The 72,089-nt window shown below is 41.2% G+C and overlaps 1 protein-coding gene across 2 annotated transcripts; it reads right to left on the bottom strand.

Annotated features, from left to right (window-relative positions):
• Positions 1-32,697: 32,697 nt before the first annotated feature.
• Positions 32,698-43,100, bottom strand: LOC110937265 (protein ALWAYS EARLY 3). Of its 2 annotated transcripts, none has more exons than XM_022179659.2 (17): positions 42,815-43,100; positions 42,528-42,643; positions 41,573-41,671; positions 41,284-41,346; positions 39,852-39,929; positions 38,941-39,115; positions 38,683-38,861; positions 37,847-38,129; positions 37,652-37,714; positions 36,918-37,114; positions 36,310-36,797; positions 35,345-35,807; positions 35,137-35,265; positions 34,482-34,625; positions 34,239-34,403; positions 33,299-33,556; positions 32,698-33,212 (listed from the first exon to the last, which is right to left on the bottom strand). In XM_022179659.2, the coding sequence occupies exons 2-17, from the start codon at positions 42,624-42,626 to the stop codon at positions 33,048-33,050; spliced, it is 3,048 nt and encodes a 1,015-aa protein (XP_022035351.1). In that variant the 5' UTR covers positions 42,627-42,643; positions 42,815-43,100; the 3' UTR covers positions 32,698-33,047. The 2 variants fall into 2 exon arrangements, with proteins under 2 accessions (XP_022035351.1, XP_035830494.1); XM_035974601.1 differs by having other exon boundaries at positions 32,729-33,212; positions 42,528-42,639; positions 42,815-43,084.
• Positions 43,101-72,089: the final 28,989 nt, after the last annotated feature.

Genomic DNA, 72,089 nt, shown 5'->3' with positions numbered 1-72,089 from the left:
ATCATAGGGCTAGTTAGGCATTTCGAACGCGTTTTACGCGAACGACGCGTTAAAGTAGCGTAAGCTACCTAAGCGGGTCGTAACGGGTCAAGAGCACTTAGGATAGGTTTCGTTTTAGTACGTAGGCTTTGTTAGACCATATTACATAAGTTCCCACACTTATTTGGTTTATGAAACCTCGTACTACCCGATCCTCCGATAGGTCCGTTTATTAATGTAGATACCTATATAGGTGCCGTTTGATTCCGTGATCTTCTAGCATTGCTTGGTGGTTATCCTACGACTTCTAAGCAATCTCAAGTGAGTACATAGTCCCCTCTTTTACAGTTTTTCAAACATTTTGGGGTGAAACACATGTGCCTACTTGTTACTTTCATGCTTTCCATGTTTTCATATCATATACTTGCTATGTTCATTAGTACACTATTAGTACATGATTTCATTATGTTTTTGCTATGTATGTCCATTGTGTTCATACCTAGTACATCGTTTTACATGACATTTTATGCTACGTATGTTCATTTAGCGCATACTTAGTACATTGTTTTACATTATCTTTTTATGCTATGTATGTTCATCATACTTAGTACATTTTGTTTTTCATCACATGTTTATATTTTGGGTATGACATTTGGTTTGTTTAAGTGGGACAATATACATTCATTAACTTTGATCACGCCGCTCGTTAGTAGGTAATGGTACCATAGGAATTGACAACTCCCGTTCCTGACATCCTGGGTATGTTTGGATGGAAGGAATGACCGAATTCGATTTAAACATAAAAACCGATAGACCTTTAATTTGTTTAAAGGTTTATCACCACAGTCACAAGGCTTGGATGTATGCATTTTCACAATACCGCATAAATGTTTGTATTCAGTATAGCATGCATCTCCACAAAACATAACATTGATTTAAACTGAGTTTTACTTCAATACTTTGTTTTGTGCATTTTCACCTATGGTTTAGTTGATACATATTTCACTCACCATAACTGACATTTTGTTTACACATGACATGATTGACATTGGCATAGACATTTTGACATTGTTACACACATTACATGATTTACACTTGACATTAGACATGGATTTTCGCATAAACATTTTGACATTTGGTTAAACATAAACATGTTTACATTGGTGGTTTGTGTGGGTAAGTGATTTAAGTAACGAGGCGTGTGTAATATGATACAAACATGGTGGATACGCCGCTGGTACTTCCTATATATAAGTGTTTGTATGATATTACGCATCGCAGCGTTGTTTAAATCATTTCAGTTTAGCTATATAACATATTTTTCACAATACATTGTTTTACAAACAACTTGTTTTATACAACTTATTTTACTTGGTTATTCATTTAACCATACATTATTCTTTCAAAAATACATATCTACCATCGTTTTTCAAATGATTTACAAACAATACAATCAACAAGGTTCATGACTACATTTCATTAAACATTTTTCTAAAACCTAAGTCATGGATCCTATTTTGACAAAACCTATGTATCTCACAGGCATTTTTATGCTGACGTACCTATTTTCACATGTGTTTCAGGAGCAAATGCATAGGATGACCGTGATACACTAGGGTGGACTTGGGCCTTAGTGACAATAAAATGGATCTAGACTAGTTAAAACTTGTTATGTACTTTGTTTCTTTTTATTTTAAGACAATGTAACTTGTGGGTTCTCGTTTGAAACAATGTATTCCACCCTTGGGTGATGAATAAAATATTATTTAAATTACCTTGGTTGTGGAACAATAATTCTGTTACAACACTCCCCGACGTTTCCGCCACGATTTGATGTTTTACGTGGTCGGGGTGTGACAATGATGTACTATATAATGATGTTCTTGTGAATCGGATTTGTGTGATGATGTTAATCGGCTATTATAGCTTGTTTTCGGATTGGTTTACATGATGACTTAGGATCCAATGCATGTTAATCGGCTGTGGGGTAATTAGGTTCGGATGGTTAGTATGTTTTATCTTGGGTCATTGCTTGTTGGGTCAAGAAGATGATGATGATTATTATGATAATAGGGTTCATATGAATCTCATGATAACAACCCTTGTTTGATCGAATATTGGCTTGAATGGAAACTGTTAATTGATAATTGTAAAAACGGAAGTTATTTAGTTGGTCAAACGAATTGATTGAAAAATTATAACTGATGTGCATGATTATTGGAATGATTTTTGGAATGTTTAAGCTAATAGCACAAGGCTCCTGGTCGCAAAAGATCAGATCGTACAAGATCTGATCTGATCGCACAAGGAGTCCAGTCGCACAAGGTGATCCAATCGCACAAGATGTCCCTAGTCGCACAAGGCTTATTGGATCGCACAAGCTGTTATGTTTGCTTAACTGTTGTCTTGTGTTTAGATTTTAAAACATGCACTTCACCTATCCTTAGGTGATCACCAAAACAAGAACCCAGTTTTCTAAAACGATTTTTGAAAAACAATCTTCTGTTTTCAAATGATTTATTATATGGTTTTGAACCCCTTTTTGGTTTTTCAATTTGATTTTGAAACTTTATCATTTGTTTTTAAATGATTCTTTTGGCCTTGTGCCCTCCAAGTTTTCAAAATCTCGTCAAAGTTTTGGGTTCTAAATAGTGTGAACACGTGCAAACTGGAAGGGTGAATGCCTGTACCCTGGGTTTTCTGTCTAAGGCTAGAGTGTTCGTACAAATCCACATAATCGGACCAGTCACTCTTACCTGGGAACTCCTGGGGTGAGTGTTCACTTATAGGCGAGCGTGTCTTCGCTAAGCACTATTTATGAGCCCATTTACTTTGATTAGTCACTGTGTGTCATTTGTTTGCTTTGTGATACGGACAAATGACCACCATCCTTGCCTTGTTGATTTTGTTTCGTCTCGTTCTTTTCATCTAATCATCTCACTCGTTTCCTCTCATGTTTTCCTCTTTTTAGCATGCCTCCTCGACGCGAAAATCAGCTACCCAATGCCGAACTGGCAGAAATCATTGCACAGCATATGGCTGCTGCGTTCCCGAATCTTATTGCTCAGTTTAACCAAGCCAACATCAATCAGAACGCTCCTTGTAACTTCAAGAGCTTCAATTCGGCTAAACCACTCAAGTTCAGTGGTACTGAGGGGGCAACTGGGCTCCTTCAATGGTTTGAGAGCATTGAGAATACTTTCCGTCATGTTCAGTGTCCTGATAATCGCAAAGTTGAGTTTGCTTCAAGTGTTTTTCAGAAGAGGGCGTTAACATGGTGGAACGGGGTTATGAGAGATCGAGGTGCTGAAGTCGCTTTAGCGCAAACATGGGCTGAATTGAGGACTCTCATGATGAGTGAGTTTTGTCCTCGTCATGAGCTACAAAAGTTGGAAAGGGAGTTTGACGATCTGAAATAGGTTAGTGGTGAGCACCGGGCGTATACTGATAGATATGAAGAGTTGAGTTTGTTATGCCCAACAATGGTCACCCCACTTGACAAGGCTATCGAAAGATACATCGATGGTCTACCCGACTCTGTGCAAGACATCGTTACTGGTAGTAAACCTACCACTGTTCGTCAGGCAATCGAACTATCTGCAACGTTGACAGAATCGCAGATCAGAAAGGGTAAATTGCATAGGAAGGGTGACAAGGGCAAGAATCAGGCGTCTGACAAAGGGGATAGCAAGAAAGGTAAGAAGGGGAAGGATTCTGGCTCATCAAAGGGCTCCAGGAAGCGAAAGGCTTCCCAAAATTTTGCCATCACTGCCCAACAGAATCAAGCGGCTCCCAATCAGCCAGCGCAGCCTCCCGCAAAGAAGCGGTATGAAGGGAATGCACCTTTGTGCAATAGGTGCAATAGTCACCATCAACAGCAACTCCCGTGTCGTTTCTGTACCAACTGTGGAAAATCGGGTCATCTTGCAGAGGTTTGTCGTTCTGCTAGAAATCCAGCCCAACAGGGAGCTCAACTACCTGTTCAACAGCAAGCACAAGCTGCACGACCTCACTATCCTCCTGGCTCGTGCTTTAATTGCGGAGACCTGACCCATTATCGAAACCAGTGTCCAAGGCTGGTTAATGCGAATCCAGTCCAGGCTCAGGCTCGTGGACGAGCTTTTTGTCACACCCCCAAAATCCACACGCGGAGTACCACCGCTTGGAGGCGTGACTGACCAGGATCAAGCCACCAATCATATCGAACATGTAATTAAAGTCAAGTATAATAAATGTAAACCAATTATTCAATACGATTGATGTTCCAACAAAACATAATTTAACTAGCGGAAGCATAATAATGAAAACCCAAAATAAGTTACATAAGTTCAATAAGTTTCAAAACATAATCCATGCTCCACAACGACCTGCTCCTCCCTGTGCAAGCTCCATAAGCATCTAACGACCTGCAAGGCATGTAACAGAGGATCAACAAACTAGTTGAGCGAGTTCACAGTTAACAATTCAGTAATAGTACAGTGTGAGTAGTAGTATGTTCGTTCATTATGTCGTGTATCGTATTAGTTTCCATCGCGGCCTCCCAGGCATGTGTGCGAAGATTAGGTTCGTTAGTTCGCGACCGTAGTCTTTACCGACCAGGGTGTGTGCGAAGGCAATTGATCAGTTCGCGACCATAGTCTTTACCGACCAGGGTGTGTGCGAAGGCAGTTGAGTAGTTCGTTCGCGACCATAGTCTTTACCAACCAGGGTGTGTGCGAAGGCAGTTCGACAAGTATCATTTAAGCATGCACAAACAATCATCCAACCCATTCCCACCCTGGGAACCCATGCCTTGGCTGTGTGAACTCACCTTGGTTTGCTCGGTATGCTATGCTCTAGGGTTTATCAAACGTCTAGTCCGTCACACACGACCTAAGTACATTGCACATGATTTGACGTAAGTGTTTTAGATCAATTAGGGTTACAAGTCTTGGTGTTCAATTGACTCTGTGTGATAATTGATTACATACCGACCTGACATGGCTTGCACATTCATACAATAATACACAACAATTACAGTAACATACGGTATCGTATCATGCAGAATAGAACACAGTTAACACTTAACAGTTAACAGGGTTAGTCAACTAGACTTAGCAGGGATTCATATACTTTACATACGTAGCACAGTCGACATATTTAACGGCGTTATCTACCTTACAGACATAACAGTTGGTCACATCAACTTTTATAACAAATTCAACTTTTATAAGCATAGAACTCAAACAACATTACATTACAAAATTCGGACAAAGTGTGAGGGGTTTTAAAGCCATGAAACTCGGACTACATGTGTCTACAAAACTCGAACATAAGGATAAATGAAAGGTCGGACCAAGACTCACCAAAAGAACTCGGACAAAGGCATGGTTATAAACCTCGGACTTGTGTTATGTGTGAGCAAAACTCGGACTAATATATATCAGGTAACTCGAAACTAATACACATCAAATAAATGCCAATGGCCCTGATTGGGTCGTCCATCCCACCAATCAGATTAGTTGGCCGCCCCAATCCCCCATGACTTCATGCACTACTGAAATTTGACCTTGAACCCTACATCCCTAGACCTGATGCTAACCGCCACTTTCCACATGCACAAACTAATTAGTAAAATAATGTTATCAATTTGATTGGACCAATTTTTCCACTAGCCACTTATTCAACCAATGGCATTCAATTTGTTCAAGTAATATGACTCCTATTAAAAATACATATCAACTAACACATCAAGTGTATTAACACATCAAGTGTATTACTGAATATGGTGGGCGGCATTTTTATGACCACCACATGGTGTCATTGGACCAAACTTTTGCATATTTATCTACCTATATCACATGCCTAATCATGTGCACCAATACAGTAGCCGCCATTTATAAGTTGTTGGGGTGTACAACTAAACAAGACTATACATACTTTATAATATTATTATTATGGCCGACAATTACTAAGGAGCACATGCACTGCACAACCAACTATGGCTATAATTTCTTGTGTTGTGTGCCTCGTTTTTGTTGATTGGACCACACTTGATCTAGCCAACAATTCTAACCAATGATCATACACAACAATTCACATGCTCATCATCATATAATCCTTTTTGCATATATATTAAATCCATACAAGTTATCCAACCTACACATCATAATATCAACAAATAATCACAAGCATTTATAATCCACTAACCGAATAAGGATGATCAATTCAGGGAACCAAACTTCGAATGAGATAAGGGCAGCCGTCGGTTTCAAAGGAAAACGAGAGAGGATGTGAGAGGCGGTTAGGGTTTTTTTTTGTAAGTTATCGACTTCGTGCATAGTTTAAAACAAAACCCTTATCCGATCGCTACTGGGTCGAGGCCCATATATTGTTTTCGTTGGCCCCTTAATTAATGTTTTCGTGAGAGATGTGTTTCCATGAGGTGTGTGTGAGTGTTTGACCTTAGAGACTTCATTCATTTTTTTTATATAAAACATCCAAATATTACAAAACATAACATTGACCTACACATAATAATGCACACAAAACATATCATAACAATCACAATACAGTTTAACGTATTACAAACGTGTACGTATTACAAGCGTGTACAAACAAACAAGTCGTGTAAACAAACAACTAAAACAATTAACGTGCAATTAATGCGAAGATGGAAATCTTGGAAATTCGAGTTGTCACATTATCCCCAACTTAAAAGAAATTTCGTCCCGAAATTTGGTACGCACTCACTGAGGAAGCTAGGTAAGTTATATCGTTCACTGGTTTCCCTGGGGTGTCACATCATCCCCCCGTTGATTTGGAATTTCGTCCCGAAATTCGGTAGTAGTAGCTTCGGCCTCAGTAGTGGTTGCATTGGTTTCGAATAACTGGGGGTACTTTTCTGTCATCTGGTCTTCGCGTTCCCAGGTGTACTCTGGGCCACGTCGGGAGTTCCAACGAACTCGAACAAGAGGGATTCTCTTGTGTTTGAGGACCTTACATCCCGGTCCGTGATTTTAACTGGCTCCTCGACGAACTACAACCGCTCGTCGATAGTGAGTTCCTTAAAGGAACTGTGAGGGTCTCATCTGATAGGCATTTCTTCAGATTCGACACGTGAAATACATTGTGAACTGCCCCGAGTTCAGCTGGTATGTTCAATCGGTAGGCTACTGGGCCTATTCCTTCAGTGATTTCGAACGGTCCAACATACCGTGGATTTAGTTTGCCTCGTTTACCAAATCGAACCACACCCTTCCAGGGTGAGACTTTAAGTAACACCCGGTCCCCGACCTGAAATTCCAGTGGCTTCTTACGCTTATCTGCGTAGGCTTTCTGACGGTCGCGTGCTGCCGCCATGCGTTGTCGTATCTGTGCTATCTTTTCTGTGGCGTCCACTACAATCTCTGGACCCGTAATTTGACTATCCCCCACCTCTGCCCAACAGAGAGGTGACCGGCATTTACGTCCGTACAATGCCTCAAATGGAGCGGCTTGAATGCTGGTATGATAGCTGTTATTGTATGAAAACTCCACTAAAGGGAGGTGTTTTTCCCAGCCGTTGCCGAAATCGATGACACACGCTCGAAGCATGTCTTCTAAAGTTTGGATAGTTCGCTCAGACTGCCCATCCGTCTGAGGATGATATGCTGTGCTCATGTCTAATCGTGAGCCGAAGGATTTGTGCATCGCTTGCCAAAGCTCTGACGTGAATCGTGCATCGCGATCCGAAATAATAGAGGTGGGCACTCCGTGCCTCGAAACAACTTCTTTCAAGTAAATGTCTGCTAAAGTAGAAAACTTATCCGTTTCTTTGATAGCCAAGAAGTGAGCAGACTTTGTGAGTCGATCAACGATCACCCAAATAGTGTCATTCCCACGCTGGGATCTAGGTAAGCCCGTAACAAAATCCATGGAAATTTCTTCCCATTTCCACTGCGGTATCTTGGGCTGCTGAAGTAGACCAGCTGGTTTCTGATATTCAACCTTGACTCTCGCACAGGTTAAGCATTTTCCAACGTACGTAGCGATGTGAGCCTTCATACTAGGCCACCAATAAGTAGTGCTGATGTCGTGGTACATTTTATCCGCCCCTGGATGTACCGAATAGCGAGACTTGTGAGCTTCATCCATTACAAGCTCGCGTAAACCGCCATAAAGTGGGACCCAAATACGCCCCGTTACATAGTAGGCGCCGTCTTCCTTTTGTTCCATGCGTTGCCTTGAGCCGCGTAAGGCTTCAGCTTTGACGTTTTCGGGTTTCAGTGCTTCTAACTGAGCAGCTCGTATCTGTGCAGGAAGACTGGACTGAATAGTAAGCTGTAGCGCTCGCACGCGCTTAGGTAGAGTGTCTTTCCGACTGAGGGCATCAGCCACAACATTGGCTTTGCCTGGATGGTACTTGATGGCGCATCCGTAATCGTTCAGTAGTTCAACCCATCTCTGTTGGCGCATGTTCAAATCCTTCTGCTTAAGGATATGCTCGAGACTCCTGTGATCGGTGTAAATCGTGCACCTGGTACCGTACAGGTAGTGTCGCCATATCTTAAGCGCGAAAACAACAGCTCCCAGCTCTAAATCGTGCGTCGTATAATTCCGTTCATGAACTTTGAGTTGTCGCGAAGCGTAGGCAATAACTTTATCCCGCTGCATCAATACACAACCAAGCCCCTGTATCGACGCGTCACAATAGACTACAAAATCATCCGTGCCCTCTGGCAATGAGAGAACAGGTGCGCTGCAAAGCCTATCCTTTAGGTACTGAAAAGCGATTTCCTGGGAATTTCCCCAACGATAGGTGACACCCTTCTGTGTCAGCATAGTGAGCGGCTGAGCGATCTTGGAGAAGTCTTTGATAAACCGTCTGTAGTAACCCGCCAAACCCAAGAATTGGCGTATTTCCGTTGGTGTACGCGGTGCAGGCCAGTTTCTGATCGAATCTATCTTGGATGGATCGACATGAATCCCATCCCTGTTCACCACATGGCCTAAGAAGTGGACTTCACGAAGCCAGAAGTCGCATTTAGAAAACTTTGCGTACAATTGCTCCTTTCGAAGAAGTTCCAAGATAAGACGTAAGTGCTGCTCGTGCTCCTCCTGACTCTTGGAGTGAATCAGCATGTCGTCGATGAAGACAATGACGAACTTGTCAAGATAGGGTTTGCACACCCTGTTCATAAGATCCATGAAGACTGCTGGCGGGTTCTGAATGCTGTCTTGGAGACGTCCTCATCCCGGACTCTCAGCCGATGATAACCAGCCTGTAGATCAACCTTGGAGTAGTAACCCGACCCTTGCAACTGAGCGAATAAGTCGTCAATGCGTGGAAGAGGATAACGGTTCTTCACTGTGACCTTGTTCAATTCACCGTAATCAATTTCACATCCTGAAGGTGCCATTCTTCTTTTTCACAGATAATCGGTATCCAAGAGTTCTTGTAGCTGCGTCGATAGTTCTTCCGATTCTGATGGAGCTAAGCGATACGGTGCTCGAGCTATGGGTGCTGCTTCTGGAGCGAGTTCGATCTGAAATTCGTCCTGACGATGAGGCGGTAAACCAGGTAAATCTTTAGGAAACACCTGAGGAAAGTCGCGTACACAGGATGGTCTTCCAACTTCTTTTCTTTCGCTGATGCGTCAGTAACGAGAGCCAAAATTGCGGTGTGGCCCTTCCGCAAACATTTCTGAGCCTTCAAGAAAGAGGTGATGCCAACCACAGCACCACTCTTGTCGCCTTGGACTTCGAGAGGTTCTTGACCAGAACGAGGAATGCGAACATTCTTTTCTTTTCATAGGATTTCTGCTTGCTGTTGCTGCTGGCGATTCCGATTTGCAGGCCGTGGGCTCCTCCATTCTTAGCTTCATGGCCCATCTTGAGACACTTCTGGCAACGTCCCTCGTTGCACTGCCTGATCCATGAGGCGATGATACAACTAGGCAGCCTATTCTGTTCCACTGCCTGATCCGTGAGGCGATGAGCAAGACGCTGAATGTCCTGGATATTGTCGAGGTTAACCGATGTATCATGGCTCTGAATCTCTGAGGCTAGACCCTTGAGGTACAATTCGATACGCTTGCTTGGAGGGTCCACCATGGTTGGACACAAGTTGGCCAGTTCGTTCGACCGTTTCGTATAAGCTTCAATTTCCGACCCCGTCATTTTCAAATGGTAAAGCTCCACTTCCAACTCGTGGATGTCATCCCGCGTGCAGTATTTCCTTTTAATGCGTTCTTTGAATTCGTTCCATGGGGTGGCGTTAGCAGCTGCCAACCCTAGTATCCGTACTTGCGCGTTCCACCAGGTTAGCGCGATTTCTTCCAAAATACCAGTGACGTACTTGACCCTGCGAGCCTCAGGGCATTCACACATCTCGATTACTGACTCGAACTTCTCAACCCAATGGAGTAGTCCCACTGCTCCTTCTGTGCCACAGAACGTGTTTGGACGACAGTCCATGAAGTTCTGGAATGTGCAGAGAGGTTGATGTGCGTTCTGACCCGTTGCGCGAGAAAGATAGGTCAAGATTAGGCGCGAGAGTTGGGTCACGAGAGTAGGATCTAACGTCCTAGGATAGGTTTGGAATAGCAGGTTATACCTCATGCTGGTGCGGCTGCAAGCGCCGCAGCGACTTGTTCGTTAATGAGAGCCGTCAACTGGGCTTGAGTCATGTCAACACGTCCAGACATGATCGAACAGTAAAGGTAGCATAAGTATGAATGGTTCGCGAGTAGTGCGATGACAGAAAAGTGTAGGCACATAGGTGTTCTCAAGCAGTATAAAGTAGTGAGCAAAGTAATGTAAGCATACTACGAGCAAAGTTCTATGCAATTCTAGCATGTAGGCAATAAACATAAACCTTATTACCTAGGATGTTGAGTCTTGCACGTGGAGCGAAGCGTCGTTGTGGATCGTTGAGAGCACTGTTCTGGTTATAGTCTGGTTTTAATAAAAACGTTTTCCCATATTAAAACCAAGTTCTCTATAACCAATGGCTCTGATACCAATCTGTCACACCCCCAAAATCCACACGCGGAGTACCACCGCTTGGAGGCGTGACTGACCAGGATCAAGCCACCAATCATATCGAACATGTAATTAAAGTCAAGTATAATAAATGTAAACCAATTATTCAATACGATTGATGTTCCAACAAAACATAATTTAACTAGCGGAAGCATAATAATGAAAACCCAAAATAAGTTACATAAGTTCAATAAGTTTCAAAACATAATCCATGCTCCACAACGACCTGCTCCTCCCTGTGCAAGCTCCATAAGCATCTAACGACCTGCAAGGCATGTAACAGAGGATCAACAAACTAGTTGAGCGAGTTCACAGTTAACAATTCAGTAATAGTACAGTGTGAGTAGTAGTATGTTCGTTCATTATGTCGTGTATCGTATTAGTTTCCATCGCGGCCTCCCAGGCATGTGTGCGAAGATTAGGTTCGTTAGTTCGCGACCGTAGTCTTTACCGACCAGGGTGTGTGCGAAGGCAATTGATCAGTTCGCGACCATAGTCTTTACCGACCAGGGTGTGTGCGAAGGCAGTTGAGTAGTTCGTTCGCGACCATAGTCTTTACCAACCAGGGTGTGTGCGAAGGCAGTTCGACAAGTATCATTTAAGCATGCACAAACAATCATCCAACCCATTCCCACCCTGGGAACCCATGCCTTGGCTGTGTGAACTCACCTTGGTTTGCTCGGTATGCTATGCTCTAGGGTTTATCAAACGTCTAGTCCGTCACACACGACCTAAGTACATTGCACATGATTTGACGTAAGTGTTTTAGATCAATTAGGGTTACAAGTCTTGGTGTTCAATTGACTCTGTGTGATAATTGATTACATACCGACCTGACATGGCTTGCACATTCATACAATAATACACAACAATTACAGTAACATACGGTATCGTATCATGCAGAATAGAACACAGTTAACACTTAACAGTTAACAGGGTTAGTCAACTAGACTTAGCAGGGATTCATATACTTTACATACGTAGCACAGTCGACATATTTAACGGCGTTATCTACCTTACAGACATAACAGTTGGTCACATCAACTTTTATAACAAATTCAACTTTTATAAGCATAGAACTCAAACAACATTACATTACAAAATTCGGACAAAGTGTGAGGGGTTTTAAAGCCATGAAACTCGGACTACATGTGTCTACAAAACTCGAACATAAGGATAAATGAAAGGTCGGACCAAGACTCACCAAAAGAACTCGGACAAAGGCATGGTTATAAACCTCGGACTTGTGTTATGTGTGAGCAAAACTCGGACTAATATATATCAGGTAACTCGAAACTAATACACATCAAATAAATGCCAATGGCCCTGATTGGGTCGTCCATCCCACCAATCAGATTAGTTGGCCGCCCCAATCCCCCATGACTTCATGCACTACTGAAATTTGACCTTGAACCCTACATCCCTAGACCTGATGCTAACCGCCACTTTCCACATGCACAAACTAATTAGTAAAATAATGTTATCAATTTGATTGGACCAATTTTTCCACTAGCCACTTATTCAACCAATGGCATTCAATTTGTTCAAGTAATATGACTCCTATTAAAAATACATATCAACTAACACATCAAGTGTATTAACACATCAAGTGTATTACTGAATATGGTGGGCGGCATTTTTATGACCACCACATGGTGTCATTGGACCAAACTTTTGCATATTTATCTACCTATATCACATGCCTAATCATGTGCACCAATACAGTAGCCGCCATTTATAAGTTGTTGGGGTGTACAACTAAACAAGACTATACATACTTTATAATATTATTATTATGGCCGACAATTACTAAGGAGCACATGCACTGCACAACCAACTATGGCTATAATTTCTTGTGTTGTGTGCCTCGTTTTTGTTGATTGGACCACACTTGATCTAGCCAACAATTCTAACCAATGATCATACACAACAATTCACATGCTCATCATCATATAATCCTTTTTGCATATATATTAAATCCATACAAGTTATCCAACCTACACATCATAATATCAACAAATAATCACAAGCATTTATAATCCACTAACCGAATAAGGATGATCAATTCAGGGAACCAAACTTCGAATGAGATAAGGGCAGCCGTCGGTTTCAAAGGAAAACGAGAGAGGATGTGAGAGGCGGTTAGGGTTTTTTTTTGTAAGTTATCGACTTCGTGCATAGTTTAAAACAAAACCCTTATCCGATCGCTACTGGGTCGAGGCCCATATATTGTTTTCGTTGGCCCCTTAATTAATGTTTTCGTGAGAGATGTGTTTCCATGAGGTGTGTGTGAGTGTTTGACCTTAGAGACTTCATTCATTTTTTTTATATAAAACATCCAAATATTACAAAACATAACATTGACCTACACATAATAATGCACACAAAACATATCATAACAATCACAATACAGTTTAACGTATTACAAACGTGTACGTATTACAAGCGTGTACAAACAAACAAGTCGTGTAAACAAACAACTAAAACAATTAACGTGCAATTAATGCGAAGATGGAAATCTTGGAAATTCGAGTTGTCACACTTTTAATATGAATGCTGTTGAGGCGCAAGCAGACAACGAGGTGGTGAACGGTACGTTCTTAGTTAATAATCGACCTGCGTCTGTTCTTTTTTATTCAGGGGCCGATAAGAGTTTTGTGTCGTTATCTTTTGAGCCTTTGCTTCGCGTGTCTAGAACGAAACTAGGAAAGCCTTTGACAGTAGAAGTTGCGAATGGTGAACCCATTGTTCTTGATTCTGTTCTTCGCAACTGCCAGTTGAACCTTAACGACCATCTTTTTCCTATTGACCTCACGCCTATGCAACTTGGGAGCTTCGACATTATTGTTGGTATGGATTGGTTAGCCAAGCATCGCGCAGAGGTAGTTTGTTTTGAGAAGATCGTTCGTGTGCCGCTTTCGTCAGGTGAGATACTACAGGTTCGTGGTGAAAAACCTGCTAGTAGCCTCAAGCTTATGTCTTGTTTTCAAGCTCGGAAGTATCTGCGAAAGAACTATGTGGCCTTCTTGGCACATGTTATGGCAGATAAGGACCAAGGTAAGTCTATTCAAGATATCCCTGTTGTTCGGGATTATCCAGAGCTGTTCCCTGAAGAGTTACCTGGTCTACCCCCAGCACGCCAAGTCGAATTCCGTATTGATCTTGTACCTGGTGCAAATCCTATTGCCAGAGCTCCATATCATCTTGCACCATCTGAGATGCAAGAACTGTTTAAGCAGCTTCAAGAGCTTTCTGACAAAGTTTTTATTCGTCCTAGCTTTTCACCTTGGGGTGCTCCCGTTCTTTTTGTCAAGAAAAAGGATGGATCCTTCAGAATGTGTATCGATTATCATGAGCTGAATAAGCTTACTATCAAGAATCGATATCCCTTACCTCGCATTGATGATCTCTTTGACCAGTTACAGGGTGCTACTTGCTTCTCGAAGATTGACCTTCGTTCTGGGTATCATCAACTTCGTGTGCATGAAGTGGATATTCCCAAGACAGCATTCCGCACTCGATATGGGCATTATGAGTTCACAGTCATGCCATTTGGTTTGACCAATTCTCCTGCTGTTTTCATGGACTTAATGAATAGGGTTTGTAAGCCTTATTTGGATAAGTTCATCATCGTTTTTATTGATGACATCTTGATTTATTCTAAGACGCGAGCTGATCACGAGCGCCATCTTCGTCTTACTCTGGAACTCCTAAAGAAAGAGCAACTTTTTGCCAAGTTCTCCAAGTGTGAATTTTGGCTTAAGGAAGTTCAATTTTTAGGACATATTGTCAACGAACAAGGTATAGATGTAGATCCTTCCAAGATCAGTACGATTAAGGATTGGGATACGCCTACTACTCCTACTGAGGTTCGTTCTTTTCTTGGTCTTGCGGGTTATTACCGCCGCTTCATCAAGAACTTCTCAAAGATTGCAGTTCCTCTAACTGCTCTAACTCAGAAGAACAAACCCTTTGAATGGGGTTGTAAGCAAGAAGAAGCATTTCAGACCTTGAAGCAGAAGCTTTGTGATGCACCTATTCTAACTTTGCCTGAGGGCAATGATGATTTTGTTGTTTATTGTGATGCATCGAAATTGGGTCTTGGCTGTGTTCTGATGCAAAGGAATAAAGTCATAGCCTACGCATCAAGACAATTGAAGGTACATGAGAGAAACTACACCACTCATGATCTTGAGTTGGGTGCAGTTGTCTTCGCTCTCAAAATCTGGAGACACTATTTGTACGGTACAAAATGCGTGGTTTTCACTGACCACAAAAGTCTTCAGCATATCTTCAATCAGAAAGAACTCAACATGAGGCAAAGACGTTGGGTCGAACTCCTAAACGACTATGATTGCGAAATTCTCTACCATCCTGGTAAAGCGAATGTTGTGGCTGACGCATTAAGTCGTAAGGAACGTACTATGCTTCATTGTGTTCGTGTTCAATCTGCTGTTCAAGCTCGATCTGATATCCAAGCACGCATTTCTCAGGCTCAACAGGCTTGTGTTTCACAAGACTTGATGGGTAAGGAATTACCCTATCACATTAAGCCTGATCTTGTGCTGAAGGAAGATGGATCGTATTATTTCATGGACCGTTTGTGGGTCCCAAGCCAAGATGATCTTCGCACTTTGCTTATGGATAAGGCCCATAAGTCCCGTTATTCTGTTCATCCCGGCTCAGACAAAATGTATAAGGATCTTCGTACTCAGTATTGGTGGCCTGGTATGAAGAAAGACATTGCCTTGTACGTTTCAAAATGCCTTACTTGTCTCAAGGTTAAGGCTGAACACCAGCATCCTTATGGTCTTTTGGAGCAACCTGAGATCCCAGTTTGGAAATGGGAAAACATTGCTATGGATCTCATTACCAAACTCCCGCGCACTAAGAAAGGTCATGATGCCATCTGGGTAGTTGTTGATCGTCTTACAAAGTCAGCGCATTTCCTACCGATCCGTGAGAATCTTTCTGCTGAAGATCTGGCTAAAATCTATGTGGATGAAATCGTATCTCGAGATGGTGTTCCCCTGAACATTATTTCGGATAGAGATGCTCGTTTCTCTTCTCGTTTTTGGAGAACCATGCAATCTGCTATGGGGACCCAACTCAATCTAAGCACAGCATATCATCCACAAACAGATGGCCAAACTAAAAGAACAATCCAGACTCTGGAGGATATGCTTAGAGCTTGTGTGATCGATTTTGGTGGTAGTTGGGATTCGCATCTTCCATTGATTGAATTCTCCTACAACAATAGTTATCACTCCAGCATCAACATGGCTCCTTTCGAGGCTCTCTATGGTCGAAAATGTCGTTCGCCAGTCTGCTGGAATGAAATAGGTGAGGCTCAGCTTACTGGACCTGACCTCATTCTAAAGACAATTGACAAGGTTAAGAAGGTTCGTGATAACTTACAGGCAGCTCGAAGCCGTCAAAAGAGTTACGCGGACCAACGACGCAAGCCCTTAGAATTCCAAGTCGGTGATCGTGTATTACTTAAGGTCTCACCTTGGAAAGGTGTGATCAGATTTGGAAAGAAAGGAAAACTTGCACCTAGATACGTTGGACCATTCAAGATCGTCGAAAGAATCGGTAAGGTAGCCTACAGACTTGCATTACCTCCCGAACTTGGAAATGTTGATCCAACCTTCCACGTATCCAATCTCAAAAAGTGTTTAGCTGATGAGAACCTCCACATACCTCTTGACGAAATCCGTGTCGATAAAACACTTCATTTTGTTGAGAAACCTGTGGAAATTATGGATCGTGAAGTCAAATGGCTTAAACGCAAGCGCATTCCGTTGGTTAAAGTTCGCTGGGAATCTAAACGTGGACCTGAGTTTACTTGGGAATGTGAAGATCAAATAAAGGCGAAATATCCACATCTATTCTCACGAGTTTCCTCTAAACAAATTTCGGGACGAAATTTCCACAAGTAGGGGAGACTGTGACATCTGTGCTTGTAATCATTGTAAACAGTTCAGTTATCAATGAAATAAAGTTATTTGATCCCTATGTTTGTTTGTTCATGTTTGATGTTTTTCATGTTTTGACTTTTATTCGATTTCAAACTCTATATCGCTTTCTGGAGAATTATACGCAAACTGGCGCGTAAACGCAATCAGTTTAACACGACAAATACTCCGGAACATCAATTCATGCTTAACATACCTTAAATAACCTTTACATAACTTAGAAATAAGTTTTGAAGGCTTTGGTATGGAAAAATCCAGTCAATTCGCTTACAGGGACTAAAATTGACAAACTACGAAAGTATGCCGATTTAAACTGTAACGAACATTCCGGAACATAATCATAAGTTAAACACACCTTAAATATCCTTTACATAGCTTAGAAATAGGCTTTGAGGGGTTCGGTGTCCTAAAATAAACTTTTGGGTCATTCAGGGACTAAAAGCGTCAAAAAGTGCATAAGTTTGCATTTTCGCGCATAACTTACGTTCTGAATACTTCCGGACATCCAAAAATTTATGTAAGCATTAAAATATTATGTTTTAGTGTTTGGCTTTTCAAAAATCCATTCGTCGCGCAATTTGGACCGTTTTTGCGTCCGTTACGACTTCCGTCGTAATTAACCGAACAACGCAAACGTACGGCCAAACGAACCGACATCCGACATATTTTTGGGCATGTTTTATGTTCCCTATACTTTAACATCCTTGTAGAGCTCAAAAATGGGTTTGGCGGGTGTTAGAAGTGCCAAAACACGTCTATACGCGCACAGGGACCAAAACTGCCAAAATGCAAAATCTGCTGGTCTGCAGGGTCCTTACGGACCGTATGGGTATGCTTACGGTCCGTAAGCCATGCCCAGATAAGCAGAATTGCATTTCAGCCATTTCCAGCTGTTACACACCTTTACCCATGGTTTCTTGCATCTTGTGGGCTGGTTTTGGATGTCCCATGGTTTTCTAAAACAATGGGCACACATGGAGGGTGGAGATCGAAGCTCGGATTTCAAGAAACGATCCTAACGGTTCTACGAAATCTATAAATACCCCCCACCCCATTCACTCAAACCCACTTGATTTTTCTGAGATTTCTCTAAGTTGAAGTGTAACCACTTCATACCTGAGAATACTTGGAAAGATCAATCTTGCGGGGACCTTCTGTAAGTATTCTTTCGCGTTTTTCGTTCGTTTTAGCATTTAAGTCAAACTGTGTTTGACTTTCTGCGTTGACCAGTTTATGGTCAACGCGAAGTTCGTTTGAACTTCATAACGTGAGCGTAATCACGATGGTTATAGTCCCTAGTGACTACCTACTAATTACCACGTTATCTAGGCTCAGTGACGAGTCGTAGTTTCGGCCAAAATACGTTCTCTCACGTATTTTGTAACCAAACTACTCTAGAGGATTAAAACCGTTTGTTTTAATACCAAACCTGTTTTCTAACTTCACTAAACATGTTCTAGCATGTTTAGCTCGTCGCTACTAGTTTTGTGCTTGTCTAAGGGTCGTAAGGTAAGCGATCTAATCAATCGCTTATGCTTACGAACCCGACCCATTTGGTCGATCATTAGGATCCGACCAAACATATTAGGTGACCATAGTTGTATAGGGAATAACCTTCCGAGGTTATACCTTATGGTCACATCGTTTAACTAGTTGTATGATAGGTAACGTATGTGCCTTAGGTAAATTACCAAAATACCCTTTTTACGCCAAAATTCATTTTAAGCCTATGTAACATAATTTTTGGTATCTAAACTGATTTCACAACAATATTGAACATGTTAAGGCATATCTTGTTTATCATAGGGCTAGTTAGGCATTTCGAACGCGTTTTACGCGAACGACGCGTTAAAGTAGCGTAAGCTACCTAAGCGGGTCGTAACGGGTCAAGAGCACTTAGGATAGGTTTTGTTTTAGTACGTAGGCTTTGTTAGACCATATTACATAAGTTCCCACACTTATTTGGTTTACGAAACCTCGTACTACCCGATCCTCCGATAGGTCCGTTTATTAATGTAGATACCTATATAGGTGTCGTTTGATTCCGTGATCTTCTAGCATTGCTTGGTGGTTATCCTACGACTTCTAAGCAATCTCAAGTGAGTACATAGTCCCCTCTTTTACTGTTTTTCAAACATTTTGGGGTGAAACACATGTGCCTACTTGTTACTTTCATGCTTTCCATGTTTTCATATCATATACTTGCTATGTTCATTAGTACACTATTAGTACATGATTTCATTATGTTTTTGCTATGTATGTCCATTGTGTTCATACCTAGTACATCGTTTTACATGACATTTTATGCTACGTATGTTCATTTAGCGCATACTTAGTACATTGTTTTACATTATCTTTTTATGCTATGTATGTTCATCATACTTAGTACATTTTGTTTTTCATCACATGTTTATATTTTGGGTATGACATTTGGTTTGTTTAAGTGGGACAATATACATTCATTAACTTTGATCACGCCGCTCGTTAGTAGGTAATGGTACCATAGGAATTGACAACTCCCGTTCCTGACATCCTGGGTATGTTTGGATGGAAGGAATGACCGAATTCGATTTAAACATAAAAACCGATAGACCTTTAATTTGTTTAAAGGTTTATCACCACAGTCACAAGGCTTGGATGTATGCATTTTCACAATACCGCATAAATGTTTGTATTCAGTATAGCATGCATCTCCACAAAACATAACGTTGATTTAAACTGAGTTTTACTTCAATACTTTGTTTTGTGCATTTTCACCTATGGTTTAGTTGATACATATTTCACTCACCATAACTGACATTTTGTTTACACATGACATGATTGACATTGGCATAGACATTTTGACATTGTTACACACATTACATGATTTACACTTGACGTTAGACATGGATTTTCGCATAAACATCTTGACATTTGGTTAAACATAAACATGTTTACATTGGTGGTTTGTTTGGGTAAGTGATTTAAGTAACGAGGCGTGTGTAATATGATACAAACATGGTGGATACGCCGCTGGTACTTCCTATATATAAGTGTTTGTATGATATTACGCATCGCAGCGTTGTTTAAATCATTTCAGTTTAGCTATATAACATATTTTTCACAATACATTGTTTTACAAACAACTTGTTTTATACAACTTATTTTACTTGGTTATTCATTTAACCATACATTATTCTTTCAAAAATACATATCTACCATTGTTTTTCAAATGATTTACAAACAATACAATCAACAAGGTTCATGACTACATTTCATTAAACATTTTTCTAAAACCTAAGTCATGGATCCTATTTTGACAAAACCTATGTATCTCACAGGCATTTTTATGCTGACGTACCTATTTTCACATGTGTTTCAGGAGCAAATGCATAGGATGATCGTGATACACTAGGGTGGACTTGGGCCTTAGTGACAATAAAATGGATCTAGACTAGTTAAAACTTGTTATGTACTTTGTTTCTTTTTATTTTAAGACAATGTAACTTGTGGGTTCTCGTTTGAAACAATGTATTCCACCCTTGGGTGATGAATAAAATATTATTTAAATTACCTTGGTTGTGGAACAATAATTCTGTTACAACACTCCCCGACGTTTCCGCCACGATTTGATGTTTTACGTGGTCGGGGTGTGACAATGATGTACTATATAATGATGTTCTTGTGAATCGGATTTGTGTGATGATGTTAATCGGCTATTATAGCTTGTTTTCGGATTGGTTTACATGATGACTTAGGATCCAATGCATGTTAATCGGCTGTGGGGTAATTAGGTTCGGATGGTTAGTATGTTTTATCTTGGGTCATTGCTTGTTGGGTCAAGAAGATGATGATGATTATTATGATAATAGGGTTCATATGAATCTCATGATAACAACCCTTGTTTGATCGAATATTGGCTTGAATGGAAACTGTTAATTGATAATTGTAAAAACGGAAGTTATTTAGTTGGTCAAACGAATTGATTGAAAAATTGTAACTGATGTGCATGATTATTGGAATGATTTTTGGAATGTTTAAGCTAATAGCACAAGGCTCCTGGTCGCAAAAGATCAGATCGTACAAGATCTGATCTGATCGCACAAGGAGTCCAGTCGCACAAGGTGATCCAATCGCACAAGATGTCCCTAGTCGCACAAGGCTTATTGGATCGCACAAGCTGTTATGTTTGCTTAACTGTTGGGCCGGGTATACATGTTGGGTTGGGCTAATCCAAATCGCACAACCCAATCGGATTGCATAAGTCGACCGGATCGTACAAGCTATCCGGATCGCACAAGACCAATGTTTATTTGTTTGGGCCGTTGAATGTTGGACTGTTTATACTTATTATGGGCCGGGTACTATTGGGCTTCTAAGGGTGAATCGCACAAGGCAGTTAGACTTGTGCGAGCCCAATCCCTTGAATCGTACAAGAGAGATTATGTTATGTAATCATCTGTTAAGTGTTGCCATGATCTATATGTGCTCGTAACATGTTAACGTGTGTGAAACTTATGTGCATTACTTGAAACCAAAACCTGACTTGTTTGGTAACCCTGTTAGGACGTGGTTGACCACTCTTAGTTCAAGTAACCTTTCGTGTAATCTGCCGAGCAAACTAAGGTGAGTTCACACTCTTACCAAGGCATTGGGTTCCTAGGGTCGGGAATGGGTTTTGGAAGATTTCTTATACTTAAGGCATTATCGGGATTACGTACTTTAGGCCTCGGGAGAGGAAGGTTATTGATAAATACTGCTAGACTAGTGATACAAATACTTCTCTTTGCACACACGCTGGGAATGGCTGCGATAATAGAACTAATCTTCGCACACATGCCTAGAATGGCTGCGAACCATGCACTAAACTTCGCACACATGTCGGGTGGGCTGCGATACAAATATACCTAGTCTAGAATACTTGGGAAATTCCCACTAATCTTCGCACACATGCCTAGAGGGCTGCGATACAAAAGCATACGATACATGGATTACTAAACGAACATACGATTTACAATATGATTACTATAACTGAAAAAACACTGTGAACTCGCTCAACTAGTTGTTGACTCTCTGTTACATGCCTTGCAGGACCTTAGGTACTCATGGAGCTTGCACGGGAGGCGTGGTCGTTGTGGACATGGATCGTGGATGTTTTGCTAAACACTTATGACAGTTGAAAACTTAATAATTTCGTCGGATTTTTATACTATGCTTCCGCTACTTAAACTATGTTATTTGAACACCTTTCATATTGTGGGTTGATATACACTTACGTTTATTATTACTTATTATGTTCGATATGATTGGTGGCTTGATCCTGGTCATGTCACGCCTCCAAGCGGTGGTACTCCGCGGGTGGATTTTGGGGGTGTGACAGATTGGTATCAGAGCAATTGGTTATAGAGAACTTGGTTTTAATAAGGGGAAAACGTTTTTATTAAAACCAGACTATAACCAGAACAGTGCTCTCAACGATCCACAACGACGCTTCGCTCCACGTGCAAGACTCAACATTCTAGGTAATATGGTATACGTTTTATTGCCTACTTGCTAGATTACATAGAACTTTGCTCAGGGTATGCTTAGATACACATAACACTATTGCTTGAGAACCTTTATGTGCTTACTCTCCTCTGTCATCGCACTTTTCGCGAACCTCTCTCTCACTTATGTTACTTTTACTATGAAGATCATGTCTGGACGTATTAACATGACTCAAGCCCAGTTGACGGCTCTCATTAACTAACAAGTTGTTGCGGCACTTGCAGCCGCATAGGCAGGAGGTATATCCTGCAGTCATAACTCACACTAGGGTCTTTAGATCCTACACTTCTAGACCAACTCTTGTGTTTAACCTTGCCCTATTCTTATACACAATAGGTCAACACGCACAGCAACCTGTTTGCACTTTCAAGAACTTCATGGACTGTCGTCCTAGTACGTTTAGTGGCACTAAAGGAGCAGTGGGACTCCTCCATTGGTTTGAAAAGCTTGAGTCGGTGTTTGAAATGTGTGAATGCCCTGAGGCTCGCAGGGTGAAATACGCCACTGGTACTTTGGAAGGAATTGCGCTGACATGGTGGAACGCGCAAGTTCAGATTCTAGGGTTGGCAGCTGCTATCGCCACCCCTTGGAACGATTTTAAGGAACTGATCAAGCGAGAATACTACACGCGTGATGACATCCACAAGTTGGAAGTGGAGCTTTACCATCTGAAAATGACGGGATCGGAAATTGAGGCATATACGAAACGGTCAAACGAACTGGCCATCTTGTGTCCAACCATGGTGGACCCTCCAATCAAGCGCATTGAGTTGTACCTCAAGGGTCTAGCCTCAGAAATTCAGAGCCATGTGACATCGGCTAACCTCGACAATATCCAGGACATTCAGCGTCTTGCTCATCGCCTCACAGATCAGGCAGTGGAACAGAACAGGCTGCCTAAACGTATCAGCGCTACTGCTACCGCTACCACTTCTGCTACTCCCACTACTCCCAATGACAACAAGCGGAAATGGGATGGGGATTCCAACAAGGGCTCAGCTACCGTTCAGTCTCAAGCACAGCAGCAGCGCAAGAATAGTGATTACCAGAGCCCGGGTCAACAAACTTTTGGTGGGCAGGGGCAGGGTGGATATCGGGGAATTCACCCACTGTGTAACAGGTGCAACAGACACCACAGTGGTCAGTGCCGCAAGGGCCGCTGTCAGATATGTCTCAAGATAGGGCACGAAGCTAAAGATTGCAGGAGCTCATGACCTGCAAACCAGAACCATCAACAACCACCAGCTCCTCAAAACCAGCAGCAGCAACAGCGTGGCAATAGGGGATGCTTTCAGTGTGGTGCTGAAGGCCACTTCAAGCGGTATTGCCCCCAGTTGAACCAGAATCGCAACAACAACAACAATCAGGGCAATGGGAACAACGGTGGACACAATAATGGCAATGAAGCTAGGGGACGTGCATTTGTGCTGGGGCAGGGAGAAGCAAGGAATGATCCCAACGTAGTCATGGGTAAGTTTCTTCTCGACGACTTTTATGTTACTGTATTGTTTGATTCGGGTGCGGATACAAGTTATATGTCTTTGAAAGTTAGCCAAATGTTAAAACGTGCACCAACTCCCTTAAACACCAAACATGCCGTAGAGTTAGCTAACGGTAAAAGTCTAGAGGCCACACACATAGTTCAGGGTTGTAATCTTATCCTCGCTGGTCAGACTTTCTCGATCGATCTCATTCCCATAGTTTTGGGTAGTTTCGACATCGTCATTGGAATGGACTGGTTATCCCAACAGCACACAGAGATCCTATGTAAGGAGAAGATAGTACGTATTCCCCGTTCTGGTAAAGAACCTCTCGAAGTTCAAGGCGACAAGAGTGGTGCTGTGGTAGGCATCATCTCCTTTCTAAAGGCCCAGAAGTGTTTGCGAAAGGGTCACACTGCCATTCTGGCACTTGTTACCGATGCATCAGCAAAAGAAAAGAAATTGGAAGATATTCCAGTTGTACGCGACTTTCCTCAGGTGTTCCCTGAAGACTTACCTGGTTTACCGCCTCATCGCCAGGTCGAATTCCAGATTGAACTAGCTCCAGGAGCAGCACCCATAGCACGTGCACCGTATCGCTTAGCTCCATCAGAATTGGAAGAACTATCAACACAGCTACAAGAACTCTTGGATAAGGGATTTATACGACCTAGCTCTTCGCCTTGGGGAGCTCCAGTATTATTCGTGAAAAAGAAGGACGGTACCTTCAGGATGTGCATTGACTACCGTGAACTGAACAAGGTGACAGTGAAGAATCGCTATCCTTTTCCACGAATTGATGACTTATTCGACCAGTTGCAAGGGTCGAGCTACTACTCCAAGATAGACCTGAGGTCAGATTATCATTAGCTGAGAGTCCGGGACGAGGACGTCTCCAAAACCGCATTCAGAACCCGTTACGGCCACTACAAGTTTCTTGTCATGCCATTCGGGTTGACAAACGCACCGGCAGTCTTTATGGATCTTATGAACAGGGTGTGCAAACCTTACTTAGACAAGTTTGTGATTGTATTCATCGACGACATCCTGATCTATTCCAAGAGTCAGGAGGAACACGAGCAGCATTTGCGACTTATTTTGGAACTTCTTCGATCAGAACAGCTGTACGCCAAGTTTTCAAAATGCGACTTCTGGCTTCGTGAAGTCCACTTTCTAGGCCATGTGGTAAACAAGGATGGGATCCATGTTGATCCATCAAAGGTAGATTCGATAAGGAACTGGCCTGCACCGCGTACGCCAACGGAATACGCCAGTTCTTGGGTTTGACGGGTTATTACAGATGATTCATTAAAGATTTCTCAAAGATTGCACAGCCACTCACACTACTGACACAGAAGGGTGTCACCTACCGTTGGGGTAATACTCAGGAAACCGCTTTTCAACACTTGAAGGATAGACTTTGCAGTGCACCTATCCTCCCGTTGCCAGAGGGCACTGACGATTTTGTGGTCTATTGTGACGCATCGATACAGGGGCTTGGTTGTGTATTGATGCAACGGGATAAGGTTATTGCTTACGCTTCGCGCCAACTCAAGGTTCACGAACGGAACTACACGACGCACGATTTAGAGCTGGGAGCTGTTGTTTTCGCGCTTAAGATATGGCGACACTACCTGTACGGTACCAAGTGCACTATTTACACCGATCACAAGAGTCTAGAGCATATCTTCAAGCAGAAGGAATTGAACATGCGTCAACGTCGATGGGTTGAGTTACTTAACGGTTACGAATGCGCCATCAAGTACCATCCAGGCAAAGCCAACGTTGTGGCTGACGCTCTCAGTCGAAAAGACACCCTAACTAGACGCGTACGAGCACTACAGCTTACTATTCAGTCTGGTCTTCATGCACAGATACGAGATGCTCAGGTAGAAGCATTGAAACCAGTAAACGTCAGGGCTGAAGCCCTACGCGGCTCAAGGCAGCGATTAGAATAGAAGGAAGACGGTGCCTACTATGTAACGGGGCGTATTTGGGTCCCACTTTATGGCGGCTTACGCGAGCTTGTAATGGACGAAGCACATAAGTCTCGCTACTCGGTAAATCCAGGTTCGGATAAAATGTACCACGATCTCAGAACTACGTATTGGTGGCCTAGCATGAAGGCCCACATTGCAACTTACGTTGGCAAGTGTTTGACCTGTGCGAGAGTCAAAACAGAATATCAGAAACCATCAGGCCTACTTCAGCAACCCAAGATACCACAGTGGAAATGGGAGGAAATTTCCATGGATTTTGTTACTGGCCTACCTAGATCCCAGCGTGGGAATGATACTATTTGGGTGATCGTGGATCGACTCACTAAGTCTGCACACTTCCTGGCTATTAAGGAAACGGACAGGTTCTCCACTCTAGCAGACGTATATCTCAAGGAAGTTGTCTCAAGGCACGGGGTGCCAACCTCTATTATTTCGGATCGTGATGCACGATTTACTTCAGAGCTATGGCAAGCGATGCACAAATCTTTTGGCTCTCAATTAGACATGAGCACAGCTTACCACCCTCAGACGGATGGGCAGTCTGAACGCACGATTCAAACCCTAGAAGACATGCTTCGGGCATGTGTTATCGATTTCGGCAACAGCTGGGAAAAACATCTCCCTTTAGTGGAGTTTTCATACAATAACAGTTACCACACCAGCATACAAGCCGCTCCATTCGAGGCGTTATACGGGCGTAAATGCCGATCACCTCTCTGTTGGGCAGAGGTAGGGGATAGTCAAATCACAGGTCCAGAAATGGTAGTTGATGCTACTGAACGAATTGCACAGATACGGCAACGCATGGCGGCGGCTCGCGACCGTCAGAAAAGTTACGCTGATAAGCGCAGGAAACCACTCGAATTCCAGGTTGGGGATCGGGTGCTACTTAAAGTCTCACCCTGGAAAGGGGTAGTTCGTTTTGGCAAACGAGGCAAACTCAATCCGCGGTATGTCGGACCGTTCGAGATCATAGAAAGAATAGGCAAGGTGGCCTACAAACTAAACCTACCAGCAGAACTCGGTGCAGTTCACAACGTTTTCCACGTGTTGAATCTGAAGAAGTGTCTGTCAGATGAGACCCTCATAGTTCCTTTGAAGGAGCTCACTATCGATGAACAGTTGCGATTCGTCGAGGAACCAGTCGAAATCACGGACCGGGATGTTAAAGTCCTCAAGCACACCAGAATACCTCTTGTTCGAGTTCGTTGGAACTCCCGTCGTGGCCCAGAGTTCACTTGGGAACGAGAAGATCAAATAAAAGAAAAGTACCCCCAATTATTCGCAAACAGTACAACCACTACTGAGGCCGAAGCTACCACGGAATTTCGGGACGAAATTGCAGATCAACGGGGGGAGGATGTGACACCCCAGGAAAACCATGCAACTTAACTAGCTTCCTCAGTGAGTACGTACCAAATTTCGGGATGAAATTTCTTTTAAGTTAGGGATAATGTGACAACTCGTATTTCTGAACCTATCTTTGTACTTTGATGTAACGTTTGTGAACATGATACGACTATATGAACTTGAGTGATTAATTGAATGCTGTGATTATATGTTATGTGTATTGAATGTTTGTATTAAACGAGCCCAAACCGCACAACACTCACCCGATCGCACAAGCCCATTTGGGCTACACTCTTGTATTCGGATCTAATGGGCAGCCCAAGTGAGGGTTCGGCCCACTTCAATTGCACGCATAACACTAGGAGGTAGGGGTATACTCCTCATTAGTTGCAAACACTTTACACACAAACCCTAGTGATCTCTCTCTCTCCCTCACGAACCCGACGGCAGCCAAACATCCTCTTCATCGAAGATCTTTCCTTGTTTGGATCAATCCTTGTTCCTTCTCTAATCGGTTAGTGTTTCATGATAATTATTGTAAATGATGTTATGATTCCATGTTTTGATTAAACGATTAGGGTTGCATGTATGATGAACAATGATGTACTATATAATGATGTTCTTGTGAATCGGATTTGTGTGATGATGTTCATCGGCTATTATAGCTTGTTTTCGGATTGGTTTACATGATGACTTAGGATCCAATGCATGTTAATCGGCTGTGGGGTAATTGGGTTCGGATGGTTAGTATGTTTTATCTTGGGTTATTGCTTGTTGGGTCAAGAAGATGATGATGATGATTATTATTATGATAATAGGGTTCATATGAATCTCATGATAACAACCCTTGTTTGATCGAATATTGGCTTGAATGGAAACTGTTAATTGATAATTGTAAAAACGGAAGTTATTTAGTTGGTCAAACGAATTGATTGAAAAATTGTAACTGATGTGCATGATTATTGGAATGATTTTTGGAATGTTTAAACTAATCGCACAAGGCTCCTGGTCGCACAAGATCAGATCGTACAAAATCTGATTTGATCGCACAAGGAGTCCAGTCGCACAAGGTGATCCAATCGCACAAGATGTCCCCAGTCGCACAAGGCTTATTGGATCGCATAAGTTGTTATGTTTGCTTAACTGTTGGGCCGGGTATACATGTTGGGTTGGGCTAATCCCGATCGCACAACCCAATCGGATCGCACAAGTCGACCGGATCGTACAAGCTATCCGGATCGCACAAGACCAATGTTTATTTGTTTGGGCCGTTGCATGTTGGACTGTTTATACTTATTATGGGCCGGGTACTATTGGGCTTCTAAGGGTGAATCGCACAAGGCAGTTAGACTTGTGCGAGCCCAATCCCTTGAATCGTACAAGAGAGATTATGTTATGTAATCATCTGTTAAGTGTTGCCATGATCTATATGTGCTCGTAACATGTTAACGTGTGTGAAACTTATGTGCATTACTTGAAACCAAAACCTGACTTGTTTGGTAACCCTGTTAGGACGTGGTTGACCACTCTTAGTTCAAGTAACCTTTCGTGTAATCTGCCGAGCAAACTAAGGTGAGTTCACACTCTTACCAAGGCATGGGGTTCCCAGGGTCGGGAATGGGTTTTGGAAGATTTCTTATACTTAAGGCATTATCGGGATTACGTACTTTAGGCCTCGGGAGAGGAAGGTTATTGATAAATACTGCTAGACTAGTGATACAGATACTTCTCTTCGCACACACGCCGGGAATGGCTGCGATAATAGAACTAATCTTCGCACACATGCCTAGAATGGCTGCGAACCATGCGCTAAACTTCGCACACATGCCGGGTGGGCTGCGATACAAATATACCTAGTCTAGAATACTTGGGAAACTCCCAATAATTTTCGCACACATGCCTAGAGGGCTGCGATACAAAAGCATACGATACATGGATTACTAAACAAACATACGATTTACAATACGATTACTATAACTGAACAAACCACTGTGAACTTGCTCAACTAGTTGTTAACTCTCTGTTACATGCCTTGCAGGACCTTAGGTACTCATGGAGCTTGCACGGGAGGCGTGGTCGTTGTGGACATGGATCGTGGATGTTTTGCTAAACACTTATGACAGTTGAAAACTTAATAATTTCGTTGGATTTTTATACTATGTTATTTGAACACCTTTCATATTGTGGGTTGATATGCACTTACGTTTATTATTACTTATTATGTTCGATATAATTGGTGGCTTGATCCTGGTCATGTCACGCCTCCAAGCGGTGGTACTCCGCAGGTGGATTTTGGGGGTGTGACATACTACACATCTGTAATCGATTGAAACAATCGAAACTTTGGCGAGATTGAAAATCGAGGAATGGGACTTAATCGACAAGGTGCGGGTTTCACCCCTAACTTGACGATTTCGTACCCTAATGTGGTTGGTACTCGTCGGGTCAAAATAAAATTTTGATGCTTTGACGAGGGTCCACTAGAGTTGGAATTGGAAATTTACCATTAAGATGTGGATTTCACTCCTAGCTTAATGGTGTAATTTCGTGCAAAATGAGAATCAGCGGAATGAGAGTCGTTCACCAAATTGTGGGTTTCACGCCTATTTTGGTAAACTCGTCTCTTTTGTATAAAGAGTGTCTTCAAGTCTTCAAGTGTATTGTGTAAAATGTCTTAGGAAAGACATCATGTCTTAGGCATGCAATATTTCTAGTCAACCCTCTGTTTACGCAAAATGATATAATTCAACATGACCTCTCGTTCACGGGTGGTGCATTACTCCTATAGCGCTATACATGTTAAATGGAGGCTCATACAAAGCTAATGACTAAAGTATCACATAAGAATCACCCAAGTATAAGCATCAAAGTATAACAACATAGCATTCATGTATGAGGATTGTTTTCGTGCAAGTATAAAGATTAAAGTTTAAGTGTGATTCTATAATTTAACATGTTACACCCCAAAAGTGGTAAATATAAAAAGGGGGTTTGCGAGTATACTCACAGTTTGCGAGACAACTTCTCCAAACGCTTTGGACCGGACGGAGTGGCGGCCGTCGTGGCATATCACCGAGTATCTTCCAATTCTATCCTTGAGGGCTACGATTGTTTTGAGCGGAAGGGGATGTTATGTGCCGGCCATACCTTGTAAGCCCATGCAAGTGTCCAGAAGAAGGAAATGTTATGTGCCGCAGTGGCGAAGCTTGACCCGAATGACGGGGGGTCGAAAACGTATATACCCAAAAATTTCTATAGAATTGGGGGGTCGAAAATGTATATACCCAAAAATTTCTATACGAAAACTACATATATAACACTACTGAGCGAAAAGTTCGGGGGGTCACCCCCCCCCCCCCCCGGGCCTCTTCTATACTTCGCCCATATGTGCCGGACATAACTGGTCAGTTGTAATTGTAATTGAAGATGGTGTGTATTTTTTCCTTATTAATCGTTTAATCACAGACTTGATGAATTATTCAACGTATACAAACCCCATGGTATTTGTTGTCCATTGGGTTAAATGGGCGGCTGCCCTTTTTTTTTCATTTTTAGTTTTAATTTAATTAATGTTAGTATAATATAATACAATTATAATTGCTCCTTACAAAAATTATGATTTCGCTCTCAGTTCAAAATTACGTTTTTACCCTTAGTTCAAAATAAATTTATACTTTGTTCTCAGCTAAAAATTACAATTTCACCCTTAGTTCAAAACTATGATTTTTTTCCCCGTTCAAAACAAAATTTTGGTTTTGCCCCCCAGCTAAAAATTACGAATTTGCCCTCAGTTTAAAATTATGAGTTTGTCCTCTTTTAAAAACTTATGATTTTGCCCTCAGTTAAAATCTGGAGTCTTGCCATCGTTTTAATTTTTTGTTTTTCAAAACTATAGTAGTTTTTATTTTACTTGGTTTACTCAATCTAACTTTTTTGTCAAGCATGTGACACACGCTCATTGTTTATGACAATTTACTATTTTGCCCCCAGCTCAGGCTTGCCATCTTTTTTTTAGCAAAACTATGGCGGTGTTTTGGTTTAATTGGTTGAGTCGATATAATTTTTTGAGATCGTGTTATGAGTAGTATGTACAAGTAACTAAAATCCATACGTACATGTTATTAAACTAAGAAATATTCGACTTAGCGCCCCGCAACGCAGGCGGGGCATCCAACTAGTTAAGTATATTTAGAGATCAAATGAAAATTATGATGGAAAAGGTTGATGAGGATCATTTTAACACACCAATTACATATAAGATGGATGGGTTTGCTAGTGTTCTAGGATACAATCAACCTTTAGATGTTACTATCCGGTTCCGACAAGTATAAGAAATAAAGGACGTGGTTCATATAAACGAATTAAATCTAAAAAGAAACAAGAAATAAGCCGTGCAAGAAAGAGATCTTAATCATGTCATATTTGTGGCCAAAAAGTTCACGATAGGAGTTCAAAGACAAGAATCGACCCTTTGTAATACCCAATTATTTTACATGCATTTTACACATTACATTTTTTGCATGATTGATATATTAGAATTATGATAAATTGATTACACAACAAATGCGCCATTGTTATCAGTTTGGGGTTTTGTAAGATTTTTACTTGGTCAAACATGGTTGTTTAAATTTAATATCTTGACATTATTCCCTAACTATGAAACCAAACACATTATCCTGATTTCAAGTTTTTTCCATTATTACAAATTCTGGTAACCTGCTGATACCTTTTAAACAATCATAGCAATGTCGCTTATATCACATGTATCAATCAAAGCAATGTCGCTTATATGGGGTGCAAACGAGCCGAGCCCGAGCTCGACCAGGCACGAGCTCGAGCTCGTTTAACATATGAAAGCTCGAGCTCGAGCTTGGCTCGATTTAAGCTTCATTTCTAAAGCTCGAGTCTGGCTCGAAGGTAATTTTTCAAGCTCAAGCTTGGCTCGGGCTCGACTCTTTTAGTATTTATTAATTAATTTATATTAATTATAATTATTATTATACATATAATTTAGTTATTTTTTATATTTATATAAATGGTAATTATTATATAAATATATGTTATATATATTAATAAAAAAATATATAAACAGAAAGCTTGTTTAGGCTAGCGAGCCGGCTCGAGCTCGATAAGCGAAGCTCGGGCTCGGGCTCGGGCTCATTTAGTAAATGAGCTTGTTTTTAGCCTCAAGCTCGAGCTCGTTTAAGCTCGGCTCGTTCGAGCTTTTTTTTGAGCCGAGCTCGAGTAGCACGGCTCGTTTGCACCCTACATGTTTGATAATTCGCAACAACTTGAACGCAAGTTGCCATTTTCATTTTGTGTAATTTTAGATGTTGCCAAGATTGGAAAATGTGATGTGTTCCGTTTAAAAGAAAAAAAAAACTCAATAAATAAATAATGCATTAATAAGGAATGCCAAAACAAAATTACTACAATTATGATTTTTTAAATCGTTAGATAAAATGATTTAGGAGGTTGTATACTAGTTGTATGCACTTAATAGTAATGACCATAGTTATTAAAGGCGCGAGGCGCACTCGGAGCAATTTGTTGGGCCCGGGGCTTTATTTGCGCCTACGCGCTCGCTTTAATAACTATGACATGAACCATAGTTATTAAAGGCGCAAGGCGCAATCAGGGCGCTTTGTTGGGCCCGGGGCTTTATTTGCACCTAGGCGCGCCTGGGCGCTCACTTTAATAACTATGGTAATAGCGATATAAGCCTGGAATTAGGATGGAACAAGAGCAAGTATCTGAGTTTTAACTCTTCCCATGCACATTTCTATCTCTCTATATATTCCAAGGTTTTCAGGGCACTGTGGCTGTAATTTTGTGAAGGCCAAATCTAGCATCTCAACCACATCACCTGGCGGGTACTGTCGTTCACTACACATCTGCACAAAAACCATACAACACACTTAATATTCTCGGACTAAGATTTTAACTAACAAAAAACAATCCAAAATGGTTTGCTACTCACCTGTATCATGTGATATGTAGCAACACAAGAGACCATAAGGTCAGACAGGATTGTAGCCTCCGAATCACCACACAGCTTAGAATCCAATGCCTGTGAAGGGTCCGGGGTGTGCTTATATGTGACAACCCCATTAACTTGATCTAATGGTCTGAACGTTGATGACCCATATCCCGTTGGGTTTTTCCTTACACCTAGAGACTCAAAAACCGTTGCAACACTAGATGGAACACTTTGCTCCACCTTAATTTTAGACATTGCCTGACACATTCATCAAATTGCAATATAAAAAGTTTGTTTTTATATATATTTATAGGGGATGGTTCATTGGGGAACCGGGGAACCATGCATCTAACATGTTAAAAAGCAATTTTTGTTATAAACTTTTTCGGAGCTTTTGCATATAAATACATGTAAAAGCCTTTTTAAAGAAATCAAAAACTAAAAGTTTGAAAAAAAATTTAAAAAAGGTAACAAAGAAACTTTTTTACAAAAATGATTTTTTATTGGAATAGCTTCTACAGATCTTTATATGCAAAAGCTCCGAAAAAATTAAAAAATAATTTTTAGCATTTTAGATTATATTTTTAAGATATATTTAACATGTTAAATACAGTGTTCCCTGGTTCCCTATTTTTTTAGTGTTCCCCCACTGAACCATCACTATACATATATAGGGTAGGGTTCATGCGAGAACTAGCATTTAGGTAGAGAACCCGAGAACTAGTGTGAACAACCAAACAATAATTAATAAATAAATAAAAAACAAACAATGAACCTTTAAAAAATGTGTTTTTTATGCTTTTTTAGGTAGTTTTGTTTGTGTTCACACTAGTTCTCTGGTTCTCGACCTAAATGTTAGTTCCTAACGGATCCTCACCCTATATATATACACATGCAGACAGAGAGAGAGAGAGGGAGAGGATTTCAGAGTTTTGATTACCTGCATGGCAGAATGTACAAGTTTATGCGCTTCAAGTCTTGAACTATTCACAGTTTCAACAACATTAGATGCCAACTGATTACTGGATTGGAGCTTCTGCGATGGAGGAAAATGGTTTACTGGGTACGTGTTACGTTGCCTCAAATTAAGAAGAGTGGAAGTAACCTGAGATGACAACATTTCTACATTTCATTACTGAAGAAAAAAATAAACAACAGAATTTGTTCAAAGTCAGAAACATGCCTGCTCACTTGCTTCCTTTAGCTGCACAAGTAGCATTGCGTATTCCTTTCTGAAGCTTTCAGATACCTTCATCTCCGTTCCTGTCTCGTTTTTGTGACGCATCAAGCCATCGTTTACAAGCTTAAGCTCCGTCAGTATCGCCTCCTACAATTCAAGTAAATAACTTTCAGTTATGCGTCACTCACTCTAAGTAAATAACTTTCACTCGCTCACTAACTCGGCCGTTCGCTCGCTCGCTCACACTCACGCACATATATATAGGGTAGAGAAACACCTGGTAAGCTATATATATTATGGACCACACATTTTCTCTAAGCCAAAAACAAATTACATTTAATTGCACATTTTTAAGAGTTTTTTTTAGAATATATACATATATGTATATTGTCAATTCTTAAACTATACATATGTCATATGTGTATAGTACGAAACATATATGTACAATACTTATTTTTCAACTTTAAACACGTATTTTACACATATGTACACTAGAAAAAACATATTTAGAACCATAACCTCCCTTTATTTACATATATGTACAATCATTTATACATTTTGTATATATATGTACATTATCAAACTTAGATGTACAATACTTATGTTTTAATTTTAAACATGTATATACATATATGTATATATATAACAGACATATCACCTTTTTATCTAGAGCACGGGTAAGCTCAGAAAGGGCACGTATATCAGATTCTCTTGACTGGATTTGAGAAACTTGAGTAGCATAAGCTGCATGCTGTGAAACGACAGGGGCACTAGACCCATTATCTCCCTGTAGAAACATTAAGTAACCGTTTTAGCCTTCAACACAAATTCATACATGTACTAACTTTCAAGTAAAATTTACAGACCAGTCGATGATTCATCATGGTTATGGTGGGACTCTGTTCACTTGAAGTATGTAACATCAATGATCCATTAACTAATTGTTGCAACCTTGGCTCTCTAGAGTTCATACAAAATCTCCTGTTCTCTCTCCTCAGAGCTTCGGGCATGTTATCCAACAGGTTTAATGGCATACAATCAATATCCTTGACAAATGCAACCCCTAATTCTGGACGATCGAACTGTATCCTGCACCTATCATGATCAACGATTAACACACTTCCATCATGAACTTCTCTTGATTCCGGATGAAGGGAAACCACTCGTTGCCCAACTGCCAACGGGCGGGCCAAGTCTGTCGGTAAACCGTCTCTGGTACCACTTCGAAGCTCAGTGTAATGTTTTCTAACCGACTCGCGATATTGCCAAAGTTTTTCCCTTTCTTCAAGTAAGAAACTTCTTGAGAACCTCCGCGGCTTCCCCAAAGAGCTGAAATGTAAACAACATCAAAATATCTCGATTGCCAACGTAACCTAAACAAAAGAGTACAATGCCTTTTGTTCCTGAGGTTTGGCCAGTACTGCGACTTTAGTCCAAAGGTTTGTTTTTCCGCATCCGGATCCAAAAGTTTTGAAATTTTGCCATTTTCATCAGGCTCGTTAACTCCATCCATTCTTCTCCGTTAAGGCGGGGGTATTTTCGCCTTTTTTTAACTTAAGGGTATTTTCGTCTTTTTGGAATACTTGTACGTTGTGATAGATGCTTGTACATAAAGTGAAAAAGACCGAATTGCCCTTTAAGTTAACAAAAAAGATGGAAATACCCTAACTTAACAGAGAAAAATGGAGGGAGTTAACGAGCCGGATGAAAATTGCAAGATTTCAAACCTTTTGGATCCAAATGCGGAAAAAAAAAACCTTTGGGCGAAAGTCACAAAACCTTAGGGACGAAAATGGCATTTTACTCTAAACAAGATTAAAAGATTATGTACCTTCTTATGACACCCCACTCAACCTTTGTTAGTCTCGGAATGTGCCCTAACCCAACATGATCTAAGTACTCTACAAATTCCTGTTTAGCAAACCATGGGAAATCAATTGCACTATAAAACCACTCGTAGGTGGCCCATTTACGTACCGTACAGGATGAGAGGTAACCAAAAGCCTTATCCTGCAAAACCTTATTAGGTTGCTCTTTTGAATTAACCTTTGTCAAGTTCATGTTCCTATCCACATGGTTTGCTATTCTATTTGGATTCGTTTTGCGTTTATTTTGTCGTTTGAAAGGCAAGTCCACCCCATCACAAGTGGGAAGCAGTGCCGTTGATATTGCTGACTCAGCAGCTCCTGTCCTTGATGTATTACTATTTGAAGAAGAATACTCCACAAGTTTTGTAGATTTGCATATCTTTGAAGGTGCATAATCTTCATTGGCACCTGTGACTTTATTTGCACAGTTTTGTTCTTCATTGGAAAGGACCTAAATATGGTGCGAAAAAAAAAAACTATCATGAAACATGATGGTTTGCTAAACAGCCGCAGATGCAAGGTACATGTAGTTATCTGTAATATAAAGTGGAAGATGATTTTTCTAACTTACCTCAAAGGATTTGTTTTTTCTTTTTGATGATTTATTAGTAGACCAGTCTAGCTGCTTTCCTGTAGCTAAAGCCTTATAATCAACTTTTGATTCTCTTCCCGGTTTGGGTTTCTCTGTGTCAGGCGGCACTTTGATTTTGTGTCTCTGATGAGCAGTAGAGCCAATTGGTGGCTTATCCTCTTTCAAAACAGGTAACTCTACATATAAGAGAATGCAACTGTTTACATTATGATTTATTTAAAAAATATATATATATATAAACTTAAATACTTACTATTTAAAATATTAAATTAATTATACTTATTGAACTTAGACTACTTATTTAAAAAACAAAAAAAAAAAAACTATATTTATGTGCCTTCGATTTTATATGTACTTAACTATTTAGCAAACTAAGTAATTGTAAGACTCAGTTAAAGTAACCACGAATGCAAAATAAAAGGTTAAATTTGACATTCAAGATTGGACTCATTTTTTAAATATCTCAATGAGATTGTTTTAACGTAAGATTTACTTACAATATACTAAATATATATTAGAACAAAGTCATTGAGATATTTTTAAATCGTGTCCAATGTTGAATGTCAAATATTAAACACTCATACAAATCACTCAAAATATGACAATATTAATAAAGACACTTTTTAAAGAGTTAAAACGAAACTTATAGAAAGTTGTTTATACATTTGAGATGATCTCAAAGAAGAAAAACCTATAAGCATTATATGGTTTACCAGATTGTATCATCAGTGACAAGTCAGCCAACGTTTGCAGTGCATCCAAGCCAGAACTTTCATCTGCACAAATGATAGAAGAAGCGTAAAGACTACAACCTAATCCTAGTATGAACACAATAACTAAAATATATGATTGTTTGTAATTATCTTTTACATTAAAGAAAGTAAATGAAATATATTAACCATATGTACCTCTAAAGAAAAGCTTTTTGTTCCTATTTCGTTTACCCTGTGATGAGGATTGCTCGATATTTTCATCTGCAACCTCAATACCAAGAGCAAGTCCTTGTCCTGTACCACTACATGCTTCCCCACAGTCATCAAATTCATTATCATCTTTCTGAAGATAAAACTTTCTCCCTTTATGGTAAATTTCTTCACGTTCAACGTTTTCAGCTCCTCCACTTCCTGAACTGCCCTCAAAACCATCTTCATCGATTAAGCTACCATGAAGTTTTGTCCTCAACGTGTCCAACTGCAAATGCAATGTCATATGTAAAGAAAGTACAATATAACCTCAATAAATGGATAACACCAAATGAACAATTTTATCCGGTCCTCAAACCTTTCATCCTTATGGATGGTCCTGTGATTTACCAAAAATTTTGGATTTGGTCCCTAACTTTCCAAAAATACACGGATGGTCCTGTGGTTTGCAAATTTACAAGGCATTTAGTCCCCAACCATCAAATCTAAATGTTTTAGCATGTCCAAGTTAGAGACTAAATGCGTTACAAAGTGCAAACCACAGGGACCATCCATGTACTTATGGAAAGGCTGGGAACTAAATGCGTTACAAAGTGCAAACCACTGGGACCATCTGTGTACTTTTGAAAAGCTAGGGACCAAATCCAAAAATTTGGTAAACCACAGGGACCATTCGTGTGCTTTACTCTATCAATAAACATATAACCTTGCTAAATGAACTCTTTTCTGTTTCTGAGGGTATTCGTTTATCAAGGTAATATTGTATCTAACAGAAGAAATGTTTTAGGAGTAAATAAGAAAAGAAGTAATCAAATTATTACGTTTTTTTGCCTGCCCTTCAAAGGAGTGGTTTTTACGTGATGTGGTGATCGAGAAACTTTTGGGGAGCCTCCTCTTTGTAAAGCCTCTGTTAACGCCAAGGCAGCACCATGCGCCACATCATCTCTTCTTGATAAGTGATTTATAGGGATCCGAGGTGTCCTTTTCCGAACAGTACATCCTACATTAATTTAAAACTATCAGAGGTTGATTTCATGCAAATTACAATTCGACAATCATAGTATGACTGAAAAGTTTACCATCGGATTCCCTTCTCTTCAGTTGAGGCAAAGAACTATCCCTTGAACGAACTAGCCTAAATTTCAACTGATCTTCGGCCCGCTCATTTTGCTGAAGCGGTTGGTGCATACGTTTTTTAGGCTTGCGAGCTAATTTAGAGAAATCATTGATCTCTTGATCATTATCACTTCCTTCCTGTCAACATACTACATTAGTTGAAAGCATTCCATCACTTGTATTACAGCATACAAGATCAACTATTCATTGATACGATAAAAAGGGTGTCTTTTCTCGCCATAGAAGTAACATAATCAGTAAAACAGGATCATCATCATCATACTCGGTAAATCCCACCAATAGCAAAGCTAAGGTAGGGTCTGAGGAGGGTAAGATGTAGACAGCCTTACCTCTACCCCATAGGAATAGGGAGGCTGCTTCCAGTGAGACCCCCGGCTCGATAGTAGTTTTGCATCAAGCCTTGGACATAAGGCACATAACACTCACAATTAAGACAAAGGATATAAAAACATATATTAAAAACACTCAGCAATTAACACTCAGTAAAACCAAATATAAAAACATATATTAAAACTTAAAAGGATAGTACTGCCTATTGAAGGACCCTAATATCTTACATAAATAATTCAGAAGTACATTGGAAACTGCTGAAATGTATGTCATCAGCCATTTGAAAAGAGTAACATTAGTTATGCAGAAGGGGGAAGAGTTTATAACTTATATATAACAATGAAGGCAATCATCTGAATGGAGGATTTAGTGAACATTTATAAGATAATGTACAACACAACAAAAAGAAAAACATTAATGATTGTGTTAATAGCATTCTATGCATAAGCGTTGTATTTAAACAATCAGATAGTGTAGACACAAGCAACAGAACAATATAAAGAAGGTATCAATATGATCTCACCATGGCATTATAATGATCAGACACCATTGCAACGAACCCAACCACAGATGCAGTTCCCTCCGGCAGAGATAAATATGCCTGCAAATCAGAAGCATCACATGTTTAATCTTGAAGCATGGAAGATGCTATTGCATCAAAAGGTAGGTCTTTAAGCCCAAAAGCTACCAATAAGATGACAATCAAATAAATTTTCAACTGAAACATCAAAATTATATTTCACAGATAAACAGATCTCAGTGCGAGTCTGGCAATAGGCATTCATGGCCGAATATTGACTCCTTGAAACATCAATAGCCGAATATATTGACTCCTTAATATACTACTTACTAATATTAGGTAATTTGATTCATTTAAAGTCAGAACACTCGCATATACCTATGAAAATTCTATATTTAAAGTTTGTGTAATCGCTTATGCCCCTTTTTATGTGGCATGACAAAATTCCTTGCTGAATATTTTAATTAGAGGTAGGAGTTTCAAACCGGTTACCTATAAATGGGTCAAAAGGGCTAAGATCATCATCATACTCAGTAAAATCCCACCAATAGCAAAGCTAAGGTAGGGTCTGAGGAGGGTAAGATGTAGACCGCCTTACCTCTACCCCGTAGGAATAGAGAGGCTGCTTCCAATGAGACCCCCCGGCTCGATAGTAGTTTTGCATCAAGCCTTGGACATAAGGCACATAACACTCGGCAATTAAGCCAAAGGCCAATTAGTGCACGTACTCCCTTGTCTTTCGGCTATCAGCGTCACCATATGATGCATGATTAACCATCCCCCTCTTTTAACATTATTTTCAAGAAATTAGTAAAATAACGTTAAAATTAGTGTGCACTTTCACTTTTGCCCCCCCCCCCCGGAGCGCCCACACATACATACATTATATGTGCATACCGCAAGGGCTAAGATAAAGGATTTAACTAGAAAAGAAATGTGCCATAGGATTGAAAGTCATCCAAAGGGCATTCACTTGCATTAGACCGTCCGTAGCGACCGTTTTGTTTTCAAAAAAAGCCCCCAAACACGCCAGAAAACGCCGATTCCCCACCCCCCCCCCCATGGCGTGATTTGGCTTTTTTTCAAAAAAAAAAAACCAAAGCGTGTTTTGAATCACGCCGAAATGGAAAATTGTTGGCCAATCACATGCATCCCTCTTTTTCTTGGCCAATCCCCTTTTTTGGTTAGTTTTTTTTATTAAATTCTTTACACCGCTTTTTAACATAACACCCACATCCCCACTACACCCATTTTAGAAAAACGCCCAATAATGTCCCTTGCTAGTCAGACTGCCACATGGCGGAAAACGCCCAAGGGTGGGGGCATTATTCACCCTTACCACTACGCATGGTCTTAAAAATTGTTGCTTATCCTATAGAATGATAGATGATTGTCATTAAAAAAATTTAGACAAATTTACATAATTATTAATTACCCTATTCATTGTGTAGAGAGCCTCGACCATTTCAGAGTTCCTGGTACGCACCATGGCAGCCACCTAATTTTTTTGTGTAAAAAAGCATACATTAGCTAATCAGATTCTAATGTAAAACATAAATAGCGACAAAGATGACAGTTCCATCTTAAACACATTAAGAAACATGTAAGTAATGTCACCAGCTCATATTTCCTTTTTGTAAAAGCAGCTATGTAGCACATAGCCTGAAATGTGTCTGAAAGAGTAGTTGTTTAACCACAAAGAAGAAGACAAAGAAAGCACAAACCTTCTTCCAGTCTTTTCCACACTTCCTATAAGCTTTATAGAAGCGCTCAACCTCCTCATCAGTCCATGGAGATCCTAACATGTCAGAAAGCTTCCTCTTCTGCACAAAATACTTTAGTATCAGATATGGTCACTTAATTGAAGATTTGTATATTACTTATATCAGTAAAAGAATACCTAAATTTGTCTAAGGGGTTTCACCAGCACGCGATTTTATTAACCATTTTACATGAAAGTACGAGTTTTCAATTTGGTAATATAACAAGTAACAATAACCTTGGTTTTAAGATGCGTGTAGCGATCTGATGCGCTTTGATCCCAAAATCCGGTGCGTGATGCGGTAAGCGCACGCATCACGTATGCAAGGTGTTCTTTATTCAATAATACTAAAAATATATATATATAGCTAAAATTTTAACTTGTGAACCTTTAAAGACTAAAATATAATATATTCTCATCATCTATAGTCAGATTTGTTCAATTAAAGATCTAATTTGTTCAAATACCGGTCAACTGCATAAGGCGCCACATTAGACCACCTCATGTGATGCGCACATCATGGAACCGCAACACGCCATGTGATCTCATCATTGCATCATGTGATGCGCGCATTATGCGCTCCTGATGTGCGCATTTTAAAACCAAGACAATAACTATAACCATTTACTGCGGTTTTATTAACCACACGATCAAAACATCCCTCAGGCAAACAAACAGAGTTCCATAAGAAGTATGTACGTATGCAGCTGTTAAAAACCAACCATCGCTGAGAGCTTAAAGCAACCACAACCTTTTGTAGTGCGGATATTTAAACGTTTAATATCCAAAGTCCAATAACAATATATAAACACTTCATTCAATTTCAAAACCACCAGTTCATATACCAATGTCTAATAAAGTAACAGAAACAATTCATATAAAAAACATAACATCTATAACGTATACAGTATACTCGCCTGCCGTCCGGATTTGCTAGCAACACTTTTACCCGGAGAAACCTCGACATAATCCGCATACCGCTTATTCACACTTCTAGACTTTCTCGTTGAAGCCATAACTAACTTCAATCTATCTGAAACACATCATGAGAAACTAAACAAATCATACAATACAACACAACAAATCAAGTAAAATAAACACAAAAACAATATACAAATCTGAATTCATGTGGAAGCATAACTATAATTCGAAAAATTAATGAACAAAAACAACAATTATCAAACGATACATTGCAAAATCATACAAGATAATGATAAATTGATAATGTCGGCTGTTAGTAAGATTGCAGCTCTGAAACTCGGTTATGGCGACTGAGTCGACTCGGTCAGTGAAACCGAGTTGGTGAAGTTAGGGTTTGTTGCAGTGGAGAAGATGAAGATTGAAGAATTAGGGTTTTGTGAATGAATTTTAGGTTCGTGAATCGAGATGAAAACCCAATTGGATCTGTGGTGTTGTTGCGTGTTGTTTTTTTTTTTTTTTTTTTTTTTTTTTTTTTTTTTTTTTTTGCGTTTGAAATTGAATCTTTGGGGTAACAACGGACTTTTCAATCTTCTTGGCTTTATATATCTTTGAAATTTTGTGTTTTTAAAATGCTCTTTCAAAATATCTTTTAAGGCATAAACTGCCCCTAGATTCTTAGAAGAACTGCACTTTCGGTCGTAAGACACATTAAAGAGGTTGAATGTAGACTAATAGATACTTTTAACTTGTTAATGTTTATAGTTATTTCTTGTTCTTGATATAGTTAAGAGCTACATAAATGAAGGGTGCTCAGGGCGTGACACCTCATCTCCCCTATTTGAACGTGCCGAACCCACATCCACTTGTGTCGGTGTTTCCGTGAACTCGTGCAAGCCAAATCCCTCTGTGCCATTTTCATATAACTCAACTCTACTTACGTGTTTAGCTATGCATACCCAGCCCCTACCTTTTGGCTCTACCGACGAACAACTCTACTTACGCGTTTCAGCTATGCATACCCAGCCCCTACCTGTTGGCTCTACCGATGAACCCACTATACTCGATAGGGGTACCCGCTTGGTGCCCCAAGTACCCTAATAACCTTGAATACACAAAGATATATCTGATGTAACCATAGGAATTAACAATTTAGGTCTTTAAGAATATTACAAGTATTTTCAATATAAAACAATAAGTGACCCATTTTGTTGAGAGAATTAGTACTTAAGGAACCTCAATCGTCAAACATGAATGTAAGTCTCTTTAGGTGTATGTGTATGAAATGTCTTTTTTTCAGGAAAGCATGATGGGAGTCGTGATCTCATAAATTTCAAATTGTCTCGTTTAGTATAATAGTCTTCATTTTATATCTCTAATGTGTATATGTAAAGTGTTGTCAAATTTCACTGGACTGGTCTGCAACACTAACTTGTAGTATGCCAACTAATACTATACCAACCTACTAAATCTATTCCACATTTTTGTTTTTCACTTGAATTGATGGGTACCGACTTCTAGTAGTCGGTTATGAAGAAGAGCTTAGGAGGTTAGGTACTAGATTTTTAGCTTATAACTTTTTTTGACATTCTCTTTTAGGATGATGAGCAGAACTTAAGCACCGGTTAAGTAGCGAATATTGATGAGTGACTTAATTGCAAAGCTTATCGACTATAACATTTTAGAAAATTGGATTATCTAAGGGGCTGTTTGTTTACCTTTTAATGGGGCTTTTAATGGTGCAGATCTTTTACTGGTTCAGCACTTAATGGTTCAGACTGTTTGTTTTACGAGCAGATGTCTGAATGGTTCAGACAATTGCATCTGAATGATTAAACATTATATTGACTATGAATGGTTAAGACCTCTAATCTGAATTGGTCAGACATTTGCCTCTAAACGGTTAAGCTTTATACTAGCTCTTAATGGTTCAGACCTCTTACTAGTTCAGCAGTTAATGGTTCAGACCTCTTACTGGTTGAGCACTTAACCTTTCAGATTCTGCCAAACAACCCCTAAATGAATTGAGTATTTATATATTAGAAAGCACATGGTGATATGTAATGAAGAGATTTCTAAATTTACTTGCAACCAAAAATTTAGTGGCACAATTATATGATGTAAATATTTCTAAATTTACTTGCAACCAAAAATTTACATCGATTTGCATGAAGTTGGAGCTAAATTAATGGGTAACGCAGGCTAGGTGACTTTTATATACATAAGCCTTATTTCTAGTGGTGTCTCAGGTGTTTATCCCTACTTAAGTGTCACACGTTTAAGTCTTATGAAGTGAGCAATATGCCAATAGTTAGAAGTAGGTTTAAGGAAGGAGCTGTTTGTCATTAAAAAAATACATAATTATAACATGGTCTATGTAACTTTAAAAATTGATGGCTATATAATATATTTTACATTGTTGTGTGACATCGGACCATATTTTGAGAAACCATGGGGTCATTTGTGTCATTCTTGCAAACTTATTGTGTAGGAGTTTAAACTTTTTATAGATCTGCAACTGGACCAACCGGAGGATCTACAAGAATTTGGTTTCTATTAGAAGAGTGTGTTAATACATCAAATAAGGTATTCAAAGTCTTGGGTGATGTCAAATCTCATCTTGTGAGTGTTTTCTTTATTAGTTAAGTACAGAGAAAAATCTACTGTTATCTGTGGCGGCGGCTGGCCCTTTAAGAAATAACAGAGAAGAATTAGATTGGACAATAAACATTTTTTTTGGTCAGTAGAGAGTGAATGTAGATGTAGCAGCAGTAGTGAAAGATGTGAAAACAAAGAAGAAAATAATATAATTGGTTGTTACTAAAATATGATATATTAGTCTTTTTTTTTTAAACAACCCATAGCCCTTGGCCCACGTCCCAAGGTTAAACCGGAAGTCCATACCCAGTGTATTTGTTTCTCATGTGAGAAGATCGGTATCAAAAAAAAATAAGTTGAGAGAATACGAAAAGTTCCGCAATTAAAAAAAAGTAAAAATTTACTTGCAAAGTCTGAGTTTTTAATAGGCATTTTTCCTGATACAACATTTAGCAGCGTGCATTCCGTGATTCTATTGTGTTTTTTTTTGCACTTGACTGGGTGGACAGCCTGGTACGTAAGCGAATACGGATCTAGACATATATGATATGAAAGATTCTTTTTTTCAATACAACTTTTTTCTTATTCACATTATATAGATTTCGTAGAATAAATCATAATTAAATTAAATAAATTTAATCAATCACCGCAGTATGATACAAAATCATATATATAATTTCACCTCACTTTTTTAATTAATGTAAACTTTTAATCATCTATTACTGCTCCTAATGATTTTGCTATGCTTTCACTAAGTTATTGGGCGAGTTCATGTCACACCCCAACCGACGACGGAATCATCAGGGCATGACACTGAGCGAAACAGATTATCCAGAACTTTCCATAACAATTATCATTACTATTCAATTTAAATAACACGTCCCATACCGTATCTCAAACAGTAAACAAATTATTACAGACAAAATCCAGGCAAATATTTCTGTTCCGACAACTCAGATTTTAAATACAGCAATTGTTTATCTGCTTCTAGAGACCCATAATTTGACTACTACAAACAACTATTTGTTGGGCTCTAGAGCTTTATTTTAGCCTCGCTTTCCTAACAGATAAGCATCTTAAATACCTGTCACATACGTTAAAGTAAAGTCAATACATATAATGTAAAGCTGAGCATACAAGTTTGATAATAGCATATATATATAGAGTTCGAAATAATTTACGCATAACCAGCACGTACACAGAGGAAAACGATGCATGTTAGTTATCGACATGAGCCTATCGATACCAATGATTGCGTGTTGACTGCCCAAGGCAGTTCGCAATACATGATTACCACCGTAATCCATGCAAGTAATTGTCCTTAACAACCCCCATGTGAACGGGTGCTGAGTCCAAACTATAGTACTATCGTCGTTAAGGCAGGTAGACAGCATTCCATGTGTAAATATAACAAACAAGCATTCATTAAGTCACGTATAACATGCGGTAACAGTTAGCGTTTAAATAGTATTGCGTAGTGTGTTTGATTGTGTTTTAGAATAAGTAACGTATGTAACACCCAAAAGTGCGAAAACAAAAAGGGTTCGAGTATACTCTTAGCGGTTGATGGATTGAAGGGAGCGCTTGAGAGTAGGGTTAGCCTGAATAGTTCGATAGCATAATGGTAAGCAACACGTGAAACGGAAACAAGTGTTGGAGGGTCGGACAGCTGGTCGATCGGACGGTAGTCCGATCGGACGGTTGACCGTGCGGTTGACAGTCCGTTCGGACAGCTGTCCGGTAGGACGGCAGTCCGATCGGATGGCTGATCGAGTGGATTGTTTCTTCCTTTGTGTAAGATGTGTTTGTGTATGATGGTTTGACTTTTGAAGTTTTTGTTGCAGTATTTCAAAACATTGAAGTATCTTTGCCTTTCCGGTCGGTCAATCGGACGGTCGTTCGATCGGCCGGCAACCCGATCGGCTAGGTACCTCAGCAAAACAAGTTCTCAGCAGGGTGTCACTTGATCGGACAGTTGTTCGATCGGGTGGCACTCCTAGTGCGTCGAACATGTTGAAAAATCTATTAAGTGTTTAAGTCAAGTATCCCATGATCCGAAGAGTAATCCAATCACACGGTAGTCCGATCGAACAACAATTCGTTCAATACTCAAACTTCAAATAAGTTGATCATGGGTGGGACCATGTGCTAGCCGATCGGCTGGCCAGGCGATCGGCTGGCCAGTCGATCGGCTGACTGACCGATTGGCTGTCCGTTCGGACAGCAGTCCGATCGGTCAGCACCCTGACCTGGTCGGCCTGTTCGTCTAACACTTGGTTGTTTCGATTTGTCGTTTTATCAAGGTATTTTGATAACGAGTCAAGCTACAGAACCCTCGTCTTTACTTGGTTCTCCTGATCAGACAGGAATCACCCAAATCCGGTTAGCGAACGGTTCGAGACAGTGTTTAACGTTTAACTCGAAATCGGTGAACCTCATGGATAGAATCCGGATCTGGGGCCACGCAACCACCGGATTGATTAGCAAGTTGGCACAAGCTCCGTTTCTATCGGTTTTGAAGATATTGAGTGTAAAAGAGTTGAAAGAAAGTTGGAAAACCATCTTTCAATCTCTTTTACCGTGAATATGTTTAGATCCGCGAAGGATCTTTGTTTGTTTATGTGGAAATCGGTCAGATTCAAGCTATTCTTGGTGGATTGAGGCCAAAACATGAAGTTCTTCAAGAACCCATGATGACATCATCCTAGAATACTTGAATCTTGATGATTTCACGGTTAAAATTTAAGATTTGAAAGATAGAAAGGTGTAGGAGTGCGTGTAGATCAAACAGAAGTTTCCATAACAATTATCATTACTATTCAATTTAAATAACACGTCCCATACCGTATCTCAAACAGTAAACAAATTATTACAGACAAAATCCAGGCAAATATTTCTGTTCCGACAACTCAGATTTGAAATACAGCAATTGTTTATCTACTTCTAGAGACCCATAATTTGACTACTACAGACAACTATTTGTTGGGCTCTAGAGCTTTATTCTAGCCTCGTTTTCCTAACAGATAAGCATCTTAAACACCTGTCACATACGTTAAAGTAAAGTCAATACATAAAATGTAAAGGTGAGCATACAAGTTTGATAATAACATATATATATATAGTTCGAAATAGTTTACGCATAACCAGCACGTACACAGAGGAAAACGATGCATGTTAGTTATCGACATGAGCCTATCGATACCAATGACTACGGGTTGACTGCCCAAGGCAGTTCGCAATACATGATTACCACCGTAATCCATGCAAGTAATTGTCCTTAACAACCCCCGTGTGAACGGGTGCTGAGTCCAAACTACAGTACTATCGTCGTTAAGGCAGGTAGACAGCATTCCATGTGTAAACATAACAAACAAGAATTCATTAAGTCACGTATAACATGCGGTAACGGTTACCGTTTAAATAGTATTGCGTAGTGTGTTTGATTGTGTTTTAGAATAAGTAACGTATGTAACACCCAAAAGTGCAAAAACAAAAAGGGTTCGAGTATACTCACAGCGGTTGATGGATTGAAGGGAGCGCTTGAGAGTAGGGTTAGCCTGAATAGTTCGATAGCATAATGATAAACAACGCGTGAAACGGAAACAAGTGTTGGAGGGTCGGACAATTGGTCGATCGGACGGTAGTCCGATCGGACGGCTGACCGTGGGGTTGACCGTCCGTTCGGACGGCAGTCCGATCGGATGGCTGTTCGAGTGGATTGTTTCTTCCTTTGTGTAAGATGTGTTTGTGTATGATGGTTTGACTTTTGAAGTTTTTGTTACAGTATTTCAAAACATTGAAGTATCTTTGCCTTTCCAGTCGGTCGAACGGACGGTCGTTCGATCGGCCGACAACTCGATCGGCTAGGTACCTCAGCAAAACAAGTTCTCAGCAGGGTGTCACCTGATCGGACAGCTGTTCGATCGGGTGGCACTCCTAGTGCGTCGAACATGTTGAAAAATTGATTAAGTGTTGAAGTCAAGTATGTGACACTCTAGGTTTTTCCGAACGAACACCTTGTAATATTTTTGTGTATATATATATTATTAAATGAAAACGTGATCTTTTTGCATGATATGTGTTGTGTATGTATTATATATATAAGTATATGCGTATAAACTAGTGAGTCGAGACCATGACTCGCAACCACTCGGTTGCGAGTGGGCCACTCGGTCTCGAGTGGGCCTCTCGGGCCGTAACCGGTTTGGGCCGAAACCCCCCCCCCTTAACCAACTTGACACTTGGTATATAATCCCAACCTTCTCCTCACTTCCCTCATTTGTTACACAAACATATCCACACATACACTTCTCTTCTCTCTCAACTAGAAAAACCCCAAACAACATTCCATTCTCCTCCAACTTTCGGTTCAAGCTCAAGAATCTCGGACAAGAAACTCGGTCAAGATCATCACTCGGACACTCCATCTTCTCGGTTCCTTTCCTTTGTTTCGGCTCCTTCTTCTTCTTCACAACCGGTTAGTGTTAGTTATTATTATATGCATAGGATTTATGTTGTGTTGAATGAACTATGAAATGCTTGGTTAGTAGTATTATGCATGATTCTTAGGTTGATTTGTAAAGTTTGAAAATATGTGATAACATGTTTAACATGGCTAGAAAATGGTAGTTTAAGAGTGTTCATGGCCAACCAATCTATGCTTCATTGTTTCTTGCAATATGAGGTTGTTAAACACAAGATTTCGGCTACAAAGTGTATGTTTTACTTGTTCTTGCATAATAATCTTGCTAGAAATATGTGATTTTCGGTCCAAATGTATGATTATGTTAAGGTGAAAACCCTAGAAAACTATGAACTTGTGATGAACTTGTTGAATGTGGTTTGAAGATTTCAAAAAGGCAATGTTTGATCCAATTTTACTAATAGACTGATTAGGAAAAGTTGTTAGTTGAACCTTATTGGCTATTACTCGATTTGGGCCTGATTACATTGTACTAATGGGACTGATGTATCTGAATCATCACGTGATCATGAAAGGGACAGCATTGCGACTCGCAACCGCACCGTTGCGACTCGCAACCATGGCAAGACAACTCGAGACCACACGGTTGCGACTCGCAACCATAGCATGACAACTCGAAACCGCGACGGTTGCGACTCGCAACCACAGCGTGACAAGCCGAGACCTCCTGGTTGCGACTCGAGACCGCCTGGTTGCGACTGGTAGGGGTGCTAAACGGGTCGTGTTCGCGGGTTAGCGGGTTCAACCCGACCCGAACCCGAAAATTTTACACAAACCCGAACCCGACCCGAACCCGAAAATCGTATCATACATAAGAACCCGAACACGACCCGAAGTTTCGTGGGTTGACCCGAACACGACCCGTTCAACCCGAATTTTTTTATTTTTTTTAGAAATTAATATATTAAAATTAAAATTTACTAAAAAAACACAAATGTATATAATAATATCATATTTAAATTATAAAATCTATGTTAATTTCTCTTTTTAATTTATAATCATTGCATAAAATACACACCTCCATTTAATTTATCACATAAAATATATTGTAAAAAAATATAATATAGTATAAATGTGTTAAACGGGTCAACCCGCCAACCCGACCAGGTTGACCCGAACCCGACCCGTTAACCTAAACGGGTTCGCGGGTTCAACCTGAAACTGACCCGAACCCGTTTAGACTAAACCTAAACCCGCGAATTTCGTGTTAGGTTCGTGTCGGGTTTTCGGGTCGTGTCAGAAATTCACGCCCCTAGCGACTGGGCTGTCCATTTTGGTTATTGGGCCGATATGTGTAATATGGGCTACCTGTTAACTGGATTATGTGTTGCTGTTTGACTGTGTAAATGTTAAGGCCGGCCCAATAACCCACTGTTTGATTTCATGCATGCAATGTGTTAGTTATGTGTAGATTTTACGTGATTGCTTGTACACCAAACCTGACCTATACCGGTAACCATGTTAGGACGTGGTGACCAACGTGTTTGACAAGTAACCTAATCTGCCGAGCAACCCAAGGTGAGTTCACCCACTAAAAGCATGCGTCCCGCGGAGGGACACGAACAAACTACCAACTTTGGGAAAAATACTTTTGACCCATTACTCCGAGGGAAAAAGAGAATGGGTAACTACTATCTCCAGGGGAGATACGTTTGGTCATTATTTATAAATCACAACTAGCTATACTAAACGAAACTCTATCACTCTAAGTCCCTGCTTAAAATACCGATTAGTCGCCGGGGGCGAACGGGTTATTAGTTGATAGCGCTATTAGGTTTGACAACCTCACACCGTGACCGGGGGAGATCGGGCGTGAACTAGTAGACCTTGCAACATGGTCAATGACGATAGACATTGACTCGGGGCACGATATTATTCCGTCAACAGTTTCGGTATCTACAGTTTAGTGAGCTTACAGATGGGGTAGCTCCCCACAACGTGATTATAAATGCTTTATCTAAACAACCTAAGTTTTTGGTAGACTAAAACTGGACAACCAGTGAACTCACTCAGCGTTATTGTTGACCCCTTACTGCATGCTTTGCAGGTAACCCGTGACTGAGGAGCTGCTGCTTGGGGATGTGTAGTGTTCGTCGGAACCCGTGTGTTGGGTTTATTTACCTTGAACTAAGAACTATCTTTAAAACTACTTGGGTTTATGCTTCCGCTGTTTTGTTAAACTAATTATCGAACTTAAGCTATGGTATTGCTCACCACCTTGGATAGTAAATATTTCTACTATTATCCGATGTTCGGTATAATTGGTGGCTGGATCCTGGTCAGTCACGCCCTCAAAGCGGGTGTTATCCGCAGGTGGATTTTGGGGGTGTGACAGATTGGTATCAGAGCCATTGGTTATAGTGAACTTGGTTTTAAAAAAGGGGGGAAAATCTTTTTGAGAAAAACCAGACTATAACCTATGACTCGCGACGACACTACACTCCAAGTGCAAGGCTCAACACATTAGACCTCATAGCTCGGACCAGTGTTTACTTGTTTGCTTACCTTATGTTTCCTGTTTTACTATACGTACTAGTGTGCCTAATTAGATAGATACGCCTCTCTCTTCTATCTCATTCTCGTTACATTACGATATCACACTCATACTGTGTTTTCTGGTTATGAAGACAATGAGTGGACGCGGAAGAGGAAACATCAACATGACTCAGGCTCAATTCACTAACCTGCTTAACACGGTGGCTGCAGCTTTCGCAGCTCACCCTGGAGGTCAGCATGCACCTGCGCAACCACCCGTGTGTACTTTCAAAACTTTCATGGATTGCAAGCCTCTCCCTTTCAACGGCACTGAGGGTGCCATAGGTCTTCTGCACTGGATTGAGAAAGTTGAAGCTGTCTTTGCTATCTGTGAGTGTCCCCCTGCGAATTGGGTAAAGTTTGCTACTGCTACGCTTGAAGGAAACGCGCTTTCCTGGTGGAAGGCGCAGATTCAGATGTTTGGGTTGGAAACTGCTAATGCTACTGCGTGGGAGGATTTCAAGGACATGATTAAGAAGGAATATTGTCACCGGGATGACATCCACAAACTTGAGAACGAGTACTATGCGCTCAAGATGGTTGGGTCAGAAATTGAAACCTACACCAAGCTGTCCAATGACTATGCTGCTCTTTGCCCAAACATGTCTCGACCTATGTATCGAAGAATCGAGTTGTACGTCAAGGGTTTGGCTCCAGAAATTCGCAGCCATGTAACTTCAGCCAACCTCACTGCCATTCAGCCGATCGTTCGACTTGCTCACAAACTTACTGATCAGGCCGTAGAAGAGGGCAGGTTGCCCAAAAGGATCAGTGCTACTGTCGGGAGTTCTAGTGACAACAAGCGTAAGTGGGAAGGAAATCAAAGCAAGGATGCTAACCCCACTCAGGCCCCAGCACAGCAAAGGAAAACTGAAAACAACAAGGGCACTCAACAACAGGGTGGCTATCGCGGTAACCACCCCAAGTGCAACAAGTGCAATCGACATCACAGTGGGCCTTGTGGGAAAAGTTAGTGTCAACGATGTAACAAGATGGGGCATGAGGCCAAGGACTGTAGGAGTCCACGTCCCGTGGGGCAGAACCAGCAGCAACAACATCATGGGAACGCTAAGGGTTGTTTCCAGTGTGGAGCTGAGGGGCACTTTAAGAAGAATTGCCCTGAACTGAACCAGAACCGCAACAACAATCAGGGAGCTGGAAACAACGATCAGAACAACAATGCTGGGAATGGTGCTAGGGGAAGGGCTTTTGTGATTGGAGCTGGCGAAGCGAGGAATGACCCCAATGTCGTGGCGGGTAAGTTCCTACTCGATGATCGTTATGTTTCTGTATTATTTGATTCTGGAGCCGATGCTAGTTATGTGTCCCTACGTATTAGTAAGAAGCTTAAGCGTCCGCTTTCGTTACTAAGTTCTCCTCATATCGTCGAGTTAGCTAATGGTAGAAACATCGAGGCCTCACATGTTATCGAAGGCTGCAAACTAGAATTGTCTGGTCAGACGTTTAGCATCGATCTTTTCCCTGTTACCCTTGGAAGCTTCGACGTCGTTATCGGCATGGATTGGTTATCCAAACATCGCGCTGAGATCCTCTGTCAAGAGAAAGCAGTTCGTATTCCCCGCCATTCTGGCAAACCCCTCATTGTACAAGGTGGCAAAGGCGGAGAAATCTCCGGCGTTATCTCATTCTTGAAGGCCCAGAAGTGTTTACGAAAAGGGCACACCGCTATCTTAGCACTTGTCACCAACACGCAGGAAAAGGAAAAGAGGATTGAAGATTTTCCAGTGGTGCGTGACTACCCCGAAGTATTTCCTGAAGAACTACCTGGACTCCCTCCCCACCGTCAGGTTGAATTTCAAATCGAGCTAGCTCCCGGAGCAGCGCCTATAGCTCGTGCGCCTTATCGACTAGCCCCCGCAGAATTGAAAGAACTCTCTACTCAGTTACAGGAACTATTGGATAAAGGGTTTATCCGCCCTAGTTCATCACCCTGGGGAGCACCGGTACTCTTTGTTAAAAAGAAGGATGGCACGTTCCGAATGTGCATTGACTATCGTGAGCTGAACAAGGTTACCATCAAGAATCGTTACCCTCTCCCGCGAATCGACGACCTATTCGATCAGTTGCAAGGATCGAGCTACTATTCTAAGATTGACCTGCGATCAGGTTATCATCAGTTAAGGGTCCGCAATGAAGACATCTCCAAAACTGCATTCAGAACTCGTTATGGTCATTATGAATTCCTCGTTATGCCCTTTGGAATGACCAACGCGCCCGCGGTATTCATGGATCTCATGAACCGAGTGTGCAAACCTTACCTCGACAAATTCGTGATTGTGTTTATAGACGACATCTTGATCTACTCGAAAAGTCAAGAAGAGCATGAACAGCACCTACGCCTTATCCTCGAACTCCTTCGCAATGAGCAACTGTATGCCAAGTTCTCGAAATGCGACTTCTGGCTTCGAGAAGTCCATTTTCTTGGGCACGTGGTTAACAAGGATGGAATTCACGTCGACCCTGCAAAGATCGACTCTATAAAGAATTGGCCTACCCCTAAGACTCCGACCGAAGTCCGCCAATTCTTGGGACTAGCAGGGTACTATCGAAGATTTATCATGGGATTCTCAAAGATTGCTCAGCCTCTCACGGCTCTTACTCAGAAGGGTATGGTTTATAAATGGGGTGAAGCTCAGGAAGCCGCATTTCAGACACTAAAGGATAACCTCTGTAGTGCTCCTATTCTCTCGTTACCTGAAGGAACTGACGACTTTGTGGTTTACTGCGATGCATCCATCCATGGGCTCGGTTGTGTGTTAATGCAACGCGACAAAGTTATTGCTTACGCCTCTCGACAACTTAAGACGCACGAAAGGAACTACACTACGCACGACTTGGAACTAGGAGCAGTGATCTTTGCGCTTAAGATATGGAGACATTACCTGTACGGTACCAAGTGCACTATCTACACCGATCACAGGAGTCTCGAGCATATCTTCAAGCAAAAGGAATTAAACATGCGACAACGTCGATGGGTCGAACTTCTGAATGATTATGAATGCGCCATCAAGTACCATCCGGGCAAGGCCAATGTCGTGGCAGACGCCCTCAGCCGAAAAGACACTACGCCCAAGCGCGTGCGAGCATTACAACTTACCATCCAGTCTAATCTCCCTACCCAGATTCGAAATGCTCAAACTGAAGCTCTGAAACCGGAGAACATCAGGGCTGAGTCCCTGCGAGGATCGAGACAACGATTAGAGCAAAAAGAAGACGGCGCTTACTATGTGGCAGGGCGCATTTGGGTCCCACTCTACGGAGATCTACGAGAACTGGTGATGGACGAAGCCCATAAGTCCCGTTATTCAGTACATCCTGGTTCAGATAAGATGTACCACGACTTAAGGACCACGTATTGGTGGCCTGGCATGAAAGCCCACATAGCCGCTTACGTTGGCAAATGTTTGACCTGCGCAAGAGTCAAGACTGAGTATCAGAAACCAGCAGGCCTACTCCAGCAACCCGAAATCCCGAAATGGAAATGGGAGCAAATTTCCATGGATTTTGTTACGGGGCTACCTAGATCCCAACGTGGGAATGATACTATTTGGGTGATAGTAGATCGATTGACTAAGTCTGCACACTTTCTGGCCATTAAGGAAACAGACAAGTTTTCTACCTTGGCAGAAATCTATTTAAAGGAAGTAGTCTCCAGGCACGGGGTGCCAACTTCTATTATTTCCGACCGAGACGCTCGTTTTACTTCCGAGTTGTGGCAAGCTATGCACAAATCCTTTGGCTCACGTTTGGACATGAGCACCGCTTACCACCCACAAACGGATGGGCAGTCTGAACGCACCATCCAAACCCTGGAAGACATGCTTAGAGCATGTGTGATCGATTTTGGCAAGAACTGGGAGAAGCATCTACCGCTGGTGGAATTCTCCTACAATAACAGCTACCACACTAGTATTCAGGCGACACCTTTTGAGGCATTGTACGGTCGTAAATGCCGATCACCTCTTTGCTGGGCGGAAGTCGGTGACAGTCAACTCACAGGCCCAGAACTGGTGGTAGACACAACGGAAAAGATTGCCCAGATCAGGCAACGCATGGCGACAGCTCGTGACCGTCAGAAAAGCTACGCTGATAAGCGTAGGAAACCGCTAGAATTCCAGGTCGGGGACCGGGTTCTACTTAAAGTTTCACCCTGGAAGGGTATGGTTCGTTTCGGTAAACGCGGCAAGCTGAATCCGCGATATGTTGGACCATTCGAAATTACCGAGAAAGTCGGTAAGGTTGCTTATAGATTGAACCTGCCTGCAGAGCTGAGTGCAGTGCACAATGTTTTTCACGTGTCTAATCTGAAGAAGTGTCTGTCAGATGAAACACTCATAATTCCTTTCAATGAACTCACTATTGATGAACAGCTACACTTTACTGAGGAACCGATTGAGATCACGGATCGAGAGATCAAAACCCTCAAACGTAGCCAGATACCTCTTGTGCGAGTTCATTGGAACTCACGACGTGGCCCAGAGTTTACCTGGGAGCGGGAAGACCAGATGAAGTCCAAGTATCCCCAGTTGTTCCCTAATGAAACCCCCAGCACTGAAGCTACAACCGAATTTCGGGACGAAATTCCAAACTAACGGGGGGATGATGTGACACCCCGTTGAAACACGCTAGCTTGGCAGTGGCTGCTTTAACTTTCGGGACGAAAGTTCTTAAAACCTGGGGATAATGTGACACTCTAGGTTTTTCTGAACGAACACCTTGTAATATTTTTGTGTATATATATATTATTAAATGAAAACGTGATCTTTTTGCATGATATGTGTTGTGTATGTATTATATATATAAGTATATGCGTATAAACTAGTGAGTCGAGACCATGACTCGCAACCACTCGGTTGCGAGTGGGCCACTCGGTCTCGAGTGGGCCTCTCGGGCCGTAACCGGTTTGGGCCGAACCCCCCCCCCCCTTAACCAACTTGACACTTGGTATATAATCCCAACCTTCTCCTCACTTCCCTCATTTGTTACACAAACATATCCACACATACACTTCTCTTCTCTCTCAACTAGAAAAACCCCAAACAACATTCCATTCTCCTCCAACTTTCGGTTCAAGCTCAAGAATCTCGGACAAGAAACTCGGTCAAGATCATCACTCGGACACTCCATCTTCTCGGTTCCTTTCCTTTGTTTCGGCTCCTTCTTCTTCTTCACAACCGGTTAGTGTTAGTTATTATTATATGCATAGGATTTATGTTGTGTTGAATGAACTATGAAATGCTTGGTTAGTAGTATTATGCATGATTCTTAGGTTGATTTGTAAAGTTTGAAAATATGTGATAACATGTTTAACATGGCTAGAAAATGGTAGTTTAAGAGTGTTAATGGCCAACCAATCTATGCTTCATTGTTTCTTGCAATATGAGGTTGTTAAACACAAGATTTCGGCTACAAAGTGTATGTTTTACTTGTTCTTGCATAATAATCTTGCTAGAAATATGTGATTTTCGGTCCAAATGTATGATTATGTTAAGGTGAAAACCCTAGAAAACTATGAACTTGTGATGAACTTGTTGAATGTGGTTTGAAGATTTCAAAAAGGCAATGTTTGATCCAATTTTACTAATAGACTGATTAGGAAAAGTTGTTAGTTGAACCTTATTGGCTATTACTCGATTTGGGCCTGATTACATTGTACTAATGGGACTGATGTATCTGAATCATCACGTGATCATGAAAGGGACAGCATTGCGACTCGCAACCGCACCGTTGCGACTCGCAACCATGGCAAGACAACTCGAGACCACACGGTTGCGACTCGCAACCATAGCATGACAACTCGAAACCGCGACGGTTGCGACTCGCAACCACAGCGTGACAAGCCGAGACCTCCTGGTTGCGACTCGAGACCGCCTGGTTGCGACTGGGCTGTCCATTTTGGTTATTGGGCCGATATGTGTAATATGGGCTACCTGTTAACTGGATTATGTGTTGCTGTTTGACTGTGTAAATGTTAAGGCCGGCCCAATAACCCACTGTTTGATTTCATGCATGCAATGTGTTAGTTATGTGTAGATTTTACGTGATTGCTTGTACACCAAACCTGACCTATACCGGTAACCATGTTAGGACGTGGTGACCAACGTGTTTGACAAGTAACCTAATCTGCCGAGCAACCCAAGGTGAGTTCACCCACTAAAAGCATGCGTCCCGCGGAGGGACACGAACAAACTACCAACTTTGGGAAAAATACTTTTGACCCATTACTCCGGGGAAAAAGAGAATGGGTAACTACTATCTCCAGGGGAGATACGTTTGGTCATTATTTATAAATCACAACTAGCTATACTAAACGAAACTCTATCACTCTAAGTCCCTGCTTAAAATACCGATTAGTCGCCGGGGGCGAACGGGTTATTAGTTGATAGCGCTATTAGGTTTGACAACCTCACACCGTGACCGGGGGAGATCGGGCGTGAACTAGTAGACCTTGCAACATGGTCAATGACGATAGACATTGACTCGGGGCACGATATTATTCCGTCAACAGTTTCGGTATCTACAGTTTAGTGAGCTTACAGATGGGGTAGCTCCCCACAACGTGATTATAAATGCTTTATCTAAACAACCTAAGTTTTTGGTAGACTAAAACTGGACAACCAGTGAACTCACTCAGCGTTATTGTTGACCCCTTACTGCATGCTTTGCAGGTAACCCGTGACTGAGGAGCTGCTGCTTGGGGATGTGTAGTGTTCGTCGGAACCCGTGTGTTGGGTTTATTTACCTTGAACTAAGAACTATCTTTAAAACTACTTTGGTTTATGCTTCCGCTGTTTTGTTAAACTAATTATCGAACTTAAGCTATGGTATTGCTCACCACCTTGGATAGTAAATATTTCTACTATTATCCGATGTTCGGTATAATTGGTGGCTGGATCCTGGTCAGTCACGCCCTCAAAGCGGGTGTTTCCGCAGGTGGATTTTGGGGGTGTGACAAAGTATCTCATGATCTGAAGAGTAATCCAATCGGACGGTAGTCCGATCGAACAGCAATTCGTTCGATACTCAAACTTCAAATAGGTTGATCATGGATGGGACCGTGTGCTAGCCGATCGGCTGGCTGTCCGTTCGGACAGCAGTCCGATCGGTCAGCACCCTGACCTGGTCGGCCTGTTCGTCTAACACTTGGTTGTTTCGATTTGTCGTTTTATCGAGGTATTTTGATAACGAGTCAAGCTACAGAACCCTCGTCTTTACTTGGTTCTCCTGATCGGACAGGAATCACCCAAATCCGCTTAGCGAACGGTTCGAGACAGTATTTAACGTTTAACTCAAAATCGGTGAACCTCATGGATAGAATCCGGATCTGGGGCCACGCAACCACCGGAATGATTAGCAAGTTGGCACAAGCTCCGTTTCTATCGGTTTTGAAGATATTGAGTGTAAAAAAGTTGAAAGAAAGTTGGAAAACCATCTTCCAATCCCTTTTACCGTGAATATGTTTAGATCCGCGAAGGATCTTTGTTTGTTTATGTGGAAATCGGTCAGATTCAAGCTATTCTTGGTGGATTGAGGCCAAAACATGAAGTTCTTCAAGAACCCATGATGACATCATCCTATAATACTTGAATCTTGATGATTTCACGGTTAAAATTTAAGATTTGAAAGATAGAAAGGTGTAGGAGTACGTGTAGATCAAGAAAGTACATGATTTAGGACGAAATCTTACCGGAATCGAGAGAAATCTGAGAAAAAGTGAGTTGTGCGTGCTGGTCGGACAGAGGTTTCCAAAAGTAGTAAGTTTGACAATGATAGGGGTATTTATAGGATGCCAAAAGAGGTAAAGGCTGGCCGATTTTTTTAGGCAGCACGATCGGACAACCTGTCTTATCGGACAGCAGTCCGATCGGCTGGCTGTTCGATAGGCCGGTAGCCTGATCGATTAGTGGCCTGGTTCGAGTGTTTGGTGCGATGATTTTTTTGATATTTCGATTTCGATTGCGACTGATGAGAATACGATGGAGTTTTCTATTCAAATTACTTTTTAATCCTAATCACGCAAATCTCGCGCTGTCTTTTCGCCACCAATTATCATAATTCGATTTCGATTGAGTTCGATTGAGTTTCGATTGCGATTCGATTAACTACCACATATAACATAAAGTAAACATGCACAAGTAACACGTAAGGCGCACACACGTATAATAATAACCAAAAATGCGATATTCGAGTTTCGAGTTCGATGATGATTAAATTAGTTCGACTATCGTTTAATTGACTTTACCGCATTGTTACTTCCTTTTATTCACAGTCGTAAAGCGTTTCGTAGCGATAAACATTCGATTACTTTGATTTTAATTAAATACTCAACATAATACAACTAACTAAACACAAAATAGACTATCTACAGTCAAAGAAGTCAAAACAGTAATTGAGCAAGGAGTGACAGATTGCAATTAGCAATCTTTTCTTCCTTTGTCTTCAGTCTTGACTTTGACTTTGACTTTGACTTTCGAAAACACGGGGTGTTACATCCTCCCCTTGTTTAGGGAATTTCGTCCCGAAATTAGGCTGAAAGCTGCACAACACCATGAATCACTTTGGAGAACTTTCTCTCTAGACTTTCATTTAAACAACTGCGGGTACTTCGCCTTCATGTCGCTTTCGAGTTCCCAAATGAACTCCGCGCCTCGTTTGCCTTCCCATCGGACTTTCACAAAAGGAATGCGCGAGCGTCTGAGCTGCTTGGTTTGGCGATCCATGATTTCGACAGGCTTCTCCACGAAGTGTAGCATTTTGTTTATTTGAAGGTCGTCGAGAGGTACTATTAAATCATGCTCAGCAAGGCACTTCCAGAGGTTTGACACATGGAAAGTCGGGTGGACGTTACTATGATCCTCCGGTAGTTCGAGTCTGTAGGCGACTTTTTCGATCCTTTCCAGAATCTTAATAGGTCCAACATATCGAGGCGCTAGTTTTCCTTTCTTGCCGAATCTGACCACACCCTTCCAAGGTGATACCTTTAGGAGTACGTAGTCGCTAACGTCAAATTCAAGGGGCTTGCGTCTCCTATCGGCGTAACTTTTCTGTCTACTTCGAGCTTTCATCAAGTTGTCTCGGATTTGGAGGACTTTGTCAGTCGTTTCTTGTAGTAGCTCGGGACCGGTTAATTGCGAGTGACCGATCTCGTGCCATACAATCGGCGATCGACATCTTCTTCCGTATAAAGCCTCGAATGGTGTCATTTGTATGCTGGTATGATAACTGTTGTTATACGAGAATTCGACTAATGGCAGGTATTTATCCCAATTACCACCGAAGTCTATGACACACGAGCGGAGCATGTCTTCAAGAGTACGGGTCGTTCTTTCAGTCTGTCCGTCGGTTTGAGGATGGAATGCGGTACTTAAGTTAAGCGTCGTACCAAGAACCGCTTGAAATGTTTCCCACAATCGCGAGGTAAACCGAGCATCACGATCAGAGATGATGTCGCGAGGCATACCATGATTACAAATGATCTCGTCGGTGTAGATTCGGGCTAATCGTTCTACCTTATAGTCTTCCCGTATTGGCAAAAAGTGAGCAGATTTGGTCAAACGATCAACGACAACCCAAATGCTGTCGTGACCTATTGACGTGTGCGGAAGCTTCGTTATGAAGTCCATAGCTATACTCTCCCACTTCCATATAGGGATTGGCGGTTGTTCGAGTAAGCCAGAGGGTCTTTGATGTTCAGCTTTGACTCTTGCACAAGTCAGGCATTTTCCGACATAGAGAGCGATATCCCTTTTCATGCCCGGCCACCAGTACTTATAGCGAAGATCCTGGTACATTTTGTCGGCACCGGGATGAATAGAATATCGGGATTTGCGGGCTTCGTCCATTAAAATCTTTCGCAATTCGGTCCGCTTAGGGATCCAAATTCGATCCAGAAAATAGAAGATCCCATTCGATTTGCTTACAAGCTGAGCTCCATCGTGATAGATTCTCTCCTTCTTCAAGGTGCTTTCATTAAAACAAGCATGCTGGGCTTCGCGGCTGAGGGTTTCGAGATCGTGTTGGGCTTGGGTATTACGAATGCTGAGCAAATAACTCCGTCTGCTGAGCGCATTGGCAACAACATTTGTTTTGCCTGGGTGATAATGAATCTCACAGTCATAATCGTTGAGAAGTTCTACCCATCGGCGTTGACGCATATTAAGTTCTTTCTGATCAAAGATGTGTTGTAAACTCCTGTGATGGGTGAAGATCGTACACTTGGTACCATACAGGTAGTGTCGCCATATCCTTAACGCAAAAACAACCGCGCCTAGCTCGAGGTCATGGGTTGTATAGTTCTTCTCGTGGATTTTGTGCTGACGAGATGCGTAAGCTATAACCTTGTCCCGCTGCATAAGAACACAACCAAGACCAAGGTTGGAAGCATCACAATAGACAATGAAGTCGTTGTTTCCGTCGGGCAATGTGAGAACAGGAGTATTGCAAAGCATGTGCTTGAGGGTTTGGAAAGCAGTCTCTTGTTCGGTTCCCCAAACAAAAGGCTTGTCTTTATGCATAAGAGCGGTAAGCGGCACAGCGATTTTAGAGAATCCTTCGATAAATCGTCGATAATAGCCCGCTAATCCGAGAAAAGAACGGACTTCAGACGGGTTCTTAGGCGTAATCCAACTCTTAACTGCTTCAATCTTCACGGGATTGACATGAATACCTTGACTATAACAATACGACCCAGAAACTGAACCTCCTCTAACCAGAATTCGCACTTGGAGAACTTGGCATAGAGTTGATTCCCCTGGAGTGGCTCGAGAACCAAACGTAGATGTTGCGCGTGTTCGGCTTTCGACTTCGAATAGATCAAGACATCGTCGATGAACACGATGACGAAACGGTTTAGAAATGGCTTACACACGCGATTCATCAGATCCATGAAAACCGCAGGTGCGTTGGTTAAACCAAAAGGCATAACAACGAACTCATAGTGGCCGTAACGAGTGCGAAAAGCGGTTTTGAGTATATCTTCTTCCTGAATGCGTAGTTGATGATAGCCTGAGCATAGATCGATCTTCGAGAAACACGTAGCACCTTGCAGTTGATCAAACAAATCATCGATACGAGGCAGGGGATAGCGGTTCTTGATGGTTAACTTATTCAACTCCCGATAGTCGATCCACATCCTGAACGACCCATCCTTCTTTTTAACGAATAGGACTGGTGCACCCCAAGGAGAGGTGCTCGGGCGAATAGAGCCTTTTTCAAGTAATTCCTGGAGTTGGTTTGAGAGTTCACGCATTTCGGACGGCGCAAGTCGATATGGGGCTTTGGCAACAGGGTTAGCTCCAGGAATGAGGTCGATACGAAAGTCGATATCACGACTTGGCGGTAGACCCAGAAGATCATCAGGAAACACATTCGGAAATTCACAAACTACGGAGACATCGCTTATTCCTGGACTTCCTTTCTTTTCCTTCTCCGCTACTACAATGTTGGCCAAGAAAGCTCTGTATTCCTTGCGGAGATACTTGCTAGCTTGGACACATGACATGAGCTTGAGACCTTTCGAAGCAGTTTCACCGTACACACACAATAAATCACCATTTGCGAGCGAGAATCGTATCATCTTGTCGAAGCACACAACTTCAGCATGGTTTTCGCGAAGAAAGTCCATGCCTACTATGACATCAAAACTTCTGAGTTGCAACGGGATAAGGTCGATTGGGAATATGTGATTGTTAAGCTCAAGAGTACAATCACGAAGAACAGGATTAACGGCGACAGTTCTTCCAGTAGCGACTTCAACTTCGAATGACGAGGGGAGATAAGAGCGCTTACGACTAAGGAGCTTCTCGAATTCAAACGACACAAAGCAGTTATCGGCTCCAGTATCAAACAAACATGATGCATAAATACCATTCACAAGGAACGTACCATTAACCATGTTTTTGTCAGCCTGGGCTTGACGAGCATTAATGTTGAAGGTTTTGGCGCATGCTGCTTGTTGCTGCTGCTGTTGTTGGGGCTCTTGCTTCACAACCCTGTTCGGGCACATGTTTGCAAAGTGGTTAGGATCACCACATGCAAAGCAGACTCGAGCATTGATCGCGGGTGCCTGAGCTGCGTGCTGGCCTTGCGGGGCTGGGAGTAGAGCTTGATGAGCAGTGGCAGGAGCTGCGGTGTTGCGGGGACCATAGCGACAGTTGGCAGTGAAATGACCGTACAAATTGCAATGAGCGCAGAAACGACAGGCGAGACCCCCCGGGTGATGATATGAGCATGTCGGGCAGAGCGGGTGGGACTGTGTATGCACGCTTTGCTGGCGGCGTATATGTCACTGGTGTTGGACGGTGGTGAGACTGCTGCTGAGCCGGTACGGCTTGCAGAGGAGCAGCAGTGGTAGTGACAGCACAGTTCTTGTTGCTGGAGCTGCTGTTGTTGTTCTTCTTCTTGCGGCGTGATGACTTTGATGGTTGAGCAGTGGCGGTGTTGGCGGTTGGTGCGGTGGTAGCTTGATGCAGAGACTTCGAGGGCTTATCCCAAAAACCAGCTTTTACTCGTTTGTCGTTGATTTCAGCGGCAAGCAAGTAGGTCTCTTCAATCGATGATGTTTTCGCGGCGTGGAAAAAATTGGCAACACAGTCGGGTAGAGCTCGAATGTACTTCTTGATTGCCATGTTTGGCGTCTTGACTTGATCGGGACAGATAATGTTGAGCTGCTTAAAGTGAGCAGTCAGGGCAGCGTTGTCTCCATCCTTCTGCTTAATGTTCCAAAACTCGTCCTCCAGCTTTTGGCGTTCATGGGGAGGGCAGAATTCGTCCATCATGACGGCTTTCAGCTCTTCCTAAGTCAGCTCATAAGCTGCATCATTCCCGCGTTTGTTTCGTTCGGCCGTCCACCAGTCTAGAGCACGGGACTGGAAGATGCCGGTTGCGTTTAGGGTACGGAGATTTTCTGGACAGCCGCTTTGGCGCAGAGTGACTTCGACGGAATCAAACCATTGAAACATAGCTGTTGGGCCATCTTCTCCGGTGAATTCCTTTGGTCCGCATGCCTTGAACTGTTTGAAGCTGAAAACAGTCTTGGTAGCATCTTTAGGAGCTTCGGTTCTCGACTCCTCAGATGATTTGCTGACGTTCTCATATACTTCACTCACAGCCTTTGCTACTTGTTTGGCGATGATAGCAGCAAGACGTTTGTCTCTCTTCTCTTGGCGAGTAAGTAGGTGACGGGATCCAGATGACATTGTCTGCAACAGACATCGTCACAGGACTCATCACATCATAATCGAATCTCACCTCACACGTCTACTACTTACTAAAGCTTAGGAACACGTTGAAGCATGTATCACATAACACTTAGGCACGTAATCACAGATTCACATATTCACAGAAGCACGTAAGCACGTAGGGCACAGAGTCACAGAAGCACATAAGCACGTAGGGCACAGAGTCACAGAAGCACATACGATCACACAGTTCTCCTAGAGTACACAGAAGCAGTCAGAATACAGTGTAATGCCCTGCTTTTTCATACTTTCCATAATTAGAAAGCTCGCCTTGTAATGCTATTTTTGGATATCTTGTATTATTGTAGTCGTCTTTTCGTCGTAAAATCCGAGACTTGGATCATAAATAAAATTCGTATTTCTTTAATTTCACCATCTACATATTCATACATGTTCATACGTTCGAATTCATTGTACATCGAATCCTTATTTGTGATTTATACTTATACGATACTTATTCACGATGCATGTCCATGCTTGTCCTTAAATTGTTGATACCTAAAAACCCCTAATAATATGCTTATTTATACAACGGTTAATCATCTAATATGTGACATATACTTGTCACTTACAAACATGTTACATACTTGTACATTACACTTTTTACCTAGTTAAATCATGTTTTGTTTCATATTTCACCTTGTTACAAGTTAGGGGAAACATTGTTGCATATTATTACACAACTTAATTAACAAAATTACTCATTATAATGTTTTAAAAAAATAAAAAAAAATAAAGAAATATGGCAGCTCCAATTCAGCAAAATTCAGCCCCATATAGTTGGGTTTTGTGGGCTAGTTTCAAGGTGTAACCCCTTCTAAACACTTCCAAAGCCCAACCCATTGAAACCCTAATCCTTCCCCCTATAAATACCACTTATAACCAGCCCCCTACCACTTTTGCAACACTAAAAACTCTCAAAACATCCTCCAAACCGTAGCTGAAAGCAAGGGTTCGAGCAGATTGACCCCCTTCACGAAAATGAGCATAACTCACTCAATTCTTATCCGATTCACTCGATTCTTTTTCCTACTACTTTGTATTGACCTTATCTACGTTTCCATGGGTTTTTCACAGCAAATAAGTCCCTGGAACTCCGGCAAAAAGGCTCCAAAGTCCACTGATTGTTTTTGTTTTCATGAAATCCTTGTTATTTCTTACCAAACTTGAGTCTATCTCATCTCAAACCTATGTCCTAATGCTTACAACACTTTAGTGGTTGGTTAGGCTCAAAAACAAGGTTGAGACACTTAAAAATCAGAGGATTAAACCTCATAAACTTGGTGTTTTGTTTAGGTTTTTTAACCCACAAGTCATGTCAAACTTTGTCTTTGATACATGAGTGATTATGGAACAACTTGGGTTGTCCAAACATACAATCCTCACATGATTTGATGATTTCTCTTAGTTAGTGTGTATATTTCTTATTCTTTATTGTATGTTCATGATCCTCCTTGGTTGTTTTTTTAATCAAGTGTAGTGGTGAACACATAGAGGTGCCTAAATGGAAGACTTGATCTTCCTACCTCCTACATGATTTCTATGACATTTAGAGGTACCAAAATGAATATTTTAATCTTCTACCTCATGCTTGAACTATTGGACATATATTATATAACCTAAACATATTATTCGAATAATCGAATATTTGATGATGAACTAGTGTTCATATGTCGGGGTACTAGATTACATCATCCTAGACTATGATAACTTGTCACGATTCTAATGGAACCTTGTTCCATGAAAACATCTAAACTCCTTCGAGTTTCCTAGTGTCAAGAACAAACATCATATGTACTAAATGATTATTTTCCATGTTATTCTCATATCTTATTTTTATGTTGTTTTAAACACCGAATCTCGACTCTAAACATACTTGAACTTTAACCCTTATATATTCGGACTCTAAATCTCTACTCGTCAACAATTGGATAATCGAAAAGCATATGCAAGCCTTGTGAGTATACTTGACCCCTTTTTCGTTTACCACTTTTTGGGGTGTAACATGTTATTTATAAACTTACACACAAACTTTATCATAATACATGAACATTCCTATTACACGCATGCTTATTTGATTACTTGATACTTTAAACTTGGGTGATACTTATGTGTTGAACTTATCATTAACTTCGTACGAGCCTAACCGTGACATATGTAGTGCTATAGGATTAACGACCCGCCCGTAAACTTGTGGTTATGTCATGAGTATCTTCCGTTTCATTATTGGTTTGATATGTTAGACACATGCCAAATTTATTGTTTATCTTGAATCGAATGCTTGCTATGAGGAATTGTTTAAAATTTATCTTTTGTTATGTACGTATCAAACTAGTATACTCGCCTTTGCTTTTGCATTGAATTGTATTTTAAACATGTTACAGGTTGATGATGACGATGCTATGAAAAGAAGTAGCGTTGATGCCTAGATACACATATAGACGTTTAGGTTTAATATGTTGTACCAATTTGCTTATGTTGTTATGTACTTCTTTGAACTTGTTGTATTTGAATTTCTTGTAATGTTGACAATTTACTTTATGAAATGAAATCGGTTTATTAAATATTGTCATAAATAGCGTTATGATGTCTCTAGCAATCTCCACACTTCGTCTCATCCCGATGTTTCCGCCATTGGTTGGGGTGTGACATACAGAAACCTATTATTCAAAGTTCGCGTGTCGTTCGAATATAGCGATCGCGTATAGCATATCGAGTAGTATAGTATAAGCGTATAGCATGTTGAGTAGTATAGTATAAGCGTATATCATAGCATAATGTCGTCTAGATTGTAGCGACTTGCTAGCGTATTGAGATAGAAGTGCAGTGCGAGTCGTGCGTGTCAATCGAAGTGGTAGTAAAATCGAATAATTCTCCAAAAATTTAAAGCACATAAGCAGGCAGATACACATAAAACACATAAAATCGACGAATTATCAGAGTCAGCAGCTGCAGGCTCAGAATCGAAACACATAAAATCGAGAAAAAGATTGTATGCGGCTATTAGACATCGACTGACCAAAGCGATTCGACTATTCTCAAGGACTTGTCATGACATTCCGACTTTCGGAATCGGCCTCTGCCTCGATTCTTGGGCATTCGACACGCAGTCCCTAGGTCATACTCGTGAATTCAGGTTGTTGGAGTCCGTCGAGACTTTGGTGAGAGTTTTTTTTTTTGTAAAGCGGAATAAGTCGCCAAGGTTTGGGTTTCACCCCTGGCTTAGCAACTTCTTCCTTGTTTGAATAAAATGGCGGCGTAAATTCGCGTTAAAGTATGGGTTCCACTCCTGGTTCAATGCGAATTCTTGCGTTTTATAGATAAATACAGATCAAACAAGCAATTAAATCGAGAGTTTGCGGTTTCCACACCTAATCTCAATCAATTTACTTGTTTAGTTTTGAATAATTATGCGGTGATAGTGTAGTGTAAGCGAGAATTAATGAGATATATATTGCATATAAGCTCGGTCTGTTGGTTCCTAACTATAGTCTAGGTCTCTAAGACATCGACCCGGACTAGGTCGTGTCTAGCCTAATTCCCTATAGTTATGGCTCTGATACCAATCTGTCACACCCCAACCGATGGCGGAATCATCGGGGCATGGCACTGAGCGAAATAGATTGTCCAGAAGTTTCCATAACAATTATCATTACTATTCAATTTAAATAACACGTCCCATACCGTATCTCAAACAGTAAACAAATTATTACAGACAAAATCCAGGCAAATATTTCTGTTCTGACAACTCAGATTTTAAATACAACAATTGTTTATCTGCTTCTAGAGACCCATAATTTGACTACTACAGACAACTATTTGTTGGGCTCTAGAGCTTTATTCTAGCCTCGCTTTCCTAACAGATAAGCATCTTAAACATCTGTCACATACGTTAAAGTAAAGTCAATACATAAAATGTAAAGGTGAGCATACAAGTTTGATAATAGCATATATATAGAGTTCGAAATAATTTACGCATAACCAGCACGTACACAGAGGAAAACGATGCATGTTAGTTATCGACATGAGCCTATCGATACCAATGACTGCGTGTTGACTGCCCAAGGCAGTTCGCAATACATGATTACCACCGTAATCCATGCAAGTAATTGTCCTTAACAACCCCCGTGTGAACGGGTGCTGAGTCCAAACTATAGTACTATCGTCGTTAAGGCAGGTCGACAGCATTCCATGTGTAAATATAACAAACAAGCATTCATTAAGTCACGTATAACATGCGGTAACAGTTAGCGTTTAAATAGTATTGCGTAGTGTGTTTGATTGTGTTTTAGAATAAGTAACGTATGTAACACCCAAAAGTGCGAAAACAAAAAGGGTTCGAGTATACTCTTAGCGGTTGATGGATTGAAGGGAGCGCTTGAGAGTAGGGTTAGCCTGAATAGTTCGATAGCATAATGGTAAGCAACACGTGAAATGGAAACAAGTGTTGGAGGGTCGGACAGCTGGTCGATCGGACGGTACTCCGGTCGGACGGCTGACCGTGCGGTTGACAGTCCGTTCGGACAGCTGTCCGGTCGGACGGCAGTCCGATCGGATGGCTGGTCGAGTGGATTGTTTCTTCCTTTGTGTAAGATGTGTTTGTGCATGATGGTTTGACTTTTGAAGTTTTTGTTGCAGTATTTCAAAACATTGAAGTATCTTTGCCTTTCCGGTCGGTCAATCGGACGGTCGTTCGATCGGCCGGCAACCCGATCGGCTAGGTACCTCAGCAAAACAAGTTCTCAGCAGGGTGTCACTTGATCGGACATTTGTTCGATCGGGTGGCACTCCTAGTGCGTCGAACATGTTGAAAAATCGATTAAGTGTTGAAGTCAAGTATCTCATGATCCGAAGAGTAATCCAATCAGACGGTAGTCCGATCGAACAACAATTCGTTCAATACTCAAACTTCAAATAGGTTGATCATGGGTGGGACCATGTGCTAGCCGATCGGCTGGCCAGTCGATCGGCTGACTGACAGATCGGCTGTCCGTTCGGACAGCAGTCCGATCGGTCAGCACCCTGACCTGGTCGGCCTGTTCGTCTAACACTTGGTTGTTTCGATTTGTCGTTTTATCGAGGTATTTTGATAACGAGTCAAGCTACAGAACCCTCGTCTTTACTTGGTTCTCCTGATCGGACAGGAATCACCCAAATCCGCTTAGCGAACGGTTCGAGACAGTATTTAACGTTTAACTCAAAATCGGTGAACCTCATGGATAGAATCCGGATCTGGGGCCACGCAACCACCAAAATGATTAGCAAGTTGGCACAAGCTCCGTTTCTATCGGTTTTGAAGATATTGAGTGTAAAAGAGTTGAAAGAAAGTTGGAAAACCATCTTCCAATCCCTTTTACCGTGAATATGTTTAGATCCGCGAAGGATCTTTGTTTGTTTATGTGGAAATCGGTCAGATTCAAGCTATTCTTGGTGGATTGAGGCCAAAACATGAAGTTCTTCAAGAACCCATGATGACATCATCCTAGAATACTTGAATTTTGATGATTTCACGGTTAAAAGTTAAGATTTGAAAGATAGAAAGGTGTAGGAGTGCGTGTAGATCAAGAAAGTATAGGATTTAGGATGAAATCTTACCGGAATCGAGAGAAATCTGAGAAAAGGTGAGCTGTGCGTGCTGGTCAGACAGAGGTTTCCAAAAGTAGTAAGTTTAACAATGACTGGGGTATTTATAGGATGCCAAAACAGGTAAAGGCTGGCCGATCGGTCAGGCAGCACGATCGGACAGCCTGTCCGATCGGCTGGCAGTTCGATCGGCTGGTAGCCTGATCGATCAGTGGCCTGGTTCGAGTGTTTGGTGCGACGATTTTTTTGATATTTCGATTTCGATTGCGACTGATGAGAATACGACGGAATTTTCTATTCAAATTACTTTTTAATCCTAATCACTCATATCTCGCGCTGTCTTTTCGCCACCAATTATCATAATTCGATTTCGATTGAGTTCGATTGAGTTTCGATTGCGATTCGATTGACTACCACACATAACATAAAGTAAACATGCACAAGTAATACGTAAGGCACACACACACGTATAATAATAACCAAAAATGCGATATTCGAGTTTTGAGTTCGATGATGATTAGATTAGTTCGACTATCGTTTAATTGACTTTACCGCATTGTTACTTCCTTTTATTCACAGTCGTAAAGCGTTTCGTAGCGATAAACATTCGATTACTTCGACTTTAATTAAATACTCAACATAATACAACTAACGTAAACACAAAATAGACTATCTACAGTCAAAGAAGTCAAAACAGTAATTGAGCAAGGAGTGACAGATCGCAATTAGCGATCTTTTCTTCCTTTGACTTCAATCTTGACTTTGACTTTGACTTTCGAAAACACGGGGTGTTACAGTTCAGGTCAAAATACGTTTTGAGCCAAATGACTTCATGACAACACGAACAACTATGAAAAAGTATCAATTTGTTTCAAGTTAAAAAAAGGCTCTGAGCAACATGAGGTCTGGTTGAAATGAGGCGCTTTAGAGAAAAAAAATACTAGTATAGGTTCACCCTTTGTATTCTTTTCAAATACATATTTAATATGTATTTGAAAATCGCACAAGAGGCCTTAACGTACGATGCGTACGCGACGGCAAATCGCACGTTATCTTTTAAGGAAACAAAATCGCATGTGCACTCATTTTGTGAAATCGCTTGT

Source organism: Helianthus annuus, chromosome 6, assembly GCF_002127325.2.
Source record: "Helianthus annuus cultivar XRQ/B chromosome 6, HanXRQr2.0-SUNRISE, whole genome shotgun sequence".
NCBI lineage: Eukaryota > Viridiplantae > Streptophyta > Magnoliopsida > Asterales > Asteraceae > Helianthus > Helianthus annuus.
This window is presented reverse-complemented; position numbering and strand designations above follow the sequence as displayed.

What these genes read in the sequence shown, in the direction of transcription:
- LOC110937265 (XM_022179659.2), bottom strand. Translation starts at nt 42,626, where the DNA reads ATGGCTTCAACGAGAAAGTCTAGAAGTGTGAATAAGCGGTATGCGGAT. An exon ending in GAAGAGAAGGGAATCCGATG is followed by an intron (nt 38,862 to 38,940) that starts GTAAACTTTTCA and finishes AAATTAATGTAG; the next exon opens with GATGTACTGTTCGGAAAAGG. An exon ending in CCATGATGAATCATCGACTG is followed by an intron (nt 35,266 to 35,344) that starts GTCTGTAAATTT and finishes ATGTTTCTACAG; the next exon opens with GGAGATAATGGGTCTAGTGC.